The sequence below is a fragment of the Chrysemys picta genome, chromosome 13, assembly GCF_011386835.1.
Source record: "Chrysemys picta bellii isolate R12L10 chromosome 13, ASM1138683v2, whole genome shotgun sequence".
NCBI lineage: Eukaryota > Metazoa > Chordata > Testudines > Emydidae > Chrysemys > Chrysemys picta.
The window spans coordinates 47,976,684-48,048,772 of NC_088803.1; the positions used below are offsets into that span (position 1 = coordinate 47,976,684).

At 44.7% G+C, this 72,089-nt stretch overlaps 4 long non-coding RNA genes across 5 annotated transcripts; 2 read left to right on the plus strand and 2 right to left on the minus strand.

Moving 5' to 3' along the window:
• Positions 1–5,302: 5,302 nt before the first annotated feature.
• On the minus strand, positions 5,303–21,036 carry LOC135975369 (uncharacterized). The gene is made up of 3 exons (XR_010592338.1): positions 20,896–21,036; positions 10,057–10,164; positions 5,303–9,596 (listed from the first exon to the last, which is right to left on the minus strand). It is a non-coding gene; the product is annotated as an uncharacterized LOC135975369 (long non-coding RNA).
• LOC135975368 (uncharacterized) lies at positions 6,417–16,007 on the plus strand. Its single transcript, XR_010592337.1, has 2 exons — positions 6,417–6,533; positions 15,703–16,007. It is a non-coding gene; the product is annotated as an uncharacterized LOC135975368 (long non-coding RNA).
• Positions 17,691–23,503, plus strand: LOC135975370 (uncharacterized). Its single transcript, XR_010592339.1, has 3 exons — positions 17,691–18,869; positions 19,437–19,611; positions 22,914–23,503. It is a non-coding gene; the product is annotated as an uncharacterized LOC135975370 (long non-coding RNA).
• A 13,363-nt stretch (positions 23,504–36,866) lies between these two features.
• LOC135975371 (uncharacterized) lies at positions 36,867–39,614 on the minus strand. Of its 2 annotated transcripts, none has more exons than XR_010592340.1 (3): positions 39,060–39,614; positions 38,541–38,812; positions 36,867–38,077 (listed from the first exon to the last, which is right to left on the minus strand). It is a non-coding gene; the product is annotated as an uncharacterized LOC135975371 (long non-coding RNA). The 2 variants fall into 2 exon arrangements; XR_010592341.1 differs by having other exon boundaries at positions 36,867–38,074; positions 39,060–39,231.
• Positions 39,615–72,089: the final 32,475 nt, after the last annotated feature.

Consider the following 72,089-nt stretch of genomic DNA (forward strand, 5'->3'; position numbering starts at 1 on the left):
CCTCAGAGCCCCTCCATCTGCCCTTTAACAGAGGACTTCACCTTATTATGCAGTGTAGAAATGGAAATAAACTTTAAGCAAGTGTTCATGATGTGTATTGCGCCAGGTTGACACGTGAACACTAGTGTACTCTTCTCCATTCAAAAGTTAACACCCCACTTCTGAGGAGATGCCAGACGTGAGACTTCATTGGGTCTATGCAAAATGTTTGCAACAGAGCTGGGAACAAGACAAAATTTCACTGGGTTTCATGTTTGGTTACAAACTCAGGTCTCAGATCACTGAGTTTCACAAATGATTTTGCTCTTTTGACTTTAAAACAAACAAACAAACAACCAACCAACCACAGAGTAAGCACAGTATTGATGAAAATCCATTTGATTCTAGGCAGTTTCAGCTGAGTTTCATTGGGAGCAGACCATATGCTGAGAATTAGGCCCCTTTCCTCTGGGAATCATCTGCATGGCATACCCGACAGCTGTGAACGTATTGGTTATTCATGACTTTCTGTCCAATACATTGGATAAACAATTTTAAGTCAGTGGATCTTTGGGAACCGTTTGCTCCAGCTGCTTGCTGGTAGTGATGTATGACTGAGCCTTTAAGTCACATGTTATTGTTTCTGCTTTCTGACTGGGTGGCAGAATTTCCATTTGTATATTTGCTACCAGTACAGTTTACAGAAAGAAGGAGGATAGTCTTGTGGCACTTGGACTCAGGAGATTTGGGTTCAATTTCTGAGTCTGCCACAAACTTCCCTGTATGACCTTGGGCAAGTCTCTCTGGGCCTCAGTTCCCCATCTCCAGCCCTTTGCCTGCCTTTTCCCTGTAAACTACAAGCTCTTCCAAGCAGGGCCATCTCTTACTAGGTGTGTGCTCAGTGCCCAGCAAAATGGGGCCATAATCCTAATTAGGGCATTAGACTGTGTTGCAACAATAATGCACCGCCTGCCTTCTCACGGTCTAGTTTTTTTGCTGTGGGAAAATTCCAGCCTGGAAACTGAAGTAAAAGGTACAGTCTGCTACAGAGCCCAGGCATTCTCAGTGCAATGGAAATTTGAGCGCAGTTGATAAATATTTGACTCTTACAGCTAATAAAAAGCTAGTGTAAATATCAACAATGGTAGCAAGGCAGAATCAGTAGCAAGGGACTGATAGACAAGTGATTATATGGACTCCTGTTGGAGTGTAAATGTTTACACTAATATTGACAGATGACTCAAGTACCAAACATCTAAAAAAATTGATTCACTCGGATTTCACCTACCTCCTTCTAATATGCTGCAAATATCACATCATCTGCTTCCAACATGGTCAAATTGTCCCAGAATGCCTTATTATGGGAGGCTTTTAGAATCCAGTGCTGTACTGGTTACTGACCATAATAGATCTTACAAAGTTCTGCTACATCACCTCTTAAAAAGGGACAGTCCCCAACTTTACCAGTATAGATCCATAGGCCAGATCCTCAACTGGTGCAAGTCCACCAACCGCATTGAAGTCAGTGATTTATATCCACTGAGGAGCTGGCCCTAAGGCTTCCTTTAAGGAAGCGTACAGTTAAAAACCAAGACAAACGGACAGATTTTTATCCTGCAAGAAATACGATTCCTTGAAGGAGAAACAGAAAAGAAAGTGACTGGGGAAAAACGTGTGCACTTTAAGAGCAGACAGCCGTTCCTTGGTTTCCCCATCCCTCCCTCCGCTTTGGCCCTCCTGGAATTACCTTGAAATAGTTTAAATGAAGTTGAGCTGTTCTGAGACTGTCAAGTTTGTAGAACCTCCTTTGCAATCAATTTAACCTCCTGGAATCATCTTTTCTGCTGCCTGAAATCGCTGAGTCAGTGATCGGCTATCTGAGAGCTGCCTGCAGTGTTCTACTCATTCCAGCATTACTGAACTCCCTAAGAGAGACTTCTTTACTTGCTTCCTATAACTGCACACGCGCACACACACACACACGGCACCGCATACTGTCCCCCAGTCTCTCTCTGTTCTTGGAAAGGGCACTCATACGTTATGGTTTAGAACAGGGGTCAGCAACCTTTCTGAAGTGGTGGGCCGAGTCTTCATTTACTCACTCTAATTTAAGGTTTCACGTGCCAGTCATACATTTTAACCTTTTTAGACGGTCTCTTTCTATAAGTCTATAATATATAACTAAACTATTGTTGTAAAGTAAATAAGGTTTTTAAAATGTTTAAGAAACTTCATTTAAAATTAAATTAAACTGCAGAGCTCCCCAGCCTGGTGGCCAGGGCCCAGGCAGTGTGAGTGCCACTAAAAGTCAGCTCGCGTGCCATAGGTTGCCTACCCCTGGTTTAGAACGACCTGTGAACGAGCAAGCTATAGCATAACCTATAACACACACAGCTATAGCTTTTTTTGCTTTCACTTCAGGTTTAACTGTCGTTGTTTCTAGTCATGCAGGGTGCACATCTCTGGAACTGCCTATTGCACCTTTAATTAAAAAAAAAAAAAATCTAAAAACTTTCCTTGCATGTGGAGTTAGGCAGCCATTTTATCCTCAGAGTTACTGCAGAAAGAGACAGACTGTGCTCTCCTGACATTTCACTTTTGCTCTATCTTGTTATTTTCCTTCAGTTTCAAGAACTCATTTTAGATTAACGTGTTTCGTTCCTTGTGCATGGAGACATAGATCAGGGTCATCTTTGAACATGTATTGCATAACTCAAACGTACTACCTTCCAAGGGACCTCACGGTACGTCTACACTGCAGCCGAGGAGGCTACAGTCTGGGTAGACGTACATGTGCCAGCTCTGACCAAGCTACGGCAGTAAAAATAGCAGTGTGGCAGTGATGACATCTCAGGCTAGTTGCCCCACGACAATTCCATGCAAGATTCAAAGGACATACTCCAGTTGCTGCCCGTGCCACCATGGCCATACCGCTACTTTTCGTGGGCTAGCTTGAGCAGAATCAGTGCATTCAGCTCTCCCCAAGCCAGGAATTACACCTCTGCTGTGTAGACATAGCCCCTTGTTCCACACAAATGGGCTCTCTCTTCACTTCCCTGATGGAAAGTTATTGGTCTCTGAAATACATACATACGGAAGGGGATGGTACAGAAAGTCATTTACACGTAATTTTATCTTTCCTGAATGAATCTTTCCTGCCCACTCCTTACAGGTCTGTGCTTTGCCTTGCGCCCTCATGTCAGCCTTAGCCAGCTGAAAACTAGCATGCATAGCCCGCTAAACACCCCCATTGACCTCTGAACTTTGGCTCAGGCCCTGTGTGCCGATTGACAGGCCCTTCAAGGGGCAAGCCCCCCCTAACATGCATCTTCTCAAAGAAGCCGAGTGCTGCAGCATGCTCGTGTCCAACTCTAATGTTGGAATAGCATACAACCGCCCCCCCATCATTACATCCATGCTGTCTGTCTCCATTGCTCTCCTCGTGTGTCAAGCCCTGTTCTCTCTTCTGATGCAAATAACTCCAGTGACTTTGACAGCATTGCTCAGGTAAATACGGGGTGCAAGTTGTGTCTGTTTCTCTGCAGGATCCCTCTTGCAAGGCCGACTTTTTTTTAGATGTCTGTGTTCCATACAACTGTCCATTTCCCAGCTCCTGCCTACATCCCCTGAGCACAGCAAGGAGCTGTTCTGACGCTTCTGCTGTAGAGGGCTGTGCAGATTACACACGCCCCTTGAACGTGGTTTGTTCTGGATTGTCCTGCACTCCACTAAGCAAGCCATTTTTTCCTCCAAAGGGGCCTGTACAAGGGTTAGCCAGGGCTCGACCCTCTCCGGGGCGGTGGGGAGCCACACCGGCTCACTACACACAGTTGACGTTTGGGGGAATTAGTCTGACCGCGGGGGTCTCCCTCGGCAGCCCTTGCGGTAACTGAAATAAGCACCGTAAGCCCAGGCCCTGGGTCTGGGCGGGGCAACAATGAGTCAGGAGCTCAGGCCCTCAGGCAGGGCTGAGCAGTGACAGTACAAACAGTAGGGCCAAGCCTCCAAAGGCCTGGGAGGGGGGAGATGGCCACCCACGAGTTGGGTGGCAGGGGAGACGCAGGCCCTCCCACTCCACTGCATCCCAGCCCGGAGCCCTAGCAGCGGCAGAAGACCCGCTGCTGAGTCAGTGGGGATCCTGGCCGCAACACACTGACGTGGGCTCTGGCAGTGCTGCAGCCAGACTAGGGTCGGCTGCCCCCGGGCTACTTCCAGACTCCCCCTCAGGTCAGGGTGTTGGCCTCTGGGGGGTCCAGCACCATAGGTTTCTCGGGGCAGTGGGCGAGCGGCAGGGCCGGCAGCTCCTCCGGGTAGTGGGCACAGGGCAGGCCCGGCCAGTCCTGGCGGCCTCCTTGGGCCGCAGGGGTTTCCCAGTCGCGGGCAAGGCTGGAGGCGTCTGGCCTCTCCGGCGGCTGGGGCCTTACTGAGCTCTGAGGGCGAGCCTTTATACTTCCGGGTCACCGCCTGACCGTCTGAGGGGCAGGCTCAGAGCTCCCTAGCTCTGCCCACTCTGGCCTTCGGATGGGCTCGTCCCTCTCCGGGGTGGTGGGGAGCCACACCGCTTCACTACAGGGCCTCAATGCAACCGATGCATTTGTGCATGTGAAAGTCCATGTGCAATCTTTTGCATGCTCAGTCTGTGCTCTCTGTGTGCATGGGCAGTCATCTAATGTATCAATAAATGCCTCATTTGGGGCATGTAAATTGTATTTGCCCCTGCAGAAGTGGCCAGCTGTCTAGAAGTTAACTCAGGAATCTGGGAGTGATAATTATAACAGGTGTGGGGGTAGAGGCCTTTCTTCAAAATGTGGTATTCTGTTCACATTTCGAGTTCTAGGAAAATGTCCAGATAGCTTTATATATTAGCTCCTGCATGGGACGGAAGGGAGTGACTCTGCAGAGAAAACTCAACTGAGCCCAGGTGAAGGAGAAACGGGATTGCCCCAGCCTCTCCACGCTACCAACACTTCCCCCTCTGCAGAGCAGCATGGAAAGAGTGGACGTGACTAGTGATGGGAGAAGGAATGGAAGAGGAGCAGTAAGCAGCATCCTCCCTTTCCCTCCCCCCACCCACCCACCCACCCACCAAAAAAACTGATTCCCTATGTAGAAAGAGCTCCCAGAGAGTTAATGCTGTCGAAGGGCAAATTCACCTCTCTGCTGCATGCTCTGGGACAACCCCCACCTGAGAATAACAGAAGGCAGGAAGCTAGTGGCCCGGCTGCACTGCCCTGGCTGATGGGCTGGATTAGCAAGTCATCCAAGACTCCCCCTTCATTGCTGTCTGGAGGGTGGAAGCATATACCTGCACTCATGGGCCCCGCCTCTTGCACAGCAAGGGGAGAATAGCGTCACAATTGGCACAAATATGATTATATTGCCGTGCAGCTATGTAATACACACATGTAAATGAACTCCAGGTGGGTGTTGAGAATCTCATAATACCGTTAACAATATCAGATTTATTTGATTTCTGCGGCTTGCGCTTCAATGCTCTGTGATTTGCTGGCTGCGCTCCTCTATGTACGTTTGGCTTCTGTCTGCTGGCTGCATCGTGACTCTTCCACCCTTTTAAAATTAACTATTTCATAAACAGGGTAAATGCATCCTCATGTGAGTGTAATGTACCGAATATTGCACCCATGACTGCATATTGCACCATAGAGTGTTTCATTTAATGTCGAAACTGAGACCTTGAAGTCACCGTGGGTTCTGAGTTGTTGAACATGTGTGGAACAATTCTACCCACAATGTTTTAAAGTAGATATTGCTTTTGGTGGGGTTGTTTGGTATTTCACTGGGATCCCAGTATTGTAGTAATATATAAAGGATCATTCTATGCCATTTCTAATCACTTATAATTGTACAGCCTCATTATTAAATCCATGTAAGTGCTGCTGACCTATAATGAAAAGAAAACAGTCGGCCTTTATGATGCATAATATGTTGTTGCTGAGATATGAAATAAGGTAAAAAATATATCCAGATGGTTATCAATGCACTATTATAAATCAGACTAGCCAGCACTGGTCCAAAAGCAGACTACACACTTCCACCCACAATATTTACTTTAATTATATAATGGTTTTTAGCAAAAACCAAAGCAGTGGTTGTGATTTCCCCATGACACAAGCCCTTCCAACTTCAGGAGAAATCTACAAATGAAACAGTGTGTTATTTTAATTGTTTTCTCCCCCTCCCTACCCCAAAAAAAGAACGGGGGCATTTTGGGGGTAAAATATGAGCTTTCCTGCTTCAATCTCTCTCTGGTTCCTGTATTCTCCTGCCTGCTGTTGACTCCTTGTAGGTCATTTGGAGCAACAGAAGTGAGACAAGCAAATAGCAAAATGGCAAGATGCAAATGCCCTTCATTTTTGGCTTTGTGTCAAAAAATAATAAGTTGACAATAACCCTGCCAGAATATGCAGCAAGGATGACTGCATATTTCTTCTTGCCAGCATGACAGTATTAGGGAGCTGGTACAAGCACAGAGGAGAGGGCTCTGGACTCAGAAGCATGCTGCCTTATCTCGGGCTTTAAAGACTTCTCTGGAGGTAGGATAAAGTATAAATAATTCCACTGCAGCCATTGTAGCTCATTTGCCCTCTGTGTTGGTGGGATTTTGTATTTTTTTAAACAGGGTATTTTTAATCATGATCTATGAAAGGTCTCTTTTTTTAAAGAGCTGCTTGAGATTCAGATGCAAGAAAGGCTAAACAGACCGCTGGAGATTAAAACTGAAAGGTACTTGGCGCAGTGTGGTAGGAATGAGAGGTTAGAAAATGGGTTTCCCTGATACTCATTATTGCCAAGCCCCAGTGATCAAAAATCCATGAGCTGGGCCACTCAAAAAATCATGAGTTTTTAATATTTGTGGGGGTTTTGAGTTGCCTGCTGGATACACTTGTTTCTTGTTCCAGGCTCTCTCCTGCCACCATACAGGCTAGAAACTTACTTTATAAAAAGGAAAATTGAGATTTTCAGATAATCAACTGTCTCCAGGAAGGCTGGGACTTCCAGAAAAATGGAACAAATCACAAGGCTGTTAATACAGTCACACGAGTTGATAGGAATCCAACCCCCCCGACTTAGTGCCTGATCCTGCAATGTGTTGATTAACTACCAGTGAGGTTAATGAGATTTACTGGCACTCAGCGGCTTGTGGGAGTTTCTCCAGAACTCACAGAATGGCCCATGGAGGCTGGACCTTCTTGCTGGAACTGACCATACCAAAAACCCAGCTCAGTTGAACTGTGGAGAAATTTGAATGTGGATCAAGTGCACTTGTTACCAGCCCCATTTGAACCAAGTTCATACCCAGATTTAAGTCATTGGGGGGGTTTCTTCAGTAGTATCATCTAACTGGCACTCTCTGCTTAGATGATCAGATTGGGGAGTACAGGCTGTTCCTGCTCGGGAACGAGATGGCATGGCAGAGCCATACAGATCTCGGCATCTGCCAGTCCCACCCACCGGCTTTACAGTCTCTAGCATCATCAACATCAAATTCACCAACAGCATGTTTAGTTTCTACCTGAGAAGAGAGAAATCAGAATGAAGTCAGAGCAATGGGTCGGATTCCATTGGAATGAAACGGGGGAGGGGTTACCATTGACTTCAGTGGGATCAGACATACCTAATATTTTAAAGCTCTAGTTTCTTCCCAGGACAAATTATGCCTTTTTGGCTGATTTACTCCCTAGACAGTCAGTTTCTTTGCAGGGTGAATTACATTCCCTCTGCATGGTTGTGTCAGTAAATATCCTGTCTGATCCTTTTCTTCCCCCTACAGTTTTCATTTTTCTTCATCTTTTCAGAAGAAATTTTCGTCCTTTGTTGCCTTCCTGGAGAGCTTTTCCACCGCAGATGACCGACTCTTCTTTTCAAGAGAGCATCTTTCTTCCTTTCCCTTTTCCCTGTCTTCCTGCTTGTAGGTTTTGCGTTCTCTAGCTGCTCTTTTTTTCCACCCCCTGATTCTCAAGTGCCTTTTAAAGTCTGATAGCTCAAATTAGCCTGGTTAGGTTCAATAGGCTGAGACAGTTCAAGTGTTCAATGTTTCATTGTTATGCAACCCATATTCCATCACCCACTGCAGCCCCCTCTGCATCAAGTTACATTGCAGCACCTGGCCAATGCAGTGAAGCTGGATGGAAACCATTTTGAAAGGCTGTTGAGAAAGGAGTTCCTTTATCAATCAGATTAGATTCTGCTTCACGCACCCTTTCCCAGCCTTAGCATTACTCTCAGCGTGAGACGCCACATCAGGAAACTACCATGGTGGAAGGCTAAATGCATTTTCCAAAAGATGGCTACTTGGCCCACTTCATGTGGGAAATTGCACATGCACCGATGTTCCTCTGCAGTTTTCAGGCACAAATACCTGCACTTCCACTTTAGTGGCACTTGTGAATGCAGATATTGGACTATAGACCTGTGTAGGTGTTTGCATTTGTGAATTGTGTGTAAAACGCCCATGCAATTTTGGGTGAGCACACAACAGGCATTTAAAAAAAAAAAATCACATTTTAACATGTGTTAATTGTAACATGATTATAGACAGGCCACAAATACTGAACCTTAGGGTCTACTGCACCCCCCCCCCTTGCTGTTGCAGGCCCTCAGGCACACTGATCTGAAAATTCACCCCCCCCCAGGAAGAGAATATATTTAGTAGTTCAAGCTAGTTATCCCGTGCGCTGTGTGTGTAAAAAAAGTTTCTACAGGAAATTTAGAGGAAACCACACTGTTCTCCAATACTTCCCCCTGCCCACCAGCTCTACACTTAAGTTATCCAGGTAGAGAACAGAAAGACTACCACATGACTTATGTAACTAACCAACACAACAGGCATGGAAAATGACAATATTACCATCAATTTGCCATTCATACTGATTAAGTACCTAAGTCATTGTTTCTGGTCCCTGATTGGAGGATATACACAACCAACCACCCCAGTAAATAACTTTTAAAACTAATACAGCAAATTCTATACACTGATATTTGCTGTTTGCATTTCATGCTATGTCAGCTAATTAGAGAATCATGGAACAGGAACAATACCATATGACTTGTATAACCTGGCACCGCAGTCAGAATGTTGACTATTCACAAGTGGCAGCTTATCTGCTGTTTGCCACAACCACCTGTGCATAATCTTCACTAGCGCTTGTATCCCTGTAGCTGCCCCACTGATGAGAAACAGAGACGAGTTTTCCCAAGGTAGACAAGGCCCCACTGTCTTAGCTTGGAGCGCCATTTGTCATGGCAAGTCATCATGGTTGGTTAGCTTATCTGCATGGAAGGCAAAGCATGAAGGAAGGATTTGAGGAGCCAGGCATACATGGAGCTGTTAAGTAGAGTCTCCAAACCAACAGTAAGGCCCCTCATGCTTCATCTAAAAATAAGGCTAAAGAAATCAGTTCGCATTGGCTGCTGATGCTATGTGGCGTCCCAGATTAGCCTCTCCAGGGGGTTGATCTAAAGGCCACTGAAGTCAACCAAAAGACTTCAGGGAGCTTTGGTTCAGATCTTAGGTGATTTCCTTTTTGTCTTGAGGATCCAGAAACAGGAATTCCCTTAAATGTAATTTGCATCCTGGAGCTCTCAGGCTGTTCACCCTATAAAGTGCAACAGCGACAGTTTGCAAATAGGAGAGTACTCAGACTTCCCAGGAAAAGCTTTATGTGACAAAACTCTGTCCTCCCTTCAGCTGACCAGCATTAATGTATAGTCTAGGGGCCAGGGCCAGCTCCAGGGTTTTTGCCGCCCCAAGCAGCCACCCTTCCCCCCCGCAGCAAAACAACAAACAAAAAAAGTGCGATCTGCGGCACTTCGGCAGGAGGTCCTTGGCTCCGAGCGGTAGTGAGGGACCCACTGCTGAATTGCCACGGAAGAGCCAGACATGCCGCCCCTTTCTGGTGTGGCTGCCCCAAGCACCTGCTTGGTAAGCTGGTGCCTGGAGCCGGCCCTGGTCTAGGCCTTGATTGATTATCTGCCTACCAAATACAGCTTAGTTGCCATACTGAATGCAGCAGTCAGAGCACATGTATGTTGCCAAAGATCACGCAAGTCATCTACCTTGAGAGACTAATTGTTGAGGGAGGTCAGTTTTCATTGCAATCCTTGGGGAAACTTGTGCATACATTTCCTATTTCCACTGAATTAGGATTTCTCAGATTTCCCCATCTGTCAAGAACAGGGAGAGGAAAACTAGAGAAAGAACCAATGCCCATTCACTCATTTCTGCAATGAACTTGAACCAACCCTCCTCCTCTCCCCCCAAATAAACCAGGCTATTTCATAGGTCTGAAACAGTTTCTCTCCTGTAGTGCAACCAAGCAAGTCCAAATGCCACGAGCGCCTGTGCTCTTTCACCACATTTCTGGCTGGCAAGGAAGAGGAAGTGTCAAAAAGCTCACAGGGAGGCCTGTTCTTGTGAAGTTTCAAGGAGTGTGAAGAATTTAAACTCTTTTACAAGCTTTTGGATACTTCTGATGACCCTGAGCTGAACCAGAGCTGGGATGCAGGTAGAGATTTCACGCTCCCTTGAGCTGGGAGTGTGGATTTTGGTGGTTGGTTTAGTGCATTAGACAGAACGGGTGCCTGTGGGGGAGGAACTAGCTGTGAAACTGGTCTCTGGATGTGCAGGTTTGGCTCCCTCCGTTCAGGTTTGCTCAGACTGGGCCCATCTTTTAGCTGTTCTGGACGCCACCTCTAACTCGAGGATTTTATCTCTAGCTAAGAGAACATGGAGAGAAATCCTCCCAGCAGCTAGCCGCGCTTTGTGCTAGATATGGGCGACCTCATTACTGCGCAATGAAACTTCATCGGTCCCTCTGTTCTATTGATTTCTGGGTCTCTGAAGCATAATGAAAAATATTGAAGTGAGTCTGTGTCCAAGCAGAATGAGGACAGCAGGCACTGAGCTGCATCTGTTCAAGCGGTTGTGGGCCAAATCCCAGAAACCAGCGCATAGCCTGAGAGCTCCGCTTCTCTGCAGGGGACCAATTGCAGCTCCTGGGTGCCAGTGTCAGAGGCCCAGGGCTAGGGAGTATGAACGATGGATGGCTTCCCTCTGTCCTGCCCAACCACAGGCACAGCAGAAGCACATAGAATCTATTGGGCACAGGGATCTCTGAAGTAGGGTCGGTGGGGGTGTGGGACAGGATTTGTCCTGGCTGCCATCTTGGCCAACACACCGGTGGTTGACCCAGGGACCTCCAGAGCTAAATGCATGAACTGATACAGCTTGAGCTAAAGACCAGGGTCCCCTACCTGAGGCTGTAACAGACTCATCCTCTGTGGAGGATGAGCAGAGGGGGAGCTGTAACACTCCATAGTGGGTTATAGCCATATATACATTGTTTTAAATTAAAAACAAAGTCATTTTAGTTCATCACAGTGAAACATGGGCCAGTAGTCAATGGCTATCCATAGTCACCTGCCTAAGAGCTGGCAAAATCTCAGCGCCCAAGACATGACAGGAAAAAAACAGAATAGAATTGGTTATAAATAACAGAGCCCTCCCGGCACTCACAGCTGTCTGTGCAGCCTGGCTGCTCTTAATACATGAGAAGCAGGGCATTTCGGAGATATTTACTACGAAAGATAGAAAGTTCTATCTTGGATTGTCGAGCTACGCGACAGCCCCACCCACTCTGCATGGGCCCTGGATTTGCAGAAACTAATTGGAATGCTTGATTTTATATCTAGTCCTCAAGTGGTGAAACATTTACCATTCAGCTTGCGTATCTATCTGGGAGTTAGTATAACTTTTGCATTATGCATAAAATATTAAGTTTTCTGGGAATAATTAGCCAACTATGTTCCTCTAATGAACTGCGGGTTCAATTATGACAAATATGGCAGGTTACACCAAAAAAATATCGACACACAGGCGCCTGTAAGCAGAGTTCAAGTAACAGCTAAATTAAACAGAGCACAATCCAGGAAGCCGCAGTATTTATGTGCAGAGGGGAGTGGTTAAGGCTTTGTCTTGAAAGTCTTACCAATCACCACAACACAGAGACAATATATAGTTATTTATTTTTCATTAATTGTATCCCCAGTTGTAACAACTAGGCCCAAGATATTTCAGGCCAGACAGGACGTGTTCTTGTATTGCAGAGAGTGTGCAGGGATTTTCTCTTTCCTATTACTGTAGCTAATTCAGAGAGCTGTTTGGGAAAGGTTTCACTTTCAAAGTCAAAAACAAGAGGTTTCATTGAAAGCCTTCAGGTTTTCGCTGGGAAAACAAAAACAAAGTTCTGGCCAAAACTTTTCTATTGTGAAAACCAAAATATTTTCAGTTTGAGGAAAATCCTCATAATTATGACAAATGGACATTTCAGAAATTTGCATTTTGACAAAAGCCATTTTTCATAAAAAACATTTTGAACAAAGCATGTCAGCCAGCTCTGTTATTTCATAATAATGAATCTCTTCTTCTCCTAGAGCAATTTACATCCGAAAGAATCCTGAAATATTTTGAGAGCCATACAATATATATTGCCACAACTTAGCTCTTACCCACTGCCTGGGTTTAGGGCTGCTGCAGAGGCAAACTCCCACCTTTCCCCTGCCCCTCCCCCCCCAGTGGGCTTGTAATCAGCAAGAAGGCACAATAGACCTGATTCCCCAATGCACCTACTGCAGTCATTTATACTTACTGTTTTAGTCATGTTTATTGTGGCAGTGCCCAAAGCCCAACCAGGAATGGGGCCCTGCTATGCCAGGCACTGTGCAAACATAGAAACAGACAGTCCCTTCCCTGAAGTGCTTCTTACAAAGTGGGTGTGAAGCACTGCCCAACCTGCAGAGGGCACATATTTAACAACGAGGGTGATTAACCACGGGGACCACTTACTAGGGATGTGATGATTTGCCCTCACCTGAACTCTTTAAATCAAGATTGGAGGTCTTAAAAAGATCAGGGCTCGGTGCTGGAATTAGAGAATGTCTACATGTGGAACGCAGCAGCTGTAGACACTACAGCGATGGAAGGGGTTTTTACACCTAGTTTGGGGTAGTGATACATTATATTAAAGGCATTCTTGGGGTGCCTGTTGCTGTATTATCTTGGCATTGGATGTAGTATTCATTTCCTATTTAAACGACAGTGAGAATTTTAGTTAGGCAACCTGTAATTATTATCCAGAGCAGATCCACATATGGCTATGTGTAATGAGGTTTTGTTTGCAATCCTTGAAGCATCCCCGGTAATCTCACCACTTCCCTCCATGACTAAGTTTTATTTCTAGACCTTGGGAGAGAAGGAGCAGTTCCCATCAATACTGAGATGGAAACAAGCTTAGTGGCTCCGCATTTGCTGGCATATTTATCTTCCTGACCTTTGGAATCCAGGTTATCAAGGCAGCTAAGGAATTTCTCAGCAGCAAAGAGGCAGGGATGAGGAGGTGCAGTGGCTTTAGTGAGCAGCTGGTCTGAAGCCAAGCACAATCTAGATAGCCCATGAGTAGAGCTGCAGTTAGGAGTAAGGGCTGCATTACTAGAGATGCAAAGATCAAAAGGAAATGCACTGACCCAATTCTAACACTGGAAGAGAACCTAACGGAATTTAACAGGATGGGAGTTTTGTTGGTAAAAGCTGATGTAAACAATCTTCCCCTCTGCTGACAGAAAACTACTGCATATAGTGACTCATGTTCTGCTTTAACTTTTTGGACAGCAGTCAGTAGTAACTTCATTGGAAGCAGTGGATTTATAGCTCATTACTATTATTAGCTTTATGGTAGCACCTAGAGATGCCTGCTGAGATTAGGGACTCACAGTGCTAGGTGCTGTACATATACATAGTAAGAGACTGTCCTCTTGTAACAGCCTCACACATCTAAATGGACAAAACAGACCAAGGGCTGGGGGAAAGGATGTATCACTATTTACATGTCACAGAGAGAGAACTGAGGAAATAAGTGACTTGCCCAAGGTGACATAGAAAGTTTGGGAGAGCAAGCAATCGAATTCACATCTCCCGAGTCCCATCCCGAGGCCTTAATGCCAAGAATCAACCTTCCTCTGCTAGCTTTTTGCTGGGGTAAGGGAGATCATACTCCTGGTTCATTTCTCTGATCTCACTTCAGATATCCAATCAGAGAAATGGACCAGGAGTATGTTTTATTTCCTTCTCCACCTCACAAGCCCCATCTAACTGTAACCAGGCAGAGTATGTTGTATTTTAAAAGGTCGGCATTTTTGTCCTGGTACAATTAGAGCATCAGTTTTGTCCTGCTGACTGTTTGGGGCAGTCAACCCAACAGTGCCATTATTGAGAAAAAACACCAAATACAGCCTAATACCCATAACCTGTATTACAAATGAATGCACCTATTTGAAAAAAAAAAAAAGTCTGTTTTTAGCAATCTTGCTTATTTGGTAAACTTTAAGCCCAACATGCTCCTCTCTGAGCACTTAATCCCCTCCCTATTTTACTAAGGAATTCAGGGTGGAATTGCCTTAAAATAATGTTTAATCAGAGAGGTCTGTTTGTAGTATTAAAACTACCCTGGCATTTGTACATTTAGTTGTCTAAAGTGCAATGAAAGCACTGATTGATCGGTCCTGCATTGACTAGAGATCAGTACAGAAGTCTGCAGCTGTCACAGGCCAGCCTCAGCAAATTACCCATTAGGTCAGAATAGACTCGTAGGGAAAAATTGCCCAAAAAGGGGTGAAAAAGAGGCACATTCAGCAGTATTTGGGCTTTGAATCCTTAGAGTTAACACTGCATAAATCATGCAAAGTTTGGGCTAAGGCGGAGTATGTAGAATGTCAAATTTCCAGTCAGTGAAGATTGCGTGGGTGTATGTGACATAGTTACCCGATGGGGGGCGTTTTCTGTGGGATATTTCAATATCCCAAGACGCCCACTTAGGCCTCAAAGAGATTTGCTGTTATAGCTATAGTAGTGTACATGCAGCTTAGATCAGCAAAAATGTGCTTATACCAGCTCCCTGAGCAAACTAAACTATAATGGCAAAAGCACTCTTATGCTGGTCTAAGCTGCATGCACACTAGGGCTTTTCCCAGCAGGAACGGTCATTAAAAAAAGCAAGTCACCACTACCCAACGTTACTGTACCAGCACATTTCTGAAGTGAGACCTGCCCTTAGATTTTCTTAACCAGGCTCAATTTAAAAAAAGAAAAAAGATCCCCAGAAGCCAGGGAGCACCTAACTAGCTGTGAAATTAGCAACTCTTAATAGCAGCTCTCAAATTGCTCTTCTGTTTAGCTCTGCCTCCAGAGCTATTAAACACAGGTGCAGGGCAGAACATCAGCTGCAACAATGGATCATATTTTGATTGCCCGAGACATTTGGCAACAAGAATGCAGTAGACCAGGGGTTGGCACCCTTTCAGAAGTGGTGTGCCGAGTCTTCATTTATTCACGCTAATTTAAGGTTTCGCGTGCCAGTGATACATTTTAACGTTTTTAGAAGGTCTCTTTCTGTAAGTCTTTAATATATAACTAAACTATTGTTGTATATAAAGTAAATAAGGTTTTTAAAATGTTTAAGAAGCTTCATTTAAAATTAAATTAAAATTCAGAGCCCTCCGGACCGGTGGCCAGGACTCGGGCAGTGTGAGTGCCACTGAAAAAATCAGCTTGCGTGCTGCCTTCGGCACACCTGCCATAGGTTGCCTACCCCGCAGTAGACACTTGGTGTTATATAGTCTTTTCTCACACACAATTTTCTTGTTTCCCAGGATATGGTCATTTCTCTCTGGTTTCATTGTGCCTTGACTATCACACTGCAAGGAAGTCCAAGATAGCACAGGACTCTCTGTACTGTACGTGCCCTGGGAACCAGGCACTTTCCATTATATGCATCAGTCACCACATGCTGCAGTGATTCCTTACAGCCGGTGCAGATCCTCAAACACAACAGGGGATGACAAAGAAATACGTCCGTTTTGAAAGCTGCCTCATCACTGCCTGGGCATGTGGGACACCTGTTCTTTTACCACAGCTTATTTGAACGAATGCTAAATAAAACCTTGTTGCTCTCCAATGCAGGCTACCAATCAATCATTGGGGCTAGCATGGGTCATTTGCTAATTTGAACTACACTAAATGGTGGATTCTCTGTAACTTGAAGTCTTTAAATCAAGACCCGAGGACGTCAGTAACTCAGCCAGATGTTAGGGGCCTATTGCAGGAGGAGTAGGTGGGGAGGTTCTGTGGTCTGCAGGAGGTCAGACTAGATGATCATCATGGTCCCTTCTGGCCTTAAAGTCTATGAGTCTATTTCTCTATCCCAGCAGTAGGTTCCAACACTCCCTGTGCTGGCTCAGATGCACATGCAGGGCTGGCTCCAGGTTTTCTGTTGCCCCAAGTGGCGGAAAAAAAAAAAAAAAAAAAGCCCATCGGCGGCACTTCGGCGGTAGTTCAACCGCGCCGCTCCATTCTTCGGTGGCAGCAGGTCCTTCACTCCCTCTCTTCCTCTTCAGCGGCACTTTGGCGGCAGCTCAAAGAGGAAGAGAGGGACTGAGGGACCCGCCGTCGAATTCCCGCCGAAGACCTGGACGTGCCACCCCTTTGTATTGGCTGCCCCAAGCACCTGCTTCTTTCGCTGGGGCCTGGAGCTGGCCCAGTGCACGTGCATGTAAAAAGAGTATTGTTGGAGAAGAAGTGTTTTAGCTACAAGAGTTTTTCCTGTTTCCTCAACCAAACCTTAACCCTTGTCTATATGGAAAAATGTTGCCAGCTATCCAGGTATAACCCTGCAATGTTGACACTCATTCACAAGAAGAAAGGTTTGAATCCCTTCCCAAGTGACATAAGCTAGACTGAAAAGAATCACTTTTAGATCAGAATATCCCACTGATGGTGAAGCCAGTAGAATATTGGTTTACATTCACACCTTAGATTATATTGATTTCCCCCTCCCCACTCCTCCCCTCATCTAGACAAGGCCTTAGTCAAAGCGACATACTGCTGCTAGGAGTCTATATGGCTGTCTCATGTACTGGGTAAACTAGGATTGCCAGTGCCTCACTGGAGCATTGCTATGACTCTCAGAGCAGACATCAATTTACCGTTTTAGATTAAGGGGGAAAAAAAACCTAACAAGGAGGAACCAAAGTGAAGTCTCTACAGGAGATCACAGCATGTGCATCTCTATAAAAGAGGCTGCAGCAACTGGGGGAACAAAATGGCTGGGGGCTGTCTCCGTGGGGAGCAGAATTTGGGAAGATTTAAAGGCATGGTGCAAAGAAAATGATGGCAGCAGAGTTACTTAGCTGCATTGATTACACTACTGAGGACTAGGTCCACAAAAGGAACTTGGACTCAGCGTTGCAATGCCACATGTTTAGGCACCCAGCTGCCAAAGGGAATCTGCAACCCTGCGTGAGGCAACCAGGCTCCCAACAGAACACATAGGGAGAGGGAAGTGCCTAAGAATGGGATCCACAAAAGCCAGAGCACTGAAGAGGGAAATGCCTAAGCTAGCCACTAGGAAAGCTGACGAGAGGGGTGAGTCCTGAGCCCCACCCCTCAAAGGGACGTAGGCACTTAAGTCTGAGCCAAAGGGAAGCACCTGTCTCCACTTGGGATTCACAGCCATGAACCCCCTCCTGGAGTTAGGTGCCTAAGACTCTTCTCACAACAAACAAGATGCTGCTATACCCTCCCAATAAGCTATAGCAGTTAGAGTACTCACCTAGGATGTGGGAGACCTGGCTTCAAGTCCCCTCCCCACAATGTAGAGCGGGAATATGAACCCACATCTCATGAGAATGCCCCAGCCATTGGGCTATGGGGTATTCCCTCAATTGTGCCTGTTGAAGTTGTTGGACCTTGTGTGACTATTTCAATATTCATGAGGAGAATGACTTTTTGCCCAGGGGTTAGAGCACTCACCTGGAACAGGGGACACCCACGTTCAAGTCCCTGGTCCACATCAGGCAGAGGGGGGTTTTAACTTGGGTGTCCCACTGCCTGGGGGAGCGCTCTGATCACTAGGCTAAAGAGTATAAGAGCGAGACCAACTCCCCTGGCGGCAGAGGCATTTTATGTGAGGCCCAGTCCGGTAGATGGCCTCTGAACACACCTCCCTCACTGGGCCTTGCAGGTGAGCTGGAGGGGCTATGCCTTACCCAATTTATGGATCCAACTGGGGCTCAGGCACTTGAGTATCAGGAAGTACATGGCTCTGCACATGCCCAGGGGCAGAAATTTAGGCACTCTGGAGGCCTTATAGGTGGAAGTTTAGCCACCTACAGGATTAGGCAGGCATTCTGAGGACCTACATTTTGGATTTAGATGCCCAAAGTGGCAGTTAGGCTGCCTAAACCCCTTTGAGGATCCAGCTCAGTGTTTTTCTTCATCCTGTTGTAACAATCCTGAATGTTCATGAGACAATCCCAGCCAGTCATGGTAAAGCAGTGACAGACTTGGGCACCATTACCCATTGCCTGGAACCAGGCATTATTTGTCTGACTATTGAGAGCCCTTTAGAATAACTTTGGGCCTCATTTACCAGCCTTCTGTTCAGAGTCAGGGTATTTCAGAGACCTCTACAAGACAACGCTGCCATAATGGCATACAGGCTGGAAGAGCTCCAGTTGTCCCAGTACCAGCAAGCCATCTCTGCCTCTTGGCAAGGCAAAACCAGGCAGTATGTGTTCTAAGCGAAAGCCACGGGACTCAATTTCTCTGTGCGTGGACAAATGTTTCCTGTTGAAGATGACCTCAGGAATCCCTAGATTTAATACACTCCACCAGAAGTCTAAAATATTAAATTTTCACTAGACAGCATGCTTCCTAAATAAGGAGACAAGGCAACCTGGTACCATACCCAAGCTATGGAACTGCAGTAGCCTACATATCTACTGCAGATAATTGACTTTAAGTGGAGAGCTGAAAACTGGTAAGTATATTAACTTTATGTGACTGACATTTTTTTAAAAATTAGATTTTGGACTCTGTCATAGGTACAAAAGAAGACACAGAAAAAAAGATCCCCATGTCAGAAGGTGAGCACATTATAGCAGACGATTATGACACCTGTCTGATTGAGTTTAACCTGACAGAATTCAACAGTGAAAACTCAGCAGAGAGAAAGAGGCTGCACTTGAGAGCGACCACGTTGCTGGGTGCTTCTCTGGAGCACATCTCATTTTTTTAATTAGGTTATAACTTAATTACAGACACAGTGCTCTTTAATCTGCACAAGTTTTCTGCACCCTTAATTTGATCTCATGTCAGAACAGAGCCTGCCTCTGATAAACTCTTTGGTGGGCTTGGTTAACTAGAATAATGGCTGATTAAAAGGGGTTAATAGATATACCTTAAGCAGAAGTAAATTAACAGGAGATGCTGTCTGTCAGCTAATGGAACTAGAACATATTTGTTTAGTTTATGAATGATTAATCTAACTTACTCAGCATTCCACGGATGCTAATTGCACTCATGGAGCCTTTGTTTGTTTTTGCAGGTGTTTAAAGGTGACAGGAGGAGGGCAACTCTGTTAGTTGCTATAATCTAGCAAGAGCTACCTGTTGGATCTAACGGCAGCTAGTTTTCTTAACATGATGGGCCCATATTGCACACGCCTAGCTTCCACTGAAGTCAGTGGCAAAGGGGGTAAGACAAGGAATGCGAGCTCTTCAGTTAAATCACTGAAAAGGTTCCTAACATTGCTGTATTAAAATATCTGGGAAGAAAAGCCCATTTACATAGGGGTCAAATAGTCCCTGTGCATAGGGTCAGCACAAAGCTTCTCCAAATCTCACTTAAATACCATTGAGACTTTAAGTGGGACAGAAGTGGAAAAGAGGCCCTGGGGCAGCCTTTGACATGTGGGTGGATTTCACTCTAAGAGAAAGCTTTTTATTTATTTTTTTGGAAGTGTGCTCCAAGCTCAGAGGCCTTTCAAAAGCTAAACAAGGGGGAAATAGCATCATACCAGAAGTTTGAATTTGAAAATACACAGCAGGCGGCTAAAAGAAAAACACCTTATCAAAAATGCCTGAAAGAAGAACAACTGCCCGGGAAATAGACACAAATGCAGGGTGTATCCCAGCTGCTGTTCCATAGAAGTGACCAAATCATTCTCCTCTGTACACACTTGTCAGCATCTTAATGCTCCATTATCCGTATACATATTCCTTATACATAACCATACAAATTTGCTATCTTAGCCATCCTGTAAATTTTAGCAGCAAACAAGGAATTTTGAAACCCAGGCTTTTTAAAATCCCCAACTTAATAAATGAGGGATTTCTTAATAAAAATTCAGCCAGATATGGGCCATGATTCAGCACGGTACCTAAGCATGTGCCATTCAAGTCACATGCTTAAAGATAGGCCCATGCTTAAGCAGCTTGCTGAATTCAGTGCCTTGATGAGCAGAAGCATTAGAACCATGTATCAAAACACAGAGGCAAACCAGGTACTTAAAACTACCTTCTCCTGGGTGTTCCATTCCTAGGAATCAATGGGTCAAATCACATGATTTACACCTGGATAAATGTGGAGTAACTCCATTCACAAAGTAAGTTCATTGATTCCACATCATGGGGTCCACTCACCACTAAGGGCACCTCCTCCTGGCTGCTCTGAGGATTAGCTCCTTCCAGGTGCAGGGCTCCTTTCTGCTGCTCACTGCACACCCTGCTGCCAATCTCTCTCTGTTTCTGCAACTCCAGGTGCTCCCCCTTTGTGACTTGGCTCTTCAGCCAGGTCACGATACATATTTTTCCCCCCTTCCAGGGTAATCTCTCCACACTAGCAGTCTTCCCATTCCCTGCCTCTCAGATGCCATTTCCCCAGTGGTGAGCAGGGAAACCCAGGTCCATCCTCTACTCCAAGTTCCAGATTCGAGACCCTCTAGTCAGTAGCCAAGGTCTGTTTCCTCCTGGACCTTACTGTCTTTTCCTGAGCCCTTTCCTTACCTTCCAGCTTGCCTCCCCTCTCTGTGGTCACCAGCTTTTCAACTTCTTTCTCCAGGGAGTGACTACAAACTACTTCTCTGCAGCCCCTTTCTGTTAGCAGTTCCCTGGCTTTATAGAAGCCCTGCCTGTTCCTACACAGGTGAGCTCCCCTAATTAGGGCTTTCCTCTCTCAGCCTTAATTCTCCCATCTTGTAGCCTAATAGGTTAATTGGCCCATCTGGCCTCCATTAACCCCTGTGGGGTGAATTTGGGGGGAATACTCCATCACACTAAACTTCACTTAAGTAGTCTCCAACTTGACCCTAAGAGGCCAATTTCCAATTACAGAAAGAAAAAAAAAAAAAGAGGAGAAAATACATGTTTAGGGAGGGCACCTTTATCTGAGCAGGATAAACAGTTCCAAACAGGACTATGTTAATGCACACAAGGTACCTTTTAGTTTGCGTCAGCAGGGTCCTCACGGGACAGTTAAAGCATGTTTGAGCATAATTCACATCTCTGTAGACTGCACTGTGGCACCACGTAGACAAGTCCTGAGTGAGCAAACTGTGGTCCTACACATTGTCTTGAGCACAGAAAGTACAACTCTTGTGTAACTGTCCTATCCTGAAGGTAAATGCTATTTTCATTGCTGCTGGCTGCATAGAGCTTTCTTGGTTCATGGTACTGTGATTGTCCTTGACTCTACCAACCCTCTTTCTTCTCTGAAGAATTCTTTCCAAATTTGTAATGATCTTGGTACATATATGTATGCCATCACTCTGCACACCTCGCAGGGACCTGAGGCATGGAGAGACTAAAGAAAAAATTTCCAAAAGTGTGTAACTGACTCATGTTCCATTTTAAAGATATCTTAGTGCTTTTCTACATGAACATTTATCTTTTCATTAAAGTGCATTATTAATTAAAGCACAAATTGTTAATGTGCGTCGGCAGGATCCACCGGGACAGTTTAATCTGCAGGCTAGTCCGGGGTAGAGTCACACCCCAGCCAGCCATGAGCTAAATGTTCATGTAGACAAGTCCTCAGATACTTAGGAGCGTGTGGCTTGGTCTACACTTAAAAATGAAGTCGAGTTAGCGATGTCACTCAAGGCTGTGAAAAATTTTGCTCCCTGTGCGATGTAGTTAGGTCAACCTAATCCCTGTGTAGATGCAGCTAGGTCAAGGGAAGAATCTTCCATAGACCTAGCTACTACCTCTTGGAGAGGTAGATTAACTACATCAATGAAAAAGCCCCTTCCATTGATGTAGGAAATGTCTACACTACTAGGTTGCAGTGCCCTAGTTGTGTCACAATAGCGGCTATAGTGTAGACATACCCTAAGTCTCACTGAAAGTCAGTGGGACTTAGGCTCCTAAGTCACTTAAGAGCTTTTGAAAATTTGACCCTAAGTGACTTGTCCAAAGGCCAAACAATGGTAGAGCTAGGAACAGAACCCAGGTTTTGTGAACACCAGCTCTGGGGCCTTTTCCATAGCCTTCCTCTTCTTGTGTCCTGGTAGTAGCAATTGGGTGCGTATGGCGGCCCGGGCATTAGTACACAGGGCACAAACACGTGCAAGAGTTAGTTCCTGCCTACTGTAGCTAGGTTTTATTTTAGGCCCTCTGGGCATTAGCTCCAGTCCTTTCAGCACTTCCTTGAACAGCTATCAGGGATGATTCCTTTGGCCCCCTTGTCATACAGGGGAGGGGGAATATGAGGCCAGGGTGAACTTGCATATTGATAAATCCTTTTTTGACAGCTGTGGAAAACAGCACCCATATTATTCAGCCAAGCCACTCAAATATTACAAAACCAAACCTTGGAGCACAAGGCTAATTTGTGAGAGTAGGTGATGCATTGAAGTTGGGAGCTTCCCAAAGTCAAATTAAGATGGGAAAACTTGTAACTGGCTGCCTAGCGACCCAGCTTTATTTAATGTACTTGTTTTGGAGAATCAAAGAGTCTAGTCCATGCCCTGGTCAAAGCAGGATTGCTCGTTATTGGACATTTACTAGTTTTTGGCCCATTCTAGTTTTCAGAGTCCCCCCGATGGAGGTTCCACCACTTCCTATGGGAGAGTATTCCACAGCACAGGAGATCTCACTGTCAAGAAAAAATGACCTCTTCCTTCCTTGTCCAGAAAAGAAGACTATAGATGTATATGATACACAGCTTTCTTTCTCACAAGCTACATCCTCTGGGTTCCCAGGCATCCTCTGGCTTTAGAATGGGACGTAGATTTGCACTAGTCACTAGCACTCCCAAGAATCATTTAGCGGAGATGCCAACATCATTTCTGTATCAGGGTTAGAGTTATTTTGTTCATATTTGGGATGAATTTTAATGATCTGATGGGATCTCATTTTAATCTCAAAATTCCACCTGGTACCAAAATTGCCTGCTAAGGAATTGGATGCTATTTGATAATGCTCCATAAATAATATCACTTTGTAGAGCTCCCGGTTATTCCATTCACCATTGTATCATGCATAAAGCCTGAGTTGAATGAACGCCTCTGAAAGACGATGAGGAGAAGCAGCCTGCCTTATGGATTATTTTACAGTTCCTGAAGCCATCCATGTTCCCTGCTCGCATCCAACAAACCTGAAAAATAAACCTTGCACTAGGAGGCGTGGCTTCCATTTCTTGCCAACAATCAGTGGGATAAATTCACTGTGTTAAGGGAGTCACCCAGGAATATTGGCTTTAATAATACATTACGGGATTATTATCTTTCCACTGTGGTGGTACAAACAACATGCCCGGGGAGAGAGAAAGCTCTTTAGAGGAGAAAGCGATGCAAATGGAGACAATGAATAGATGACGAGACAACTGAGAATAGTCTCAAGCAAACAAGTGGACAGAGCAAGGACAGCAAAGGTTGTTTTGTCATAATAGTGATGGACCCAAAAGGGCTGGTTTGCAGAGGATGGGTTCAGAGTACATAGGAGGTTTGGGACAGAGCCTGTGAGAGTATTTGTAGGACCTGGGGTGGAGAGTCAATGCATTGGTCATTGAGGGGACGTGGGAGACTATGATAGCTGGGAGGGGAGTTGTCTGGGTGCTTGCTAATAGCCAGTGGCCACATTTGTTATCCAACTTAAATTTCCACTCAGGTCGCTTGGGTAAAAAGGCTAATGCATTAAGTCATTGCACCGCCTCCCAACGTAGCCATCCAGAGCTCCTGCATCTGTGCATATGTCCATGCACTGAATTCTGAGATTAGCGCGTGGGGAAGCACCGAGAAACCAAGGACACACAGCAACAACTTCAGCGGGAGAGCCACAGAGGTGAGGATCAGTTGGGCCCATGACACGGGTGGTGTTTACTGCCTTTCTGTATCATACAAAATGAAGTGGATCTCATCCCTGGAGGGGCATCTGGTATGAAACCTGGCTGAGGACATGTATTGATGGGGGAAGCAAGATTGTAAAGTGCCTAATTCCCAGCTGAAATCAATGGGGGTTAGGAGCCGAACATGTTCAGGTACTTTTGTAAATCCCACTAGGTGGCTATCTGCATCTTTAGGTGCCTAAATGCCTTTAAAAATCTGGTGCCTAGGCAGTGTGCACTGGCTGCTGTGGTAGAAATAAAATTTCCCTTCTGCAGGAGCAAATTTACTTAGAGGCTCTCCTGTTTCAAGCAAGAGGCAGTGTGGTCCAGTGGATAGTGCACTGGCCTGGAAATCATGAGAGGTGGGTTCAGTTCCCAGTCTGCTAGTGAGCAAATCATTTCACCACTCCGTGCCTCAGTTTCCCCATCTGTTAAATAGTGATAGTGGCCTCTCTTGTAAAGCACTTTCAGATCTATAGCTGAAAATTGCTGTATAAGATGTAGGTATTATTATTCCCTGGAAGTTTTAACCTGAGTAAGGAGAGGAAACAAACATTAAATAGGACCCTATCCCTGCAATGAATTGAAATTGTGTGGTGCAGGACTGACGTGTGTCTGTAAGTAACATGGTAGAACCTGCCCCTGGGCAGTTCATGTTCTTAGCTTATCATGTTATGGTGAGGCTACGATCACAGGATGTTTTTACTTCTTCCCAAGTGGAGGATAACCTGGCCAGGTAACAAACTCAGAGCCGGAATCTGTCTCCTCAGCAGCCCAGCAAAGGGGGATTGCAGTGCACATTGCATTAATTCTTGAAATGTAGTTTTTAAATTGGTTTTACAGTTCATTGGGAATGTGAGTCTGCTGCCTCAGTTGCAGCTGCTGCTGGAACAGACGAGAAGATATACCAGAGTCTCACTTGCTGACCTCCTGTTAGTAAAGGGTGTGTGGGACAGGGACTGGAATCCACCTCAGAGTTAAGCCAATAAAAATTATATTGAGATAGAGAGACAATACAATAGGAAAATATGCAAGGTTCATGTATTTTAGAGACTTCCCTGGGTCCTGTTGAAGTCAGTGGAAAAGATCCCATTGACGTCTTTGTTCTAGGATCAACCCCATGGGATGAAATTCACCTTGCGCATCAAGCCTGCACAAGGCACAAATGGGACTTAAGTGGTGCCTGGGGTTTAAATGGGACTTAATTGGTGCTTAGACCTTGTGCTGGCTCTCTGCACAGGGGGGTGACTGTCACCCATAGCACTGTAAACTTACCAAGGGCTTGATCCTGAGACTACTAAGTCAGTGAAAGACCCCCATTGACACCAGTAGGATTAGCATCAGGCCCCAACTAATAGTCAGTACAAAGAAAAGACCCAACTGGAGCACAATACATGATACACGACTCACGTATAAAAACGCTGGTGCTCTTGTTTGCTGATAGGGCTTGCACTTACCTTTGCAGCGTATAGAGCCTTTGCTGTGTACCGTATTGTTAAGGTTTAATACAAATTCGGCAACTTATTCAGAATGCTGCTGCAAAGATCATTTCCCCAGCCCGCCGCTTGGAACATGTCACCCCCTCTCTCTGAATCCCTCCACTAGCTTTCCTTTCTCCATCAAATCCAATGTAAGCTACTTGTCCTCACTTTCCAGGCCCTTCACAACTATCCCTGTGATTCATTCGCTATTTAAATATTGACACCCGCCTCCAATCAGCCCATGATGCCTGCTTCCATAGCCCACTGTCTACATTTTCAAACAAGCACCTTCTGGCCTTCACGCTGCACCATAAACACCCGCAAATCTACCTCATTATCCTCCTTAAAACACCCCTTTGCCATGATGCCTACAAAAAAATGTACAGTGGTTAGGCTGCTGGTATGCTGAGACTACTGGCTATCAGGCAGATCAATGTTCTATTATTTCCTTGTGCTCCCTCATTTGTCTGTCTGCATCCATTGGTCGTCTCTTATTTTATGTTTCGATGGTCAGGTCTTTGGGGCAGGGGCCATCTTTTTGTTCTGTGGTCCTGTCCGTGTCTGGGGCTTCTAGGCGCTGTGGTAATACAAATTAATCATAATCATAAACAACAGAAACCAATTTGAGTTGCTTGTATGTGTCAGGGTGGTTAAACAGTGGAATAAATTGCCTAGGGAGTGTTGGTTGTGGAATCTCCATCTCTGGAGATATTTAAGAGTAGGTTAGATAAATGTCTATCAGGGATGGTCTAGACAGTATTTGGTCCTGCCATGAGGGCAAGGGACTGGACTTGATGACCTCTCGAGGTCCCTTCCAGTCCTAGAATCTATGAATCACGAGACTTTTCTCGCCCTTTAAGTGAAACTGAAATTACATTAAAATGGGGTTATAGTCAGAAAGTGACTGCAAAAACAGCCCTTCATCCTCAACAGATCTCTATGTTCTGAGTCTGAGCCACGGCCTTTATTGACAAAATACATTTTTTTACATTACATTTTACTCCTGTTAGCACAGCAGAGCCAGTGCAGTGACTGGAGTAGGAGGCTAGATTCTATCCCAACTAAAGTCTTAACTAAGTTCTGATGATGGAGTCTCTCTCACCTGTGATACTTTACAAACTTGAGAGACAGCCCCACTCGACTTTCAGAGCCCAGGGTAAGTTTGCAGAGCGGCCAGTTAGAAAAAACCTTCAGTTTCTCCAGCTGGAAAGTGATTTAGAGATTCAAAGTGCTCGTCTACACTATGGACGCGATAATGGCACAGCGATGGTGCTGCAGTGCCAAGCTTAGTCACTTACTACAGTGACGGAAGGGTTATTCCATCACTGTGCTTAATCCACCCCCTCGAGAAGCTGTTGCTCGGTCGCCAGAAGAATTCTGTTGACCTAGTGGTGTCTATGCTGGGGCTTAGGTCAGCTTAACAGTGTCTCTCAGGGGTGTGATTCTCAAGGGTTGATTTAAGTTTTAACAGGCTGCAGAGGCCATGAACAAAGGCATTTATGCCCCGTCACTTATCAGAGTGTAATCACACTTTAAGAGACATATATCTGCAAAGTACTCGCATATACAGAATCCATTCCTGAGAGCTGCAAACCACAGCCCCTCCCTCTGAAGCCAATCAGGGTTTGGGGAGCCCAGAAGCACTCAGTAGCACCAGGTCACTGATGCTTTTTTTAGTTTGCTGTGTGAAACAGAATATGGTCTCAAGCAATCATTCTCTGTCTATTATTAAAATGCTGCTTGGAATGGGCACAAAACCATTCGGAGCTCAGGTCTGTGTATCTGTCATCTTAGGTCAGGCATTTTAATTTACACTGCAGTGAAAAAATTGGCATTCAACCTTCGCGATCTTGAGCCACGACAGAGAAACACTGCCAAAGGTTTTACTGTGTTCCTTTGCCCTTTGTGTGTGTGTGTGTGTGTGTCTGTAAGAAGAACTTTGGTAGAATAAAAGCCCGAATTCGGGATGAAAGATTTTAAGCATTGCTTGCCTGTGAATGCGTCAGTAGCATGACTCTGCAAGAATAGGCATCTGTCTGTCTAGGTGAGCCTTGCAGCACAGGGCAAATACAAATTATTTATACTGAAGGTTTCACAGGGGTTCTCTTACTCTATAACTAGTAGAAAATCCATTTGTAAGACGAAGGTGTTCTCGCCTCATCTGCCTTTCTCAAACACCTTTCAATAGCCACTTCAGAGATGAGTTGAAAAGCTGTCAAGAAACCTTTCTCCCCTGGATATGCACCCTAGTGTTGGCAGCTGGTAAAGCAGCACTTTGAAGGCCCTATGTCCTTTCCTACAATTCCTCCCTGCCCTCCCCCGCGCTTGCCTTTTCTTTTTATAGTGTTCCTTGTTGATACAGACACAGCCCAAGCTCCAAGAATGAATAAAGCGGGGGGATACCTCTGCAGTGCAGATCTGAGCTCTGAAGCAGAGATTTCAGAACGGGAAGGACAATATGGACACTCGGAAAAGGAGGTTTGAGCTCTGTAAGAAAGATCAGCTGTTTCCTCTTTCATTTTCATTTGTCCAACTCTAATTCCCTCTCAGGTTTCTGGCTGTCTTTGATGCTTCCTCTTTATTCCAGCACAGCAATACTGAGATACATTAATAGGCCCTGGTGTATCAGCCATCCCCTTAGGTGGGAGGGGAGCAAATTATGGAGGAGATGTGGAAGGAGAGCAAATAACTTGGGGATGGGCTGGTGGATTAGAAGCAGCTCCCCCACTGTGTGGTCCCCTCTTCCAGTATCCTCCAATCTCATTCCCAAATATCTCATCAAACATTTCAAAAGGAGGGTTTTCCCCACAAAATTGTCTGCGGGGGGAAATGTGACCATCTTTAATAATACCGGGTCTGGATTCTTCACTGCCTGGTGCCTTGTGTCATTATTTAAACCTCTGCAAAGTGGGCATAAAATACTACCAGGTCATGACTTCTCCTACTTCTATTGCATAAAAAACAAACCAAAAACTAGCTCCTCTAGATCCGGCATTGCTTAAAACTTGGGTGCTACCAGGCGTGGAAGTTTAAAGAAAAGCACTCCTTTAAAAGATAGAGTGGAAGATAAAGGCCAGAGGGCAAAGCTGCAGCAATATACAGCTTGATATCGTACAGAGAGATGGGGAAACAAACAGATGAGAGTGCACCAAGGTGAAGACTATTGTGAAATATTTGAGAAAACTAGGCCAATAATGTGCTGGCAAGTCTTCAAGGACAAGAGACGGATGATCGACTACGATGTTGTAATAGAATGGGATGGGGGGGGGGTCTAACAGATGGGTGGACGGCAGATACAGCACAACTACTAGTGATAAAGATGCAGTGGAAAGCTTATAACTTTGCTATGAATATGTATCCATAGGGTTACCCTTCAAAGAACTTTCGCCCCTTACTCGTCCCCCTTCCCATCCTCCTGTTCAGGAATTCTGAGGTTGTCTCTGGCATTTGGGCATCCAGAAATAGTGAGGTTTGCTATTCCCTCCCTGCCTGGTGCTCTCTTGCACACCATCTGTACCCTGTCTGTGGCAGCCTCGTTCAGATTGTATTTGTTAAAGCCACAGAGCTGGTGGATCGTTCTGGGAATCACAGATCAATCATTTGGGAGGCGTTGGGCGAACAAAGAGAGTAAGGATGCAGTGGGGGAGAGGGAAAGGGAAGGGAAGCAGGGGTAGCATTTTAGACTGAAAGGTCAGGGCTTTCCAAGGTGTGCTTCATGCAACCTGTGATCTGTGGACAGCTGGCTGAACACATGGTGCTGAATGCCCTCCTTGTCTCCAGCTGCTTCTACAGGTGGCAATGACGGTTGTAAAATATATAGGCACCAGGAGACAGCCTCACTATTTATTCTAGGGGCTACATTAAAAATAAAAAGAAAGAGGAAACAGGAGTCTGCCTAAAGAAGTGGAGCCACCAGTGGGAACAGACACCAGTGAGGAGCAAGGAATGGAGCAACTGGACAGAAGGTCCAGGGGAGCAGGGGCAAAAGACCACTGGGTGATGGAACCCAGTGGTAGCAGTGAATGGTGTTTTCCAGGCAGCAGGGCAGGATGAGTCTGGGGAGAGGAGACCAGCCAATGTTGAAGAGGGACACAAAATGTAGAGCAAAAAGGAGCAGTGTGACTGGCTTTTCCCAGAGAGGACAAGGCAGCTTAACAATGCACACACACTCTCCTACTCTTACATTTCCATGTTTGCAGCTGCTGTAGCTGCCTGTGACACAGAGGCCTATTGGTGGGCCACTACTCTGTGTCAGCAGCTCTTGCCAGGGCTGACATACTCATTACACCTAACACACTGTCGTCACGATATCTACCCAAAAGGTGGCATGTAATATGTCACTGGAAAACCAATAACTCACTGACCATTAATAGGCGTGTGTGACATATGTATGGGGTGTGTACAACAAGTTGTGGATATGTGCTAGAATTATGTTCTTAAAATGTGTTTGGCAAGCAATGCACAAGCCCACTCTACCCTAGACAAAGGAATGTCTATTTGTTAGTTAATACATATTTTAAGACTTATGCTACTTATGACAACTGTAGTAAACATATCAAATGTTCCTATAAAGACTGGAGATTTCATTAAGAAGTCCACAGTTCTTGGACACACATGGAATTATGCCATGTCTCATTCTTTCAAGTGTCAAAACCTTCTAACCCTCGGCTACCCTAGAAAGTTGTTTATAATGGATCCGAGACTTTACATCTTCATAATGCTACTGTTTAGGGTATTTTCATCTGGATATATTTGACCGACATTCTTTATGGTGATCATTCCTTGATTAAAAGAATATTTTCTCCATGGCAAGCACTTTGCCTCACCACATACAGTAAATCAGTTTGTCATTATACTGTAATAAAACAGCAGATGAAATTAAACACAGTCAACTCAACGCCACGGTGACTTTTGCATCATCAGTGCAGTCACATCCGGACATAGAGTGCTTGGTGGCATCGCAGTGAAGCATTCTGTGCTCTTGAGAGAATGAAGCTTGGCTGAATATGATGAAGAATTGGCACTCTTATTTTGGATTATTGGGGCTCCAAGTTATTTCTCAGGGTATGTCTACACTATGAAATTAGGTCGATTTTATAGAAGTCTATTTTATACAGACGTTTGCGTATGTCCACACTAAGTGCATTAAGTCGGCGGACTGCATCTCACTACTGTGGCTAGCATCGACTTACGGAGCGGTGCACTGTGGGTAGCTATCCCTCAGTTCCCACAGTCTCCGCTGCCCATTGGAATTCTGGGTTAAGCTCCCAATGCCTGATAGGGCAAAAACATTGTTGCGGGTGGTTTTGGGTATATGTCGTCAGTTGCCCCTCCCTCCGTGAAAGCAACGGCAGACAATTGTTTCGCGCCAGACACCAGGGCGGTTAGAAGAGCACAGCAAGGCGCGCTGCACATCAGAGAGGCTTTGAAAACCAGTTTCATGACTGGCCAGGCTTCGGTGTGACAGTTGTGTGTGTTTCTCCTTGATGCAAACCTATTCCCTTTGTTGATTTTAATTCCCTGTAAGCCAACCATCCTCCCCGCTTTGAAATAAAGTAACTATTGTTTTGAAATCATGCAAAAAAAAAAAAAGAGATAATGGACAAGGTAGCCCAGGTGGGGTGGGGGAGGAGGGAAGGACAAAGCCACATTGCTTATTGTAGCCACACTAAAAATCAAACTGTTTGAATGACAGCCTTCTGTTGCTTGGGCCATCCTCTGCAGTGGAGTGGCTGCGTGCCTGGAGCCTCCCCCTTCCTCCCCCAGAACAACTCAGGACTTTCACATCCTTTCACTTGAAGCAGAATTTCACTGTAGTTGAATTCCAGTGTAATGGGCCAAATTCAGACCTACTGTAAATGTGTCCAAGTCCCTGGGAATAAAACACACACAGCGCATACACAGTCACCCAGTGAACCTCCCTGGGTGATGATTGTGTAGCCCCACTACCGGCTTGAATGAATTGTAGGGAATCAATTGGATCATGTGTCATTTGAGGAGGGACAAGGACCCACCAGTTCAGCAAACAGAGGCCCTGTGCTACCCAGAACAACCAGGAAAGCAGAATCACATCATGGGGTCAAGTAGCCCTGAGGTTTGGGGAGCAAACCAGTGTGTGTGAGCAGCAGACTCGAGGCAGTAGCCTGGGAGATGGCTGTGGAGGGAAGGCCAAGGGGGGCTGCATGAAAGCTAGTGATTTGTGGCACCCGCTATGGTGGGACAACAGGAGAACAATGGAGAGGAGCCCCCAGCAAGACGAGGGGACAGGATAATAATTAATTGCACATCAGGACAAGGGCAGGCTAGAAAGAACACACCAAATACTCTGCACATAGGCCTGAGAAGGGCCACATGGCAAGGTTACCAGGTACCTCTCTATTGGACAGTTCCCTGGGGGCAGAGCAAAGAACTACTGTGTATATCTTCTATTATATCCCACTGAGTCATTGTAATGCTATGCTGCAAGGTGTTAGTGGCTACGATCAAGCATGTCTTTGATCTACAAGCAATCACAGACCTCATTAAAGCTGATGGGCATGCTAGCCACCTCTCATTCAGAACAAGTGGAAAAAGCAATTAAGCTCCTTTATGGAGTATGCTAGCTGGAGACAATGGAAACCACCACCCAAGACACTAGGTCGCATGCTAGGCTGATTAGCAGTTAAGACATGTGGCCTGGGGGCTACAGCCGGTAGTCCTTGGCATTGCCTCTGAGCTTGTGCTAGGCAGAGCACACCACCGAATTGCTGAAAGGGATGGGCGCATGGCAGTCATCCCCGGAAGCAGGGTCAGTGACCAGATAGAGCATAGGTTTTAAAGCTCATCTCTCTCCCTATCTGTGTGGACTTGAGCCTTTCCAGAATTGGCAAGGTCACTGCCTACACATTTTTCCTTATTATAAGATACAATCAGCCATTGGCCATTCAGAACTGATACTCTTCTCCCTTTTCTCCTGGTGCCTTCTGAATCACTGCCTGGATCACTGCCTTTTTTTGGATAAAGTTTCCTGTGAGTTGAAATGTACCACCACTGTTTCTTCTGAGGGGTTAAACTCTATAGTAATCCTCCTGAACATTACATCCCACTACCTTGGAGAGCAGAGAATGTCCATTCTCCATTACGTTGCGCCTCCTGCATGTCAATGCAATGCCACAGACTTCAAAGGAGTTGTGCTAGGTTAAATTGATCTACCTGGCTGCAGAATCAGGCTGTGTGTGTGTTTGAGGTGCGGGTGTATTATGGTGGGAGACCTAACCTAGGCATCAGATAATAGGAATAATAAACAAGGGTTATCACTAAGGACAACCACAATGATCTGTCAGATGTATTTGTAGGCCCAGATCTCATGCAGGTATAATTCCATTGGCCCCTCCAGATTCATACCCGAGTGAGAGTAAAATCAGCCCCAAACTGTAGAGAATTGTTTCACCCTTAAAAAAAGAATGAATACTAAAGTATTCTACAGCAATGGTCCAAACCACCCCAGTGTACAGCAATGTTACTGAGGGTTTGGATCATTACTGTGGAATACTTTAGTAGATTTTGGTAAGAAAATTTCTATTGTTTCAAGTGTGGTGATTAGTAAAGTCCCATGAGGTTATGCTAAAGACATTTCTCCATCTCACTGCGATAGTCTCCGAAGCCCTGCCTTTCAACCAGCCATTGTTTCTCATCCTGGAATAACCTTCGCAGAAGTAAAATTTCCTGACCTGCAAAACATTATGACAGGTAGGTTGTGCTGTGGGTATTTAAATATCAGACTGACTCATGGGCCAACAATCTCCCACCTCTCGTTTTCTCAAATTTCAGCCCTGCCTCTCTGATCATAAGTCTACTTAACCATTTTTAATAGTGCTAAATGGCCTCTATGCTACTGCCCTTATCTGCTCCCTATATCATCTGGGTCATACATGCTTAGTTCACTGACAGAAACAAGTTTTTACTGCCACAATGTAAAGTCAAGGCACCTGCAGGATAGCAGGCTGTGTGCTTCATTTGGCCTCATACATTGTCAAGAAATTATCACCCAAACTCTGATTCCAGAATATTTTTCTTATATGCTCTTTATTGTGTGTTCAGCAATAAAAAAAATACCAAAAGAAAAAAATTGAGACAGTAAAAAAAATAAAAGGGTTACATATTTACCTTCTTTTTTGTGTAATAATATAGAGTTGCATTTTAAAAAAAATAGGATCTGATTCTCCTTTCACTTATGCCTCTACAGATCAGAAATAATTCCACTGACAACACTGGGAAACCAGTGTGAGAAGAGAAATCAGCCCCTGAGTGTGCAAAATGCAGGAAATTGTGCATCTAATTTGCACGTGCAATTACCATGATTATGACACACATCCAATCATTGCACATACAGTTGACCAGCAGTGCCGATTTGCTCATGCAACTACCTAACTTTCATGCACAGGCATGGTGATTACAAATTCAAATTAGGCACATGACTGGGCACTGAACGTTTTTGAAAATCTGGTCCATTGTCTTCACAATTATTCAAAACTGAATATTGCAGCCAATGATGCTAGAAAAGGCAGCCAGGACACACACCTGGCTTCATTTTCACAGCCCAGGCTGAGTCTGCAGATCCCTGAGCTAAGAAAAAAATCTTGTCAAAGGAGAAAATTTAATAACAAAGTCATTGGTCAAGATCATGGGCTTGATTCTGATTTCACGTGTGCCGGTTTTACACCTGCAGAATGCTAGCCATATCAGTGGAATGGTTTCTGATTGATACCAGCGTAAATAAGAACAGGATCAGGGCCACTGTCTGAAAGAGAAGGCTGTGGTTTTACAGCCTCTCTTTCCTGAGCGCAACCTCATGCTTTAAAAAATACTTTGAAAGTGTAATGAACAAGGCAGAGGAAACATTCCAATGCCAGAATCCCTTGGCCTAAAGGCAAACACCTCCCCACCTCTCTGTTAGCAAATGTGTTTCATTTTCTTTTGCACAAGAAATTCAGCATGTGCAGATCTGTGTGTTGGGATCAATGATAAATTGTTTATGAACAGATCATTTATTAATTCCTGTTTGGCAAAAATAATTCCTGCCAGCATGAAGGTAAAACCAAATGAAATTAATAATCCCTCTTGAAATTCACAAAGGCCATTGCAAGAGACCACATTCCCCCAGTCCTCAGTTACTATTTTTAACACAGATACGGTAAGTGTATTCCTCTATGGAAACCATTCTCCCTAAAATCCATTTTAATGTGTTTCAGAGGTGGGCTGTAGGGAGAGATTGCACTGCAGTTTGATGGCTTTGGCTGTATTATTTGGTTTGTTTCCACTCCAGGATGCATGTGGTCTACACAAAGTTATTGTAAACTGAAACCAATGGAATGGCATTACAGTACATCTGACTGTGATCGGGGATAAATCAGGCCACCATGACAGCTGTGACTTACTGAAATGGTCACTCCACAGATTTGGAGTTATCTAGTTACAAGCATGTTGATCCTGCTTCATCCAACACTGGTCCTTAATATAACTTTTAAATCACAGCTAAATGAACCTTGCATTTTATTTCCCGGGACTGTGGAAAAAAACACTACATTGCTGTATCTTACCCTCTAAGAGGGACATAGAGAGCTATGTTGAATCTATCTCATCCCCATCAAAATACACAGAGGGACAATTACTAAATTTGAAACACACTGGAAAACCTATGATTACTATTACTGTGTGGGGTGCGGTACCATATACATAATAAGAGATAGTGCCCACCCCAAGGAACTTCAAATCTAAGCGGGGAGAACACAGACAAAGTGTAGGGGCTGGTCTACACTGAAAACTTACACTGCCATAGCTACGTCTCTCTGGGATGTGAAAAATCCACACCTCTGAGAGAGGTAGCTATAGCAACCTAACCCCTGGGGTAGACAGCGCTAGATTGACAGAAGAATTCTTCTGTCGACCTAGCTATTGCCTCTTGGGGGGGTGGATTAACTACAGTGATGAGAACCCCGCTTGTCACTCTAGTGCATATCTACACTGAAGTGCTGTAGTTATGCTGCTGTAGTATATCAAGTGTAGACATAACCTAGGAGAAAGGATGTTTTATCATCCCTGTTTTACAGATGGGGAAACTGAGGTCCAGGGTGATTAAGTAGTTTAGGCAAGATCAACCAGGGAGTCTGTGGCAGAGCAGGGCATGAGCCCAGATTTCCCGAGCCTCAGTGTCTTGGCCACAAAACCGTCTGTTCATCACCCATGATTAGCATTATCATTTAAACTATCACAAAGGGTATGTCTTCACTACCCGCCGGATCGGCGAGTAGCGATCGATCTAAAGGGGATCGATTTATCGCGTCTCATCTAGACACGATAAATCGATCCCCGAACGCGCTCCCCTTCCGGAACTCCACCAGAGTGAGAGGCGGTAGCGGAGTCGAAGGGGGAGCCGCGGCTGTCGATCCCGCACCATGAGGACCCCAGGTACATCAATCTAAGATACGTCGACTTCAGCTACGCTATTCACGTAGCTGAAGTTGCGTATCTTAGATCGATCTCCCCCTCCCCCCCCCAGTGTAGACCAGCCCAAAGCCTCATTCTCACATCACTCAGTAGGCTGTACTGAAAGTAACCTGTTTGGAACTGTCCGACCGATTCACAGCAACCAAATCATTTGCTGAATCAAGCCTTTGTCTTTGCAAACTGCCTCAGAGTAGGCAGTGAATTTTGTTCATTATTCGCATGGATTCAGTGAAGGTTTTGCGTGAGCCTAGTTCAGCCCATGAGTTGCTCGTAAATGGCTTGCGGAGAGTATTCACCATTTGAGGTTCAGTGTCTGAGCTCTGCGATTGGTTACTTAAACCACATGGTGTTCTTTCTGCTCAGAAACTTTCATACACAGGAGGTGGACCTGAACAAGCAACTGGGATTTGATTCTCTCAGGAAATGGGTGGGAGAACTGGAGGAAGCAATGGCAGGAGATAAGCAGTCAGACAGGGAGTAATTTTTGACCAAAACCTTTTTTCAGTGTAGAATGCAGCCTGAGGTCAACCATAATATTTCAGGAATTGTGTTGAATTTGTCAAATTGTTTCAGTTAAAACCAAACCAGGAAAGGAACCCTCCCCCCCCCCACACACTACCCCCCAAAAGACAGAATATTTAATTTCAACATGTTCCAAACAAACATTTCCATTTTTTGATTCAAAATGACATTCTTTTTTGACATTCTCTTTGTTTTTACTTACATAGACATATTAAAAAAAGCTCAAAATCAAAATGAAGTATTGGAGGTCAAACAAAACCTTCCAGTCAGCCCAAAATGATATATATACATTTTTTTACTTTTCAGTCTGCTGAAAATTTCCAAAAATGTATTTCGAGTCAACCCGAAACAATTGCTCCAATTAGCAGGCCTAAGAATTTGAGGACACGTGAAACCCTTTTCTTTCCTCTGTTCTGGGGGTGCACTAGATTCTGGCAATGTACATGCAGCCCAGATTTGAAGATACCTGGATCCCAATGGCAGCCAGAGCATCCAAACAGTACATTTGCCTCTCCAATCTTCCGCACTGTTGCTCAGGGTCAAATAATCTCTGTTAAATCTCCTGCTAGGAAAGGGTGCAAACATACTCAGATCACATGTAGCTTGAATTGGACACAGTGTATGTCCTTCATCCAGCCCCACATATTATACCCGTGATGCTGCATACCCAGCTATGAAAATGTCAGGACTAGGGTTGCTCACACTAGTTGTGTTTTGGCTTGTTATTTCTTCCTGCAGACTCCCACATGTTGAGCTCCACGTTCAATTTGTTCAGCTCATTATAAAAACAGAGGCCATTTCCAACATTCAGATTTTGAACCAGGATCCCCAAAGCTCAGGCCCGCAGAAATCTTTTGAACGTGCCAGTTGATTTTAAATTTTGCTTTCCGTGACTTGCTGGGGCAGCCTGATGGGACGGCATGAATGGCTGGAGAAAGGGAACACAGGAGGGGTGTGACCATAGCCCAAATAAATTCAGGTACAAATCCAAGTGAATACTGGCAGGAAATATTTGTGCAGTGTTTCCCAGGTCTTCTATCTTCCTCCCTACAGGCGGGGCTGGCATTTTCAGCTACAGAACTCTTTGACTCCTGCTGTCTTCATTAGCAAAGAAATACCTACTGAACTGGCAACCCGGAAGGACACAGAAGGGAGAAGAAGAGGCAGAACACTTCAAGGTGGGCAGGCCTTTCGCTTGAGAAGCCACGCCCTTTAGCATCTGGGGGGAAAAAAATACAAGCTGGAGACTCGATGAAATTCACTAGGGACCTTACTATTGCCAGGCTAACTAATGTGGGACCACAGTGATGGTTGCCAGTACAAAACTTCCAAACAGACATCTGCTTCTTGCTTTTGGGACAGGCAAGATCATCTGCTGGCAAAGAGGAAAAGGAGACACAGGTGTAAACTCAGCAATTACAATTGCTCTGAATAAGGGGCGCACATAAGGGGGGCAAGTAGGGGCACAGGCCGCCCCAATCATTGGCGGGGACACAGAACTCCTCTGGCCTTGGGGATGCGGTGGGGAGAGTCAGATTCTCTGGGGCCATGACAGGGACAGAACACTTCTCCAGCCCTGTGGCCACAATACGTGCACAGAAAGCTGTCAAATTTAAATTCCTGCGCACGCCCCTGCTCTGAATTGACAAATACTTGTCATTCCTTAAAATAGCTATGGATTTTACCCTGCCACCCATCATTATGGTATCTGAGCGCCTTCCATGTAAAATCAAAGGCAATAGTTAATCTCTAGTGGACTTCCTGGAGTCTTCCTGGAACGTCTCCCTTTGTGGGGTAACCCCTCTGCGTGGGGTAGGTATTGTAGGTAACATATATACCTATCTTCTATGTAGGATCTGGGTAGAGTCACTGCTGCGGAAAACGCTGCTGCTCAATCCGGGAGGTGAACTTAATGGTGATGAGTTGATTTTCCTCCAGCCCTAACTTCTCTGATTCCTTGGATTTAAGCAGAGTGAGAGGCACATCACATGAAACAGCAAACCATTCTGTACGAACAGGTCCTTGCTCCGCTTTATTTTCAGAGTGTGCAGCAGAAAGGAGAGGATGGCGAAGGAGGAGTTTTTTCCTGCTGGTCTAGGTTTCCTGTCAGCTGAGCCACAGATAAACCATAAAGACACAGAACAAACAAACAATTAGCCTCCCTCAGCCCCAGAGACTCTGCTAAAGTTTATAGCCCTTTTCCAGTTTTAGTGCCACTCAGCAGTCATACAAAGGGTGTCTTACAGTAGATGTTTTGGGAAAATTTAAAAAAGACACACAGAAAGATAAGGCCAGTATCTGTACATTGTATACATGCTGTATATAGTGGTATGTTTAATCCTTCATTGTAGCCTTACCTCCTGAGGGATCAGAAACTAGACAGAAGTAATCCTTGCTTCCTTGTCCTTCAAAATATGGTTCCAGTCGTTTGTCTGACCTCCTGCTTCCCCACACACCATGGCTTCCTTGGCAGAGCTCCGTCCTTCTGTCTCAGATGCCAAAGGGAAATTGACAAAGAACACACCTCGTCTATTTTATGTTGTAAAGAAGATGCCTTGCTGCTGGGGTGCTGCTGCTATAGAGATTGAGCCCAGGTGAGGTTTTTGGCTAATTGAATTATGTTTCTTGTCTGATCCTTGTTTGTAACTTGCTGAACGACTGACAGAGCAGACAAAAAGGAGAATAGCTCCATGGGCTGGGAGCTCAGCTCTTCTTAAACTGCTCAAAGGGAAGGATTTCAGGAACTCGGATTTTTTTTTAAAATCATGCCAAGTAAAATGCTCACTGAGGTTAATGCGCAGCTTTGTACTTACGAGAGTGCAAAGACAAGCTGTGGTGGAGTCATAGATGACATGGGAGGGTTGGGAAGGTTGCTCACACTGCTTCACAGGGACCATCTCATTACTATTCACACTTTGCCATGAGAGCGCCACTCAGAGGAGGAAAAAATTGACTGAGAAAAAGAACGTGGCCAAGACAGCGGGGATGAAAAGATGGCACAGGGAGGAGGAGACCCTCTCTGCCCATCTCATTCTTGCATGATCTTCAGGAACCACTTGAAGGGCTGGCCACAGTAGTACAGTGGTCCCTTTGCTAGCCCCAGAATCGTTGCCAGGAATTGAGATTAGAGGGAGTGTTTGAATTTACAGGCAGGGGTTGGAAAACGACTAAACTGGCAACACTGCGTAACTACTTGACCACTGGGAAGGGTGATGGAGGTGTTCGGGGAAGTGTTCACCCCCTAGCTCCTGGGGAGATGCAGAGAAATCCCCCTTCCCCACGCCACACACTAGGCACCTAAGCACTCTGCCGCTTTGTCACTTTCTGGAGGAGAAGCAACCGGCTCTTTAGCCTTAATGAAAACCCGGCCTCCACCCAGAATATAAGTCACCACAGAGATCAAATTGCACACACCCAGCGACTGCTACAGCATGAAGCTTTGAGACAGCTGATAAACTGTGTAGCACAAATATAGCAGGGTGTTCCTGACCTAGGCTATCCCACAGTTTTAAGAACCCAGGTGTTGGGCATAAACCAGGCACTATTGTCATGACAGAATTTTGTAGAAGGGCCAAGTCAATAATCAGAGGCCTTTCTTTGAGCTGTTACAGGTCCCTGAACAATTAAAGTATTGAAATATACCGGACCTATCAGCCCTGAAGTCCTTGGGTCAATGGGAGTTTTGCCAAAGAAAGCCTGGTGTAAACATTTCGGCTGGGATTTGGGAAGGACCCTTATGGAGTCGGTTGCTAAGACCCCTGGGTGCCTTTGAAATTTCCAGTCTTCTGTACTGGGTGGTTAGGCCCCGATTCAGCAAGATATTTAAGCATGTGCCTAATGTCAAGCAGGCAAGTAGTCCCAGTGAAGTCTGCGTGAGTTAGCAACTGCAGAATCAGGCCCTCGAAAATCAACAATGACACTATGAACTTCTTTCTCCAGCCATCTGTCCTTGAAGGCCACGTTCATCCGAGGGACCTAAGTGCCCTATGCCTGATGCACAACGATTCTGCACACTTTCAAAGGCCTGCTCTCCCTGGGCATAAACTGCAAGCATACTTGTGTGCCCACAAAATGAATTGTGAGTGCATGTCAGCACAACTGAGCCACCAGCAATCTGCTTGGAGCGTGCAGTGCCCCAGTCTATCATGGCACAGTTTGGCCTAGGTACTTTCACAACAGTATTGCTGGTTGCATTTGGCTGAAGTTAGCCTATGCCCATATGTCAGTTGGGCTCGTAAGAGCCCCTGAAATGCAGCTGCATGAAATTCTGCTGTTGGACAATGAAAATTCTTTCTGCTTTTATCTTTCTTTCCACTGGGCTGGGGAAAACGTGTAGCTTTCTGCAGTCCAGCCTGCTGCTCCCAGATCCCGGGAGAAATGAGAACGCACCGGCCTAGCTGCTGCATCTCCAGTTTAACCTGAGGAGGCAGTTTGGTAGGAGCACGCACAGCCACAAAAGCATTTTTATTTTCTCCCCCCGAGATCTGTGACTGCTAAGTAATAGGGAGCCAGATGGAACATCCAGACTGATTGCTCCAGCCCCTGGTTTCAATGGGAACAGAAGCACCCCGCTTTGAGCTGGGCTGTAAAATGGAAACGCTCTTCAGCAGAACCAGAAAACATTTGTTTTGAAGTTAAAACTGAACGCCAGGGGGAGGATCAATGGTGAACTGAAGACTACTGGATACAAAGCGACACCTTCACCTTCTTACCTCTCAGTCAGAAATGTTTAATTAGTGACAGGTCAAAGTTTTGCCTTGTACACCTGTGCAGGACAGCACTTTCCATGAAGGGATCTAGACACTGGACTTTGGATTCGCCGTTACATTCAGACCCCTTTATACTATTCTGGCAGTGTAAAGAAGCCTAAGAGTGGGCGGAAATATCTTGACACTGTCTCTTTTGCAGCCAGCTCTGTTCTCAGTCTCCTGTGCAAGACGTAAATCAGGGCACGTCCGAGGCATAGCTGGAGTACACTGCTCTGCAGCTGTGCTCTGCTGCCAAGTCCCACAGGGGGGTATGGGAAGCAAAGCTTAATTTAGAGCAGCCCTGAGGCTTCTCTAATTTTACAGTGCAGGGAGGGAGTAGAGGGAAGGGGAGAAGAAGGCCTCTGCAGAGTCCAAAAATACAAGAAGTACAATGGTGGCCTAAAGCCACCTCTAAACCCCTTTCGATCTCTGCCCTCAAGACCAGCAATGGAGTGACTGAGAATATGGTCCACTATTTTAATTCATCTTCCAATTCAAGAACCGCATTAAGTATCCAGATCATTATTATTGTTTTTACCCACAATAAGCAATTCCTCCTGCTTCAGCATGGCTTTTAAACCTGCAAAGAGACATTTATGGCTTCCCAGCCCTACCTGCATGGCCCACTGTGCGGCTGAGATAAAGCCTCTTCCTCTCCTAAACATTATCAATGCTGCATCAGTGACATAGGAGGCTGATTCATGTTCTGTGGTAAATTACCCATGGCCTTTTTTGCATAAGAAGTGTGAATTTTGTCAAAACTTTGTGTGGCGGTTTCATTTTGTGTCTTTATCGTCCAATGAGGGGGAACTTTGAGTGCTAAGTTAATTTCACTGGAGAGACAGATAAATTCAGATCTCCTGCTGTAAAAGATACATTAATTTTGCAAAATTACTTGTTTTTTTTTTAATAGGCACTGAGCCACCTTAATAATTGTAGGTTGCTTATATAGTACTGCAGTAGTTCATGGGAACATAAACCACAAGCTAAAATAAATAAATGAAACATAAAGAACACATTGACTCAGGGGGAATTTTACTTCCTTTTGATTTTTACTTTTCTAGACAGCTCTTTGACACATATTTAAATGGAAACGATACAGGTTTTTAGGCCAAAAATCTAGTCTACCTTAATGTTGTAAAAATCCGATGAGGAATGTTCTCTGCATTTCAAACTATTTAGTCTTTATAACATTTTATTTTTAAGTCTACCACTTTGTTTTTGAGAATTACAGTAGAATAAACGTCATTATGGACTCTACAAAAACACACTTGTGCTACTTCTGGTGCCTCATTAGTAGCAAGGAAGAAAGCTACCTCTGCCTTTTAAGTTTCAGAAAGAGAAGGAGAAGTACAGTAGAAGGTTGTCAGGGTCGCCTGCTTCTAAAATGACAAGCTGCACACCGATCTTTTGCTTGCAAGGTTGATGTATAGCACTTTGAAAGCGACTTGGACTTCTCCGGTACAGCACTACGTATTGGTTTAAGCAATACAGATGCAAACCCATCCATTTATCTCAGGAAAAAACCAAACCAAACCAAAATACCTATAAACATTCACTAGTTTTTTTCCAGTTGTTCAAGTAATTATGTGTATCCCTGAGCCTACAGCGTCCTATAATGAGATTAATTAAGCAGTCTCCTCATAGCCTTTTTTGTTGATGATCAAGTGTTTCCCCGCTTGGTTATGGACTAGAATTCTCCTGTGCCCAGAGGAAACGTGGGCACATATACACAGGAGGAAAATGGATATTAAAAAGGAGAATGGTCACTAAATAGTGTGCATTTAATGGCGAAAAAAACCATTGGACTATTTTGATAGAAATATATCCTTCAGAAATTGCTGAGTTACCTTTTAATATATTTAAGACTCTGTTTGTGCCCATTGCAGATAAAGTGCTGGAAAGACAGTTATAAAATGAAGGGACATTTATTTCTCTTACTAAGATCTGCATTGTGCTGCTACGGCTGGTGAATCTTATCTTTAAGGCCATTCTTGGGAATAAAGCATTTAGCCTTTTGTAACTAATGCGTGTTACAAAGAGGCTAACAGTGGATTCAATTCTATGCCAAGGCACGAGGGGGGAAAAGTGAACAGCAGCAGAGTGTGCACACAAGTGAAAGCATGTTGTGCGGGTATCCGTAGGAGACAGGTTCACCGAACTACTTAGAGGAAACCTCGCTGTCCACAAAAGATGGAGAGCCAGGGCAGGAGATCTGTAATCATACAATTTACTCAGACCTAAGCACAAGAGGTCTCTCCAGAGCGGTCTCCCACCTTGAGTCCTGGGCTCACTCTCCTGATCTAGGCTCTCCCATTGTCCAGCTATGTGACAAAGGCAAGTCACTTCTCTTCAAGGCTCTCTGTCTTGTCTATTTAAATTGTAAGCTCTCCAAGGCAATGCATCTCTCTTACTAGGTATCCGGACAGTGCCAAGCACAATGGGGGTTCTACCATTATATAAATAATAATCTAACAATTTGTAGTGCCAAATTGATCCCGGTGCAATTCCATGGGTTTCAGGGATGAATCCGGCCCTTTCAGCTGTAGAGCAGAATGATTTTTATGACTATACAGGCGACTCTCATCTTACGCGGGGGTTCCGTTCCGCGGTTAGCGCGTAAAGCGAAAACCGCGTATAGTCAAAGTTACATTGAGTTGAATGGCGGGCGGAATCGCCCGCACTACAGGTACAGTATTAAAATTGTTATTTTTCTCTTTTTTTTCGTTTTTGTTTTATTTTTGCCGACTGCGTAAAGCTGACATCGCGCATGTTAAATGCGCCTAAGATGCGACAGACCTGTAGTTGATTCAGGAACATCAGAAAAGACAATAATTCTTTATTGCACTGGCTTCCACTTGTGGCGAGTAGAAATAGTGCCACGAAAATTAAAGCACCTCACTGCCGGCACCTGGCCTGACACCTTCTCGTGGCTAGTGCAAGCCCGACAGCTCTCCTGAGATCCCATCCCTGTCTCTGACACTGACTCATTGTGTGACCCTGGGCATATCACTTTACACTTCTACATCTCAGTTTCCCCCCCCATCTGTGAGTGTATATAATAATAGGAATGTAGTCAATACTTACCACCCGCAGTGAGGGTAATATGCGTAAAGCACTTGGAGAACCTCAGATGAAAGGCAACATATAATTATAATGGACAGATTCATTGTGCCAAGTTCAAGGTGGTGAAAACTGCAAACATCTTTGAGCTTGAAGGGGCAAATGCACCAGGAATTTACCCTAGGAGAGGGCAGGCGGTGGGGCTACAGCTAATCCAATCCACAGCTTCCATTAGGAGATGGATGCTTTAAAAACTAGCTCAATGAAGGCTCCCTCCTCAGGGAGGTCAAGTGGTGGAAAGGCTATTGCTACAGGCTTTGGATTGATTATTGTTAATCATGTTTATTATGGTAGTACCCAGGAACCAATCATTGTGCCAGGGGCTGCACAAACAAATTAATGGGCAGTCCCCCATCCCAAAGAGTTTACAAACGAAATAGTCTGCCAGTTACTCTATCTCCTGGAAAACTTGGATTGTTCCAAGCAGAACCGTCTGACAACTGGCTTTATTCCAAATGAGCCGGCAGCCCTGAGACTCCGGTTCAGGATCAACTCAATGTTCAGGCAGCAGCATTGGTACCGAAAAGCAGGGGAAGGAGGAGGTACCTGCTGTTTTGTTATAAAAGGCTCATTTATTACTCATGAAAGTACATGAGGTATCAAGCATCTCATCTTGATTAATGATCCTAATTAAACTAATGGGTTCAAGTAATTTTACAGCTGATATTTTTATATAGTTTTCCTTTGTTTTGCAAATGGCAGCTGGGACATACTGCCCTGTCAGCTTCCTTCAGTCATGTGACGGTACTCCGGGGGAGTCGTCTTTTTGAGATCATATAAATAAATAAAGCTCCTCATTCTCCCTCACTCCTCTCCCCATTTTCCACTGCATGTTATAGGTCAGGTTTTCAAACCTACGGAGTGTAGTGGCCACAAGCAAACCTACAGCTGAGAAGAAGGATGGTCTTGTGGTTACGACTCTGATCTCAGTCTCAAGCAATCTGAGTTCTAGTTGTAGCTTTCTTGCATAGCCTTGGGCAAGTCACTTAATCGCTCTCTGTGTAGAATGGGAACGCTAATAGTTCCGTTGTCCGTCTTGCCTATGTACTTTGGAGCAGGAACTGTCTTTTTTAATGTGCGAATACAGCGACTGACATAATGGGGCCCCATAATGAGTGGGACCCTGTAGATGATGCTATGATAATCATAGTAACATCAGGCAATCGCACACCTAATTTATGCATACCGTTATGGTGCCTAAGCGTGCAAATTAGGTAATTGCACAGTAAAGAGAAGCCATTTGCACAGGGCCAATTGTATAAGATTTGCATTGCACAAACACGATAACTGTGTGCTGAAATTAGGCATGCGGTTGTGTGCACACTATCCCAGGCTCTAGAGGTTTCGAAAGACTCATCCTCTGTATTTAGTATCTGAATGGTTGCAAGTAGAATTTGTTGGTCTTATTTTTTGTTTACAGGGGACTGTCAACCATAGAGCAATGTAACTACTGACCATGTAATTACATTGTAAGGCAAGTTCCACATGGTGACAGGGTAAATAAAATACAAGGTTATTTTTTTCCCTCTCTGTAAGGGAGATGGTTATTGTGACATCTTACTGCTGCACATTATGTAGTAATTATGATTGCAATAACTTGGTAACTTCCAGGATTATTACCAAGTGCCAAGGAATAGGAAAGTATTATTTACTGTGGTTGTGTGTGCAGGCCGGCATGGAAACTGAAGATCAAAAAAGCAACTGACATGACTGTTCTCTCCAGTACATTTTCCAGTGTTTTGTCCAGTCTCATTTTTAATATCTCTACCTGTGGCTTCCACTACATACTTGGACAGACTATTCCAGAATCTAATCTCTCACCATCAAAAGTATTTTCATGCTATTCAGCCTATGTTTTCCTTTTCTAAATTGTATCGTATAACCCCTAGTTATACTTGTCTGCACCAGACTAATAAGACCCCGCCTTCCATAGGGTTTATACTCACAGTTCTTTTCATTTTTTGAAATGGGGCCATTTTTGTTTTATTTGCCAGAATATTTCACAAATTTTCTTTTCAATGCTCACTCCTCCCCAATGTTTTGGAACTCGGTGTTTGGTAAATGAAATAATTTAACAAAATATTTTATCTGTGTTTAAAATAGATAGCTTTTGTCTGAAAACTTTTGACTATTTAAAAAAAAATTCCTCCACAAAAGGCCATTTTTCAATTAGAAAAAAGTTTGTTCAAATAAAAATTCAGCACGCGCTAGTAGGAATAAATGATGATCAGACATGTTGCAATCACAAATATACATGCCTCTACAGCTCTGGATTTCTTTTCTCTACATAAAATCATTGGGCTGGATTTTGATTTTGTTTACACTGCTTTAACTCCCTGACTTCGCTGGAGTCGCTCCAGATTTATACTGGGGGTAAATGGAATCAGAATCTGGCCCATTATCTTCAAGTAACAACCATTTGGGCCTTAAAAATTCATTAAGCAGCAGAATTTCTTAGTGATAGCTCTGCTACAGGTACAATCTACTGTAAAGGGATGCTATGGAATATACTGTTGGAGGAAAGATTTGGTCTTGGATTAATGGAGATAAATATCTGACCTCAGGAACAAATGGGGGATGGAGGGGAGGGGAAGGAACTGGACATGCAGGCCTGTGAGACTAGCTCTGCTGAACGTCCTGGTTCCTGACATGCTGCCTGTGTATGTTAATAGCTGGAACCCTGGTGGCCTAACAAAATAGTTTTCAGGATCAATAAATCAGGTAAAAGTCAGATGTGGACCATCACCAAAAATCTCTGCAAGGTAGGGATAGAGCAACACACAGACATGTATGTGACTCAGAGTGCTGACTGAAAGTCGGTGAATCATTCATGATAGTCAAACCTTTTAATGGGCAAAGCGAAAAAGTATTCCGTGTCAGGATAGAGACTTAAAGACTTAGAAGAAGAGCACTGCTATCACTCTTCATGCAAGTCTGAGTGTGATGGGCAAATTGAGGGTACTGTCATTGGTCTCCACGGTACCAGGTCTAGGGGCTTTACTCTTTCTGAGCCAATCTTACAAATGGCATTCATACAGATTGCATTTTCACACTTTTCTATTTTCACTAATATTTACATGGAAGAAGGCATGTATATAGGCAACTAGGCAGCTATAAAAAAACAGGAGTACTTGTGGCACCTTAGAGACTAACACATTTATTAGAGCATAAGCTTTCGTGGGCTACAACCCACTTCTTCGGATGCATATAGAGTGAAACATATGTTGAGGAGAAATATATACACACATACAGAGAGCATGAACAGGTGGGAGTTGTCTTACCAACTCTGAGAGACCAATTAAGTAAGAGAAAAAAACTTCTGAAGTGATAATCAAGATAGCTCAGTACAGACAGTTTGATAAGAAGCAAGTGTGAGAATACTTACAAGGGGAGATAGATTCAATGTTTGTAATGGCTCAGCCATTCCCAGTCCTTATTTAATCCTGAGTTGATTGTGTCTAGTTTGCATATCAATTCCAGCTCAGCAGTCTCTCGTTGGAGTCTGTTTTTGAAGTTTTTCTGTTTTAAGATAGCCAGACTAACACGGCTGCTACCCTGAAACTAGGCAGCTATAGTCTCCCTGTGCTTGCTGTCTGCCTACCCATTCTGAGCATGCAAATAGGAGCCCATGCAAATATTGTGGCCCCTATTTAAGACCCTCCCTTGAAAATGTGTCCCTGTGGGTGTTTACATAAACCTGCTCCCTTTGAGGTCGCACAGCTCATAATAGCTACTTAGTGTGATAGTTATAGAGGAACAGAGCCCCAAGAAGTAGAAAACTCCTTGTTCTTCATCACTTGGATTTTGGTTGAAGAAGCTAAATATATAGGGCGAGATCCTCAGCTGGTGTTACAATGGAGCAATGACAATTTACATAATGCCAATAGACCTAACATTTCATGAACATGTAGTGCTTTATATGAATAAAACAACATACTTTTTCTTACCCTCTCTAGCCCTCCAATTCAATTTTTAATTATTATTCTGTGTAATTTTCAATATGTTTCTGCGGCACTTATGAAACGGGCCATCTCTGATGGTTAATTTAACACCTGCAAATTCTCAAGACTGTTCACCTTAGTCTAGTGAATAAAATCTCTGCCACACTGTTAAAAGATTGTGAGCTCAAATCTAGCTGAGGCTGAGTTTTTGTTGACTTGTGTATGTTTTACTTTCACTATAGAGTAGATCATAGAATCATAGAAATCTAGGACTGGAAGGGACCTCGAGAGGTCATTTAGTCCAGTCTTCTGGACTGAGGGAGGACTAAGAATTATCTAGACCATCCCTGACAGGTGTGTGTCTAATCTGTTCTTAAAAACCTCCAGCGATGGAGGCTCCACGTCATCATCTTACTACTTAATTACCATTATCATCCAAGACATTCTGCAGGAGACTAAGACGTTATACAACAAAAGAAAAAATATCTCACACGTAAATACGTCTGGGGCACATTTATTTACCATACTCTCTTTGTGCGGGATCACTATTGATGCATTGACTTTGGGTATATTGATTATCCTTTTAGAGAAAGCAAGATAGTGTAAATAAATCTTGGAATCTTGATTTGTGCATGTGCCGGAAGAGCATCTTCTCAGCACAGTCATATGCTGGATAGCTAACTTGGGGTTATTTTATTATTTTAGATTTCCCCTCCTAAGGGACTGATGCACAGCCCACAGAAATCAACGGAAGTCTTTCCACTGACTTCCGTGAGCTTTGGATGAGGCCCTAAGTGCTTAAACTTCACTCTCAGCATATCTACAATATATAAAAACCCTCATAAATCTTACACCATAAACCAGTATCAAATGGCAAACTCTTACCTAGACTATCAGGACTAGCAATCAATTGCCTCTTAAAACCCTCCTCAACCAATCTTTTTCTTTAAAACCAGGGAGAAAAGGAAAACCTTACCATGAGACCCGAAAGTCAACAGGTCTAGGCTCTTTTGGACCAAAATCATAGAATCATAGAACTGGAAGGGACTTCGAGAGGTCCCCTAGTCCACTCCCTTGCACTCATGGCAGGACTAAGTATTATCTAGACCAGTGGTTCTCAAACTAGGGCCGCCGCTTGTTCCCGGAAAGCCCCTGGCGAGCCGGGCCGGTTTGTTTACCTGACGCATCCGCAGGTTCGGCCAATCGCAGCTCCCACTGGCCACGGTTTGCCGCTCCAGGCCAATGGGGGCTGCAGGAAGAGTGACCAGCACGTCCCTCATCCCATGTCCAGTGGGAGCCGCGGCCCGCCAGGGGCTTTCCTTGAACAAGTGGCGGCCCTAGTTTGAGAACCACTGATCTAGACCTCCCCTGACAGGTGTTTGTCTAACCTGCTCTTAAAAATCTCCGACGACGGAGATTCCACAACCTCCCTAGGCAATTTATTCCAGTGCTTAACCACGCTGACAATTAGGAAGTTTTTCCTTATGTCCAACCTCCCTTGCTGCAATTTAAGCCCATTGCTTCTTGTCCTATCCTCCGAGGTTAAGGAGAACAATTTTTCTCCCTCCTCCTTGTAACAACCTTTTATGTACTTGAAAACTGTTATGTCCCCTCTCAGTCTTCTCTTTACCAGACTAAACAAACCCAGTTTTTTCAATCTTTCCTTATAGGTAATATTTCTTAGACTTTTAATCATTTTTGTTGCTCTTCTCTGGACTCTCTCCAATTTGTGCACATCCTTCCTGAAATGTGGTACCTAGAACTGGACACAATACTCCAGTTAAGGCCTAATCAGCACAGAGTAGAGCGGAAGAATAACTTCTCGTGTCTTGCTTACAACACTCCTGCTAATACATCCCAGAATGATATTTGCTTTTTTTGCAACACATTTAGCTTATGGTCCACTATAAATGGAAGTAATTTCCAGAATCAAAGGTAACAGCAAAAATATCTTACCATCAGCCCCTTTTTTAAACTAGAGAGCTGTTAGCCTGACCTTGCCATGGTAACATACGGAGAGAGAGACCATATGTAAGGCAGACAAGGCTCAAACTCTTTAATGGCTTCCGAGGTCAAACCCAGCACCTTGAATTGCATTCAGAAGCAAAGTGGGAGCCAGTGGAGAACACAGAATGTAGAGACACACAGCTCCCGAATCGCTAGCTCACGGCTGCGGCACACTGCGCCCGTGGCTGCGAGGCTGGAGCGGCCTACACCCCCACGCCTGTGATTGAGAAACTTATTGGCTGACCTAATCATCACCCTCGCTGCTCGCTTTCACGTGCACAAGATATGGGCTTGTTAGGTCATGTTAGTGAGTATTGTATGCTCCTCCTATGCGCAAAAATTGAACCACTCATAAGTGTTGTAAATAGAGAAGTAAGATAATAAAAACCCCAGTGGAAAGTCCCTGGGAGGCTTTTCGGCTACCACGACCTGGCGCTCTGTCTCCTTCCTTTTTCGTCGCCGCAACAGAGCCCAGACGTAATGTGCTCCCCCGAAAAGCACATCTAAGCAAGTGGGTCTCTCCATCCTGTAGCAAAGTTACCGAATGGCCATCACATGTGTCTCCATGTTGAGCCCTGTGACAGAAAGGAACAGAGGTGCTCAAGAATGACTCTAATCCACCCCCATTAGGCTCCAGAGCTGCCTCCTGGCCAAGGCTATCAAAAGCCGGTGAGAGATCTAAAAGATCAGACAGAAGCTTTGACATCATTGCGAGTATGGCCCTGACTGAGCAGCCAGGCACGGAAGGCCATTTCTCTCAAATGAAAAGCAAGTGGAAAACGAACATGATCGCAAATTACGCTGCCCTCTTGGAGCCCGAAAAGAAATCCTTTAGCAAACATTCCTGGCCCCGAAAGATCAATGACAGGTCAAATACCACTTAGAAACATGTATGATATTGGCACACTCTTGGCAGAGTGCTGTGAAAGAAAAAAGCTGGCTGATTCATCCTGAATAGGAGGCAGCTAATTCTGAGTTCATAAATCACAGGTTGCGGGGAATACTGGACCCGCAGTTCATTCTTATCAGTGGTTTCCAGGTCGTTGCTTGCTGTCAATAGCTCCCCGTTTGATATGGAAAGACAGATTATTCATAGACAGATACACACACGTTATATATATTTACAATTCAACTCATTTGGAAGAAGATACCAGGCTAGATCCCCAGCTGTTACAAATGGGCATTTAAGTCAAGCGATCTGTGCCGATTTACCCCCGCTGAAGGTCTGCACCAGAGTTTTTAAAGGCACAGCTGTTAATTTACTTCAGCCATTTTCCTGCAGGAAACAATAGTTAAAAGATATATTTAAAATGTTTGTCATGCAGCTGAAAACAATTATGCTGCATTTTCCCCAACATATTCAACCAACAGGGGCGGATTAGGGTTTTGTGGGGCCCCTGGGCCAGAGCAAGTGGTGGCCTTCCCCACCCCCCCTTCGGCCTGCAGTCCCCCCACCTCCCCTGGCGCTCCTGCCAGGGAAATGGGGTGAGGATGCAGGGCCTTGCTCTGCTTCGCCCAGTTCTCCAGCTGAGGAGCGGGGTTGGGGCACAGGGGCTTGCCTTACTCCGCCCACCTGCCCCCCATGCCGGAGCATCAGTCAGGTGGAGCGGGGCAAGCCCCCATGACCCAACTGCAGCGCCAGGTGGGCCGAGTGGGGCAAGCCTCTGCGCCCTGACCCCACTCTTCGGCAGGAGCACCCAGCCGGTGGAGGGGGTCAGGCTGTGGGGGCAACCATTTTTCTGGGCACAGGCCTCATTGGCCCAGTGGCTAATCTGCCACCGTCATCCAAGTATATTGTACAATATACACAGTACACACCTACATTAGGGCTGTGATGGACACACACCTCATAATCTGATCATACAAGATCCTGCCAGTTTTGCTGTATTCTTCTTCATATAAATCAGATTCCAACATTTAACATGGTATAGAATAATAACCAACTCTTTTGGAGCACTTTTTCATGCCAATGCACTTCGCAAAAGAGGTCAGTATCATTACCCCCATTTTACAGATGAGGAAACTGAGGCACAGACAGAGGCAATGACTTGCCCAAGGTCACCCAGAAACCAGGGCTTCGGAGTCCCACTCAGTGCTCTATCCACTAGAGGCTACACTGCCTCTCATATACCTATTCAGACCTATAGTAAAATGGTTGCTGCCATTTACCACTATCCAGTACAACCCAAGTCCCTCCGCAAATGCTTCCCTTCTTCTCCCATCACGGGTCGAGCACCCTCCTCATTCCCAGAGACTCCTTCCCCCCACTCCCCAAGGCTTGGGAGGACTGGTAGTAAATCGGTAATTAGACACACAGCTTCTCAGCTCTAAGAGTGCAGGTTTGAGTCCAGTCCGGGGCAGTGGTAACTGAAGGCTTTCCCACCTCAGTGCTCATAGGTGGCTGTGTGAAACTGCTTTGATTGTCTCAGTCCACTTCCTTGTGCCTCACTGTCGCCATCAGGCAAACCGCCACTCTGACTGGCATGACCTAGAAGCCTTGCCCGTGGTCTCAGTGGAGAGGCTGGCAGCTGAATGAGCAGGGAGACTTGCCTGGCAAGGCCTGAGCCATCTGGGCAGGATGGGGGAAGAATGCAGTGTGGCACAGCACCCTGTTCTACAATCAACTGGAGCACTTCAGTCTGGAGGAACGTCGCTGGAGCCCCTTTCGCTAACAGCCCATGGTGCTTTTCGTGAAAGAAAAACAGGAAGAGCCTGCAAATATGGAGGCCGTCTGACCCAGCCGCCAACAAACGCTGGGGTAACTGCACCATAGCATCAGAGGCACACCAGCAGGGAAGTTAGTATCAGCAACACTAGCTCTAAATCATCCTGGTGGTGAAGATCCTACCCTTAGCCCTATTGCTGGCCACCCCCTCCCCCCCTTTGCCAAGAAACCTGAGAACACTTTCTAGCGATAGCAGCCAGCTTGACAGGCACCAGAATACCACACAGTGTCCCCTCGTCTTTCTGTCATTGTAATACATTAAAACCTTTAAAAGCAAAGGCTGACACTAAAAAAGCATTTGATCCCATTGGATTTGCGCCATTTGATGGCTGATTTGAATGAGATTTGTGGAAGGATGAAGGCTGCAGAGACTGGGGGAGTTTCACAGCTCCCAGCAGAGTTGTCTAGGGAGAGAAAGGGCAGCCCGGCCAGGAGTGACATATCAATGTCTCCATCTGTCAGGTCAGCTCAAACCAGCTCAGGATCGCTGGCGCTTAAGATAGAAGGGGGCTGGCACCAGCAGTGTGATCATGGGGATAGAATCCCACAGAGGTGGGCTGGAAGTGGCTGAGGAGACGGCTTCTGTGGGGTCGGACCTCCAGCACAGCATTAGTAATTCTAACGAATGGGTCAGATTCACTGGTGACTTACACGGCCATACGTAGGGCTGAGCTCTGCTCTTGCCACACCAGTGTAACGTGGGTGGGAATGTGGCTGAGTGCTGACCTGTACAGTTTGGCATGTGGCGGGTGTGCAAAGCGAGTGTAACTCTCACACCAACAGGGGAGGGGCAGGCGGGCCTCAGGAAAAGCAACCTACTAGAGCTCAAGGGCTCTCTTCCAATGGAGCTTTCTTGCTCCAGCCCTCCCTGGCTTCCCTTTACTATGTAAGTTACACTCGTTTCACACACCCATGGACCCCCAGGTCAGCGAGAGTCTCACTGCTTCACCACCTACATCCACTGACATCATTTTCCATGCTATCTACCTGCCATGTGTAATTTAAACTACCCGGTCCCTTGGTGTCAGGGGGTTACTCCAGATTGATGCCATTGTAATTGAGAGCAGAATCCAGCCCGGAGGCTTTACAAATGACAGGTTAATATTATTCTTGGCCCAAAGGCCATTCTCTGGGCCTGGGTCTGAAGTAGGGTTCCCCCTCTAGCCCCCCTGCTTCATTGTGATGTCACAGGACTATATGTAAATCAGACACTTTCTTGGCCGATGCAGCTTAATGCACAGGGCAGGTTTTAATTACCTACCACAAGAGCATTCTCCTCTGCTATCCCATAATAAGACCTGCTCTCATGTCACTTTCCCATTGTTATGCCACTCCAATGTCTTTTTTACTTTGTGGCCACAAAATTTTATCCAGACAAGCTTTCATCCCTGGACATCTCGCCCTGGACATCACTGCTCCTCCCACCACCATTGCCTTTTCCTGGGACGTCTCAGTTGCTGTCGCACGAGGTTGCTTTTCCATTGAGAGAGTTTGGCTCGCAAAAGGCCTTTTTACTTCCACATCAGGAATGCTGAGCGGAGCGTATGTGCGCGCGCTGTGGGGGAAGGGAACCTATTGACTGTTCTTGTTGGAGGCTGCCTCTGACAGGGTAATGCTTCATCCAGAAAACAAATGGTGCATTAAAAGAGAGCCTCCCTAACAAACCGAGATAACAAAAACAACAATCACAGAATATGTAGATGTATTTCTATCCTCGCCTCTATCAAGATGCTTTTCATTGATTGCTCTCGAAACACTGTTCAAAGAATGGCAAGCATGATTAACCCCGTATTTCTCATAGGGAAACTGAGGCACGAAGTGATTAAATAACTTTCGTAAGACTATACAGCAGCGGTCGGCAACCTTTGGAACGTGGCTCACCAGGGTAAGCACCCTGGTGGGCCGGGACAGTTTGTTTACCTGCCGCGTCCGCAGGTTCGGCCAATCGCGGCTCCCACTGGCTGCGGTTCACTGCTCCAGGCCAATGGGGGCAACGGGAAGTGGCGCGGGCCGAGGGATGTGCTGTCCGCCGCTTCCCGCCACCCCCATTGGCCCGGAGCGGCGAACCGCAGCCAGTGGGAGCTGCGATCGGCTGAACCTGCGGACACAGCAGGTAAACAAACCGGCCCAGCCCACCAGGGTGCTTACCCTGGCGAGCCGCGTGCCAAAGGTTGCCGACCCCTGCTATACAGCAAGTGAGTGGCAGAGTCAGGAACAGAACTTCAGATACTATGGTGATGAGCACGGCGTAAAATAGAATAGAGTAGAAACCAAATTTCCCAACGCGGGTCCAGTGTCTGATATGCTGGACTACACTCTTTCCTTGCCTGGGGAAACTCCATCCAAACTCTCTTCCTGCTATAGGTACAACCCAGCTGTATATATTTGTTTGTCTGTGGTTTTTGCATTATCATTTGCTAAATATATTACGACATACTATTTACTTCAGTCTGCAGCTCCAAGATCTTTATGTGGTTTTCCCTCCACGCAAATAAATCACTGGATCAAATAGCTTTGATTAAAAAAAAAATACCAATGTACAGTACACAAGCAATTTGTCATCACCATGTGCAAACAAGGTGGAGAGGGAGTTCACTGAGCCAAATTTTATGTACAGCCGCTATGTAAACTTGCCGAATTCCCCAGGGTTGTAGTGTCGGTATTAATGGTAATAGCATTTCTAATATGGCATATTTCCAATATTTTGTCCTTAATGAGGATTCTGATCACAGAACAAGGTTTTATTTCTCTTGCGCTTTCTTCCTCTGCCTGAAACATAGCTGGATTTTGTAGAGAGAGAGAAGCGAATGACTGCCATGCGGGGTGAAGCTGCAATGCAGTGCCGGGGACAGACAGAGTGCATCTGGTGTGTCTCTTGTCGTTCTGTGCCACTGTGTTGTGACTGCTGGGGGAGCCATCAAACCGGTGGTAACTGCTAATGTTTTACTGAAGGAAGCCCCCCAAGAAAATTCCAGCACTGCCCAGGCCGTCAGTTCTTTTAAGAGCAAGCAATGTGTTCTTTGTATCCCTTTCATATCTGATGTTCATATGCAGTTGCATGTTTGCAGAAACCTATCTTCGTTTGTATGTCTCCAGCTACATTAGGTTAACCAGGAGATTTTAATTAACTGAATACACATTACTATTTACGTACATATATATGTGTGTGTGTATGTGTTTTACTCCAAAACAGGCAAAGTAGTATAGTGTAAATGGGGGGGTGTGACCAAGCGGAAAGAGAAAAGGAGAGATTTGTATTCAAAATAGTGTTTTGTACATCCTTGCAGGGCCGGCTCCAGGCATCAGCTTACCAAGCAAGTGCTTGGGGCGGCCACACCAGAGAGGGGCGGCACGTCCGGCTCTTCCGCGGCAATTTGGCGGATGGTCCCTCACTCCCGCTCGGAGCCAAGGACCTCCTGCCGAAGTGCCGCAGATCGTGATCGCGGCTTTTTTGTTTGTTTTTTGTTTTGTGAGGGGGGGCGGTGGCTGCTTGGGGCGGCAAAAACCCTGGAGCCGGCCCTGCATCCTTGAACATGATTGGGCTGGATTTGTGACAATTTTTTATCTCTACCTTCTACCATAAACCATGGCTCTGGGAAATTGGTTCATGTGAATTTCAAGTGTGAAGGTTACAAGCCCAAATTTTCATTGTTTGTGCATAATGCATGGGCAACTATGTACTTAATTATGGTAATTTGCACGTACATTTTAAATACTGGTATATACATTTTCCCGATTTGCACATTCAACTGCATGCCTCACTTGTTCTGGCCCTCTTTGTTTCTAAAATGGGCCCCATGTGTCATGCATCTTCCTGGTGTGGTTCACACATGTTTCACTCTTCGTCCTTTCAAACTCACAGGCACATCACATTTGAAACACGTGTGCCTATGAGACAAATAAAATCCTCATGCAAAGTTCATGTGAGCCACATGTGGATTCCTATCTCCAGAAGTCACATGTGGCATACAGCTGATGCCTTTAGCACAGTGGAAGCCTTTCTTTTCATGGGAAACACAAGCTGGTCAATGAATGAGCTCCCAGATCAAAAGAGAGCCCAGGGCAGAAAGATTAGCTGAAGCATTCAAAGGGTTAAAAAAGAAAAAAAGACAGTTGGGTTCATTTAAAGGCTAAAGGGAAACATTGCAGGGATTATTTGAATATGTTATTTTCCCCTGTGGGATTTTTGTCATTAGGTTGCTGAGCTCCTGGCTCTGCCACTAACTTACTCTGTCACCTTGAGCAAGTCACTTAACCATCCGTCCCTTGATTTTTCCCAAGCACAAAGTGAGGATAATAACAGTGCCCTATCTTTGTAATACATTTCAACAATATGGAGAAAGGTCATGAGGTAAGAACCACAGCAGATGTAAACCAGCACAGCTTCATTCACTTCAATGGAACTTGGATGATTTGCACCAGCTAAGGATTTAGCTCTATTCTTTCATGTGCTGTGGTCTTCCTAGAAATGCTAGAGAGGGGGCTACCTCCTCAGCTGGCTTAAATCAGGTAAACTGTGGATCTGGCCCAGAGCGTGTGTATAGTGGTGCTGTTGATGGTAGAGGAGTTATAATCAGTCCTAAGGGTAGTAGAGATAAGCATTTTCTTTCCCCCTGTTCAAACGTCTATAGTGGAAATAGATAAAGCACTTTTCAGGGAGGCAAACATTTTCTGGGCTCCCACACTAAAAATATTTGGAGTGCCCTGTATGAACGGGGTGCAGCATTTTCATCACTATTCCAAGCACTGTCTCTTTGTCTGTTTCATGGCTCCCATTATGCAATAAATAAATAGCTCTTTGTTAAAGGTCTCTTTTTTATGAAAACATTTTTACGTGTTTTGCTCTTCCTTAATTAAAAACACATCAGGCCATGGATAAAGCATTGTGGAATGGCTTGTTGTGGCATCACATTTATAGCTGGCAAGCCAATTTCTAATAAAATGGTTTTTGAGGGGAATATTGCCTTCATTCAAATCTCCTATAAAAACTACCCATCCATTAATTCCAATTAATGATCACTACAGCATTTCCGTTAATGCTGGTAGTAATTCTTAGCTAATGGCTGATTTTCAACAAAATCAGAATCAATGTAAGTTTGGACAGGACCCCTTGCAGAATTAATTTACTGCCTTGATGCTAGTTGAACCAAAGCACTGTGGGCCTTTCGAGCATGTAAATCACAGCACTTTGAAACGTTTCCCCGTAGTTATTGTATGCAGCATATGAGCTGAGTTTCTTGTGTGCTTTGGAGAGCAAAAATAAATAAATAAAATGGAGGCCTGATCCTGCAAACCTGTCACACCCGAGCTGGCCCTTACTCATCCGAGTAGTCTCAATCAGTGGGTAAGGACCCAGCTGACTCAGGTTTGCGGGGCTGGGGTTAATGGGCTGCTTAATTGCGATGTAGACATTCAGGCTCAGGCTCCCGCCTGAGCTCCGGGACCCTCCCACCTCACAGGGTCCTAGCGCCCTTATCCAATGATAAAATGTACTCTAAAATCTTGGGCCAAATCTCGATTGACTGTACCGATATTGTAGCCTGCCTCTATTATTGATTGTGGTGCTATGCTTGCCCTGGTGAGTTTAAGAAGCAGACTGTGAAGGAGGAAGACAAAGGGGGAAAACTTTCCTGACCTTTCCATTGCTGTGAATTGCCAGCTTTCATCTTAAAGTGCCGGACACCACATTTAATGGAAAACTGTGACCAAGTGGGAGCCGTGACTGCTAGCAGCAGCTGCAGGAGAAAGGGTCAACCGCTTAGACAGTTTGCTCTGGGGCTGTATGTGTTTGTTCTTTTCAATCTGACAAAGTGATAAGTCAATGCAGTGAAATGATGGAGAGCATGGCACAGTACATGAGAGGCTTTTGCCAAGCAACCACTTTAAAGCCAATATGAAAAATATAGCACCCCACCATGAATGGTAGTTTGACCCTGTGGCCCCTGGTCCCAGTCACATACACTGAATGGAATTTGGTTCTAGTAGAGGATTATGTAAAGCAAAGGTCCTGATCACAGTGGTTCTGAAAGATCACACAGAACTTTAAGGAAAAGTTGGGGTCCTAAGCCATGTATCCAGGCTGAGCTGGTGCAATTACATTTTACCAGCTTAAAGCCTGAAGTTTTCAGATCTGCTGACGGGATTTAGAAGTCCAATGCCCCGTTACAATTAAAGGGAATTGGGTGTTCAGATCCCTTAACCAGCTTTAAAAATCTCAGCCCAGATTCCCTGGCACAGTTTCATTTGCCTACGGTGTCCTTCTGTGCGTCTTGTGCGAAGGGCCCAGCTGCAGTCTTCTCAGCTAGGAACTAAAAACAAATGAAAGCAGGAAGCTGTTAAGAAAACACAACCAACTACATGCAGAGCAGCAAAAAACGAAGCCGTAGGCTTGTTATTCTTCCAGAAGAATGACTGAATATAACTGCGGAGCCAAGAGAGCCAGTGAAGTCAATGGAGCTATGCCGGTTTACACCAGTTGAGATTCAGGCCCCTTGTCTACTGTCCCTTCGCCAGGACTAATGGCACAAAACTCAATATGCCTGAGGAAGCAGCTCCAGGTTCCAGGCTGCGGGCAGCTGGGAGATAAAAATGAGAGAGAGAGACATCATTTCTGTTTCAGGGAATCAATGGAAGGAACCCTGGATGGGCTCGTGTCTTTTTGCGCCTCCAGTTTTCTTTCGTTTTTTTTTTAACATTAGTTGCGATGTTCCCCCTTCAGTCGCCAAAAGGGAAGTAGAAAGCCAATTACACACTGAACTGGGCAGGAAGTGTTGAGTAAAAATGAAGTTTCTGCCTGGTAACTTCTAACAAAAACTGCGCTGGGGATAGAGCGAACCAGCTGCTTTTGTCAGGACTGCACTGGAATAAGGAGATGCTGCTGCTTTCGAAAGGAACAACGCTCCCAGCCCAGTGGCAGGATGCAGAAGGCCCCGGATATAGCGAAAGCACTGGTTAGTGGGGAGTCAGAAGATGGAGATTCTTCTCCTTCACCCCTTAAATAGTCTGGAGCCCTGTTCTAGGGAGGCCCCCACTTACGGCACTGTAGAGGGATCAGGTAGGTGGGGTGGAAGGGGGGCGGCCCGTGGAAGTGCAAGCACATGGGTGCACTAATCCGCACTCACACACAAAAGAGAAAGAGGATCACAGCAGCTGGAGAGGTTGCAACAGTCCAAAGCTGGTAGCACTAGGCTGTAGAGTAAGCAGCTCTCCTGTCGTTCTGTGACCATGGTGGTGGTTAGGGGCGGAGGAGGGGAGTTCTATTCCCCTGCTGGTATAGAGCCACTCTGCACAAAATACATTTACTCAGGTTCTGTGCACAGAGGATGAGGCCTGGGCGCTTACTATCCTCATTGTCATCTCTTCACACACCCCCCCCCCCCCCCCCCAGTAAAACAACATTAAAGGTCCTGGCTGAAACTGCAATGCACAATGGCTAAATTCCTGTCCTCCTGTCACTACATTGCATGTACCTGGAGGTGCTGCAGTATGCAACAGAAATTCACCCCATGCTGTGAGTTCCCTTTGCACAGGAACATACCAAGGTCCAGTGGTAAGGATGGAGCTTTAACCTCAACCAGCATTGTGAAACAGCTGGGCAGCAGACTGCTGAGATGTTCCGTCAAGCCAATAACTTCTTTAGAACACTGGCACAACCAGACAGTCAGGGACCTTAAACTCTATGATTCTATGGCTTGCAGTAAAAGTTCAACACAGCCATATCAGTAAAGGCTCCAAGTGCTCTGGGACAGATTAGAGGGTTAAGAATAAAAAGAAATCTTATTTATATTTGATTTCACGTCTCTCTAGTAGAAGCAAAGAGTGCTGCACCGCAAGAGATTTCCATCCGAGAACATGCACAAAAGACAAGCTAGCACATTTTTGGTGTCATTCTTTCCTCCCCAGCTCCTGGAAAAAAAACATTCATTTTGTAATGATTCAGCCATGTGATTCAGGGTCACTCTCCCTCTGGTTACCTCCCCTTTTGTGTTGTATGTTTGGGTAGAAAACCCAAAGGATGTTTATTTTGCAATGTATTAAGCAAATTGGTATTAACATTCAAGGCCACATGGCTCATGGAATCGCTGGCATTAGTCAGTCTCCCAGTTTCACGCACGAGTGCCTAGTCAGGAAAGCTCAATTGGGTCCTGATGTAAAATACAACAGAGGATGCACATCAACATCTCTGCCACCGGCAAAGGACAATAAGTCAACTCAAGAGAAATCAGTTTCCAAATCTCACAGCCCTGTAACCTGTCATTTTCTGAATGGCTTTATTACAGCTTTCCCTTAGCTCTCAGTCTAGAGATTAAAGAACTAGACTCCTTACTGACTTTCCCTGAAATCGGTTAAACAAATTCTTGGATTTATTCACTGATGGTAACACAAAGTCAAACCCTAGCAGGGAAAGGCCAATAATATTTCATTTCATATGATTAAACTTGCCACTAAGGGCTACATTTTTGTCTGTTGTATCAGGGCATCTCCAGAGTGAATCCCCTAAGACCAGCAGAATAGCTTGGATTTACATGGTTGTAATGGAGCGGTGACCAAAAATATTATAAACAGAGCACTATATGCAAGGCCCTTTGGTCTGTGGCACAATGGAACCCAAGTCTATGGCAGCACCCCCTAAATTCTGTGGCAACATTAATTCTGTCCTCGAGAAATTGCCATGCAAGTACACAGCTTATGGCCCCCTGCTGAAAATACACCGTGATGTAAATTGATCAATAATCATCTTGGACAGTGATTATTTTCAAGGGTGGGTTTTCTCACTCTGCTCTCCAGGTGACCCATTGCAACATCTCTTCCTTCTCCCATGAGGATTTCAGGTCTAAGTTAATGTTGACAGTACCAACATCAGCAGCCTCTGGTTTCCCTTGCATCTATGAAGGCCTCTACACCAACTTCTGGGAATGGTGTTTGAAGGCAGAGACAGATGGGAGCACCACTCTTGTAGAAGCCGTGATATTAACAAATTAGGAGGCACTGAGGGCACTCAAAGCATCCATGCAGAAGGGCTTTCTTGCGCTGGTTTCAGGAACTTGACAGATGTCAGGCCCAAACCGCCTGTCTGCTTGGTGAGTTGGGGAAAATGCAACCCCTCTAATGGAGGAATACCAGGGAAGATATGAGTCAAAACTGCCAGGGTTTCCCACTCATGCTGTGGAAAAACCCTGCTGAGGTCATGGCAGCATGTGTCCCAAATGGAACATTACAGCAGCAGGATTTGAAATTTACACCAGAAGGGGACTAATTATTAGCTCTGTCTGGGAAGAAGGAACATTAGGTATTTCAGCTATTATTATTTATATTGTGATAGCCGCTAGAGGGCCCCAATCCGGAATCAAGGCCCCACTGCGATAGGCACTGTAAACACACACACACACTCAATGAAAAGATGGTCTGTACCCCCAAAGAGCTTATATTCTCAGTATACTCTTTCCCCCAAAATGTGAACATCGTAAAACTGTGAATTTTGATGGTTTTCAGTATTTTATATTTTTAAACACCAGTTCTCAAATATTTGGCTTTAATGCTGATATTTTGGGTTTTAGGGATTGAAACTGAAAATCCCAGAGAAATTGTACTTTAGGAATAATCCTGCACTGGCAGAGAGTTCAGCTGGGTGATCACTTTTCCAGCTCTAATATCTAGGATCCTATGAGCCAGAACCTTAGTTGGTATAAAACCCCAAAGTTCCCCTGGCTTCAATGGGATTATGTCAATTTATACCAGCTCGGGATTTGGCACAGATATGATTCTGCACTTATACTGTATCTGAATCTGCATTTTGATAATTTGTCTCCAATACAAGAAAAAATCCCTATTTAGGAAGGATGCTTAGCATTAGGCACTGCAATAAGACTTAAAGTAAAGCATGTGCTTAGGGATTCATTCCTGAATCAGAGCCATAACATTTTTAAAAATGATTAATATATTTGGAATAAATTCATATTAATGATCATATAAATTAAAATCTGGAAGAAATCCAACTTTTTAAAAGCTTCCTCCACCATTGTGGCTTCAAATTGACTTTGTGTTCCAAATGTACTTTATATGGGAATATATTTTCCCTCACCAATATTTTGGGTATGGGGTTGCCTCTTTAAGAAGCTCCAGTAATCACTGTGATGAGTTGATTGTTAGGTTCATCTGGCGTTAGGACCAATTTTGAATATGTATTGTTAAAAATAACCCGAGCATGACAGATATTAAATCACTGTTGACATAGCAAACCCTGTTTTTTAAAAAAATCCACATTCTTTAATTACGCCAACAATTCCTTCATCTTTTTATAACCAAATGAAATGATTCAAAACTCTGAGCAAAGAGGGAATTTGGTTCCAGTGCGTTGCTGGAAAATTGTGCAGGAAAATAGACGGTGGAAAAAAACTGACATAAAAAAATTGGTGTCTTAAAAATTCCACACCATCTATCGATTCTCCTTGAAAAATAATCAAAAACTTTTTGCTTATTACTGTTTTATATATGAGAAAAACACTTCCTTGTACAGAGAGACAGCTCAAGAAGATGAATGGCCATGCAAGGATTATTCCAGCATCAATACGTCAGCTCCAGTTTAAGGTAGCTTTTTAATTTGGTAATTTCCTTTGTTTGGGACTCAGTTATTTAAAGAGGAGCTATATCTCCATGCCCAGGATTGGCTTGAAAGCACCGTGCTGACTGGTCCACAACTTGAAAGCTCTATCGGTTTCATTGCCAAGTTCCATTTCTTTGCCATGTTCCAGCCAAGCCCAAACTGAAGCAAACCTCCATCTGGGCATCCCTCTTCCACAAAGCTATCACCCCCTTTTCCAAGCCACACACACTTTGTCCAGCCTGGAATAAAGCAGGTGTGGTGAGGCAGTGGGAAGGAAGTGAAGCCAGAAGGTACAGCTGGGTGATTAGTGGGGAAGGTACAGGAAACTCTGTTACTGAGGGCAGGGTGCACTGGAAAGGGGGGAGGCAGTGGTTGCTTCATTTTCTTTTTATTGGTAAGTGTAAAACGCACCAGCTTGTGGCTAATGGAATGATGAAGTGATTGTTCCTCTCAGATGGGTGTGGTGAGGGCAAGTGGGTGTAGCCAAGACCATCCCTTTTCCTGGTCTACATACTCCATACACTGCTCCACAACACATCAAGTGCTCATGGAAAATGCTCACGTTCATCTCCACAGTGAATAATTACTCAATCACTCACCTTGTGCGTGAATGTGCATATGCCGCTGGGGCAGCCTGTTTGAAAATTTGGCCCTAACACTTTCAGAATCTGGGATTATATTTGCTAACCATAGAGGGAATCTTGGAGCACCAAAACCATACCAATGTATTAGACTGGGTTCATTGCTCAACCCTACACAAGGACACAGAACCTCTCTTATGTCTTAGAATGTCTTCAAATTAATTAACCTTTGTAAGAGTCTAATAGTAGATCATGAAATCATCTCACCAATGCTATAGGCCTGGTGCCGGATTTCTAGAGTTCCTCTCTAGAATACACCAGGGATGGTGATATCATTCTGTACTGAATGAGTTTTCTGTAGACCACATGGTGTGATCCTATCAGGTCTTGACTTTACATATTTTTGATACTTAAGCATGGGATAAAGCAACATTTGACCTAGTCCCTGTTACAGAATCAGAGAATATCCCTTGTCTTGTCAGTGATCCCTGTGAAGTTAATGACAGTATCAATTAGTTGCTTAAACAGTTCAAAATCCTGTTTGCTTGTGACTGAGTATATTTCAGGTTTCACCTTTCATCCAATCAATGTGTAGTTTGCATGGAACTAGCCAATCAATAACAAATGGCTAGTTCTGCCCTCTTTCTAAAAGAAAAAAGATAAAAAGTAGATCGTATGGTTAATGGGCTAGACAGATAAATAGGATGGCCCATATGGAATGAGTTGGTGATAACTGTTCATTTCCCAGGGGAAGGGTATCATGATCATGAATTAAATAACCAGCCCTTATCATCACAATTGGTTCTCATTGGCAAGCTTCTCAGCAGCCTCAGCAGAGGCGCCCAGGCCAGAATGGGTATGAAGACTGAATTACCAAGAGAAGGTCTCTTCAGAACAAGACTGAGGCAAACTGGTATGGCAGTGTAGTTAGATTCACCCTGCTGCTATCTGTGCTAGGGGGAGATGAGGAGGTTGGAGTGTTGCCATTGACTTCAATGGGGTCAGCTTTTCCTCCACGGCTGTCAGCAAGGACACCGTTCACAGCCTATACGTTCATTTACAGAGCTGGCCCCTAGCTTCACAGATTTACATTAGCTGAGGGTGTTTTTTAAGAAGAGAAAGTCTACGCAAAAGAGTTGGCCTCTTATTGACGTGGAATTGAATGGTTGAAACGTCAATATTTTGCGGGCATTAAGCATCTGAATGATCATAACTCGGGTTATAAAAATAATAAGCTTCTACTAGAAACTTTCTTAGGCATGCTCTGAGCTAGGGCACTGCGGGACTCAGTGATCCCTTTGACCTTCCTCGCTCAGACCAGGGTTACTAAATAATAGTTTGGGGTCTCTTTTGACTTTTTAATTTGCATTAAATGCCTGTCTTTATACGTCAGTGAAATACACAAAGGAAGATAAAGGCAGGTGGAAAATATTACAAATACCTGGCCAAGGTCAGTGACAAAGATTATTGTTGCACAGTGGGATTTGTAAGCACCACAAATCATTCCTCTCAGTGAACTCTGACAGTCTATTATAAACAATGCTCAAAATGCACCCATATTCCCTTTCCACTAGGGCTGACCAGGAGTCAATTACATTGAATTATTTTTATGCTAGTTTTTCATTCGGTGTGAAAAGCAAACAATCTAAAAATGTTAAAATGCCGAAGCAAGATCGATGTCAACCAGATCCTGCTAAGGCAGGTGCATTTTAATCCTCCTGAGAATAAGTACGGTACTAATGCATTTCTAACAAATGAAGAACTGCAATTCCATATTAAGTCACTAGGGGGCATGGAGAGCATGAGCTGCAAAAAGTTTTAAGAAAGGGAAGGTCTACAACGAAGGCGTGCAGTAGAGAAATCTATATCTAATGTACTGAAATGAAGTTTTAGACTTAAGGAAAAGCTCTTTGTCTGCCTCTGTATTGCTAATCTATTTGTTCCAATGCCACAGGTTCATTTCCAACAGAACTTGAATGGAAGACGAAAGATTTCCTCGGAGTGGCTTGTCTGGGAAATCCAAAGGCAGTTGGAATGGCACCACTGGAGGGCTACTTTTTGACAATGTTTTATTAAAAGGATAATGAACTGGGGCCGTTCACAGGTAGCCTGGCTGATCCTGTAGAGGACTGTGAGATGTGTTTGCTCGTGTTTCAAATGCAATAGCTGACAATTTCAGGTAAGAAAGCTTAAAATGCGCTGCTTTCTATATTTATTAAACATTCTAAACACATCGGGCCCTGGTTTTCACCCATGCCAATGGGAACTGCGAGTGCTGAGCGCCTCTGAAAATCAGGCGATAAATACGTGAGCAGAAAAAGCATCAGCGGAACAAGAGGACCTAGTAGACATGCCTAGAGACTAGTGAAATAGCAAGGCTAGGAACAGGATGGAGCGCAATAAGCCTTAGAGACAATGGAGCTGCACTGGACAGAGACTGGAATCCTGCACTGGACAGAGACTGGAATCCTGAAAGGTGCTGGAAAGGGTGACCTTGTCATTCCAGAGGGAAGCCTGCTTTCTCCTGTCTCAGATCAATTCTTTCCTCTCCTGCACCACGGCCACCTTCTCCTCAGCTCTTGTTAAAAAGAGCCAGAATGCGGTCTGTGTTACTGGCTCACTAGTGAGCCTGGATTTGCCAATAGTGCAGCAGCCATCCAGGCATTTTGCCTTTTTGGGTAATGACAGAGCTGCGTGCCAGCTCATGGGAAGCAAGATGGTGTTAAAGAGCAAAACGCAATAACCAGCCCCGTAAGTTTCTGCATCATCACTGTCCTTCAGTGATGTCTCCTTCATTTCAGTTAGAGAGCAACTCTACGTAAACACGCTAAGAGATCTCAGTGCTGCTGTATATACTAATCTTGTAAGCACCACTCATTTTTGCCCAGGCTATCAATGTAAAATGTTTCTACAGTGAAGTACATTTATTAAAGTCCTAATGGAATTAGAGTCCTCCCACCAAAAAGCCAGATGGTTGGTGTTTTTATGTTATTAGTTAATGCAATTTAGTAGTAAAGTTTTGAGCTAAAAACAGGCTTGTTGTTTTCTTAATGGCATCTGCTTATTTTTGCCAGGGAGATAAATTTTTGTTTAAATGGGGCCATTCCATTTATTACAGGAGTCAATTTAAAAAATGACCCCCCAAAAAGGGGAATTTCAGTTTTGGAAACAATCCCCTTTAATTACTGCAGACGGGTTTGGGCTCAGTCTAGCTGCAGAGCTGAACATCTGAACAGAAGAAGTCTTCACCTTTCACATGGGTTAACCTCCAGGAAACATACAGACCCCTGCTAAAAACAAACAAAAAGACTTCATATTTGTCACTGTAAAATATCTTCTCTCAATGATTTGCTCCTACCAAGTGCTTCTGTGTGTAAAATGACAGGGATCTGAAGAAAGATGTCCTTGGTGAAGAAAATTATGATAACCTCACAGTTTCCTCAATCCTGAATGTTTATTTCATATATAGGATTTTCCTTAGGGAACATAGCCCTGACTTACCTAATGAGCTCTTTGACATCTACATCACACTACGCACAAAGGCAACTCAAAGAGAACTTCGCAGGCACTATGAAAGAGACGCACAAAGAAGACACTGGGAAAGGCAGTGATTCCACAGTGCTGATTGTCCTCCTTTCATTCCTTTTTTCTTCCTCCCTTCTTCATTTTGTGTCTCAGGATCACATTGACAATGATAGGGCCCGCTGACCAATTCTAGCGTAGTACTGGGAATGAATAGGTATCTTAGAACAATATAACAGCAGGGATTTCCCCAAAACTGGACAAGCAGTTTCTCTTTAACAGAAGACAGCAACGCATCACAATAATCTAAAAGGCCGTATCTAGCGGAGCAGCATGGGGATCTAAAGCCCATTCAAGTCAATGGGAGTGTCTCCATTGATGTCAATGACCATTGGATCATCCCCTTAGATATAGTGTAATGACCTCTTGAGGTCCCTTCCAGCCCTATATTTCTATGATTCTACTTGCATTGGAATTTGGCTCTTATGTGAAACCGATGCAGTTTACTGACTGTCTCTTTTATATCCAAATTCATGACCTTTCATAGCTTAGTATCATTGCTGACCTTTAACACTTAGCAGAATGGAAGATAAAATCCCCTTTCAATTAAAGTAAGTTTCCATTTCATGTACATTGTTTTGTGCTTATTTAAAAGCATATAAGAATCCTTTATAAACAGTGATTCAGACCTATGCCAGGAGATACAACATGCAATATCTAAGCAGCAGCAACGTTGCAGAGTTTGTGGCTCTGCAAACACTCGGAGCAATCAGCCAGGACGTGAAAGGTGCACAGTCTTACCCTAAAAATATTAGCCTAGTGCATATGGACAGGTGTAAATCTGTGTAATCCCACTGATATTAATGGATCGATACCAATTTACGCACGTTGAGGATCTGACCTTGTAACTGTCTTCCCTACACAGAGCGTTCGAGGAAGGAGGATTCCTACACATCAATCTAGCAACATGGGTCAGCTTCTCAGAGGCAAGAACTAGCCACTAATTAGGAAACACGCAAAAAGCTCAAGCTCCACCAATGAATATTTGAATGAAATGATGCCAGAGGAAGTAACACTTTTGCCGTCCTGTCTCTGTTAGGATCTGCGTACTCACAGCCCTTGAAATAGAATTTTAGGATGTCTTATCAATGGAAAACCAGGAGCCATATTTATAAGACTGTTCTGAGCAATGAAACAGCTTAATAAATAATCATTTTAAATAATACCCTTCTATTCTATTCAATATAGGTTCTTATACCACCCTAATCGCTGTAGTATCTATCAGACGGGCATTAAGCAATGTGATGAATATCCAGGGCCGCCCAGAGCGGGTTCGGGCCCCAATGAAATTTTTTTTTTGGGCCCCCCAGCAAGGGCGGATCGGCTAAACAGGGCCGACGAGGGGGGAGGGAAGCCGGGAAAGCCGGTACCGGGCCCCTTTCCGGACCGCCGGGCCCTGATAATTTATACCAGCTTCCCCCTCCCTCGTCGGCCCTGCTAACATCTGTCAGATGTGGTTCCTTCTTTCTCTCATCCTCCACCTGCCAGGTGAGATGGGGGGATCTCAAAGCACTTTATTCAATTAAGCCACATGATTCCCTTGTGCGGGGAAGCAACAGAACTGCAATTATCATCATCTGCAGACTATAAACAATCTTGAATGGTTTTCTTGCATGTTTCCATATTCTGCAGCAAGTTTGTTAGCAGGTGATTCTGTGCAGCAAGACTCTTGAGAATTGCAACTCGTAGAATAACCTCCAGGAAGCACTGCCTCTCTTCCAGGGAAAGGTCTTAGATGCTGGGCTGGAGCAGGGGCATGCTCTGTTAGTGATCAGTGTGTTAAAGGGCAGTCAAGAATTAGGCTGTGCTTGAACAGTACTGAGAATCTAGCCAATAATGAGAGTTCATTGCTCTGTTCATTTTAGGACCTGATCCAATGCCCAATGAAGTTGATGGAAAGACTCCCATTAACTTCAGTCTATGCTGGATCACGCCCTTCCTGACTAAGTGATTGCTTTGATTTGGATCCTCAGTTTTCCTGGACTGCTGAGCTCCCCACTACTAATCCTAGAGCCTAATCCTGATGATTGAGCACCTCTGTGTCACTCCCATGTGGCCTTTGGAAAGCCCACAGGAAGCTGCTTGAGAGCCCAGAAACTTGTAGACCAAGCTGGTGCACAGCAAGGATCTCAGGATTTGTCTTTTGGTGAATATCCCAGTAGAAGATGGTTTGACGGAGGTGACACCTGGGCAGTGTAAAGAGTTCAAATGACTATATTGAAATGTACCTGACAAGCGTGGACTTTTGGGACAATGCATGTTAAATGGATTTCCTGGGGAATCCCTGGGGAGAGGGTAATGCCACAACTCAGGTTATGAAAACCCCCCCAGCCTTTTGAAGCTATACGCTGAGATCAGGGCCATCGACTAGTGAATACCTCTTCCTGGAAACTGGAGATCAAAGACCTGAGCTATATAAAGAAATAGCTGATCTGCCCAGCCTTCATTGTGGTCCTGATCTAAAGATTGCTATGACCTTGAAATTGCAGGGGAAACCCAGTTGTGGTGTTTGAAGGACTGATACCTACCAGAGACGTATATTGGAGTTGGGGGTGGTAGGGATGCTTTTTGGCATGCATGTAGGTTTTTTCTTTTTTTGTTGTTGTTGCTGTTTTTAGATGCTCTGTACCTAGATGTTCTCTGTAATGCTTTTACCTGAAGAATAAATGTGCTTGCTTAGAAGGAGCTGTGTGGTACATTGTAACTGCAGGCGATACACTAACCATAATCCTCATAAAGAAAGCAAAGTGCAAGCACTGGCCTTTTAGGTAGACTGGCTTGCTGGAGATAGCTGTGCAGCCTTAGAAACCCCAGCCAGAAGGGAGGGAGATGCGGGTCTTCACCCAGGAGACGGGATGGTTGGGAGCCAGAAACTTTTAAATGGATGCCTTTCAGGGATCCTGGAGGGGGAAATACAAGTGCAGTTACCCTGAAACTGTGACAGACAGCTTCTCGACCACAGCTCCCAAACCCCAAGTGTGGCTCATTTAAGGAACTGTTAGTCCAAATAGAACCTGGCCAGACATGGTGAATCAAGATAAATCATTCTCTTCACGGCTTTGCTCTGAGGAAAAGTTACTCTGAAAAAATTATTTTTTCTTCACTTGAAGCATTTCCTGTAAACCAGAAGATATATGACTGTTTCAAAGAGTTTTAATACTTTTACCAGTAACTCTTCAGAACAGTTATGAAGAACTGTGGGTGAAGAAGTGCATGGTAATTTAGAAGATTTAATAGAACTCAATTTTACACTTACATACATTAACATTCACACAAGCTTGGTAAGAAAAAAGCACTATTCAGGGTTCTCCCAGATACATGACACTGTTTGCCAAAGCCTTTAGTTATAATTAGTCAGATTAAACTCGATCCATAGATAGCGTCAACTCTATTCAGAAAAGCTACCTCACTTTCTATTTTTATGAACCATGCTGACAATAAGTACTCTCATGTCTAACAGGATATATTGTCTTTGCCCATTGCCACTTATAACCTGACAGTGAAAAATGAACACTTCAGCATCCAGGGAGTAATTTGTTACCTCTCCACTTCCTTCTAATTAATGAAAACATAAGGGAAGAAACAATAACTAGGTCTACTGTTCAGACCGAAAATGATTATTGCTGAGATGAAATAAAAAATATTATTTGGCACTTGATTGACTCAGCAATGACATAATCAGCTGGGATTTTTACTGACTGTGCAATAAAACTACCTATAACTATAAATGCAAAATACTTAGAGTTTTTTTTCCTCCCGGCATAACGTTCGAGTTTCCATAAAGTCGATCTTAAAGCACATAGACAAGAGGTGTTCTTTATAGTCAAAGGGAGTTGTTATAGAAACTAAACATGAGAGGTTGAACCCAAAATGCAGTCCACATTGGCTTCGCTCACAAAGATGTGCTCTCTGGGACAAAGTTCTCCCAAGCCAATGGCTTATCACGCTGAGATGGCTAAAGCACATCAGTTTCATAACCAACCCTACCCAAGGAAGTGATGGGGCCAGCCTCACGTCTGACTGTCTCAACCCAATGGACCAAGTACCCATTTTGCAGTTGGGTGAACTAGAGGTGAC